We start from the raw sequence: 66,757 nt of genomic DNA, 5'->3' as shown, positions 1-66,757 counted from the left end.
CACCAATGTAACCCTGAAATTAGGAACAACCCTGTTGCCGGGCCCCTTGGCACAGCTTGTGTATTGCTAAATGCCACATTTATAGCATCCTGTCATATGAGGTAATCATACATTCATGTGCTAAACTGAATTTGTCATTAAGGGTCATGGTGTGTCAATCTTCTATTTAAAATGTCCTTTAAACCTGACTGAAAATAAATTTTTGGAAGGCGGTGTGAACTCTCATGATAGCAGAGCCGGTAGAGGCTCAGCGCAGAATTATAATCAGCTCTTTCTAACAGAAAAGTCACCCGGCACCATCGCATTCTCCTGATCCTTGGCAACTTTTAATTAGTGTTTGTCCTTCAAGCCTGTGCTCCTCACAGCTATTAAGGCCCTTAAGCCCTTTGCAAATTAATTATAAAAGACTAGGCAATCATAGTAAGTCAATTTGGCCCTGGGCTCTGGGCCTGGTCTTTGACCCAACTCCACTGGGTCCAGTATATAATAATGATAAATATAATAATAATACCAGAGCAGATGTTACTCATACATCTAATTATTTAGTGATTTCATGATAAATAATGGTGGGAATATGATGGGATTGTTCTGGTCAATAAATCCTATTAAATAAACTATAACCAGCTAATTCATCCGATTAAGTATAGCATGTGTAGCCTCATTTAACAGGTTCCTTTTATTACTATGAAACACAGTTGTTTGTTTTGCATCAAATGCACATATTTGTCTTTTGCTGGTATAAATATATGCACAACAAATGTGTATTTTTCCACAACCGTGTGGCTAATTGGGACTGCCACTGACTTATTTTTAGGATTAAGTACTTGTGGTCCATGAATGTGTTTAATAGCAACGTCGGTGTAAAACAGTGTGCTGGTGACACTTGAAGAGAAGTCATGTTGCAGCATAAATAAGTAGGAATATTCTGCTGGGGCCCATGTGCAAAATACAGACAGTTCATCCAACAGTTATGAATCCAAGTGCATTGATCAGCGCATGGTCTGCTGTAATAAATCATAAATCATCCTGCATAAAAACTAAAAAAGTCTTGTCAGAGTTATGCTGTAATGTTTTAATTATTTGTGAGTGACTTGACATTTTTTCAGCTTAATGAATGCATTTCTGAAGCAGCGAGGAATCTTGCTGGGAGAAAAAGCGTTTTAAGAGCAGTAACAATTTCACAAGCTGATGCGGCAGCTGCAGAATCATTTCAAGCTCTACTTTATGATGTCAAGAGACAAGTGTGATACATGACTAAAAATACTGGAAGCAGAAATCAAAACGGACCAGACCAATTACTGCGATCGAGCTGATCTTGAGCAGCAGCTGGCAGCATGACAGATGCACAGACACACAGCTACACTGCACATCGCCTCGGGGAAGTATCATCTCTTCTGCGTCTCCTCTAAAGCTAAAGTTCATTCATAAATACAGAGATCATCTCTTATGAGGTTTGTTTTTTCTTTTTTATTTTCCAAGATTGAAAAACTGTCAGAATTCCCAAGGCTTTGAGAGTAGAAAGGAAAAAAAGATTGACCAGTATTTTGATGAAACCATGGCGTGGTAAAGTAACAGGTAGCAAAGCAAAGGTTTGGAGAAATGTTGTTAGATAGTCTCTAGAATCCTCATTTTGGGATTTACCATCATTAAGTACTGCCCCAAAGTAGCAGGAACACACACACACACACACACACACACACACACACACACACACACACACACACACACACACACACACACACACACACACACACACCAGAGTGAATACCACAGAAAGGTAAGTGTTAAAGTAGGCCAATTAGACTGTGGGGATTGGCTGGTCTGAGCTCAGTTGTAGAAAGGAGGCCAGAACATGAAATGATGAGCAGCCATTCTCCATCTACTTGGCTGGCAAACCCTGCCTGGCATATCTGTAACATCAGAAAGAACCACAGACCTGGAAGTTTCACTGCCCCACAGAGTCCTGTTCTAGATATGTCATTTAATAATGTGCAGTGCCTGAAAGGTCCCCTGTAGCAGAATGGTTGGTATCCCTTTTCTCTGTAACACAAACTGGCTAATCAATCAATACTAATGTTTTTACCACAGTATTTCTTTGGGAGCTGTTAAATCTCACTTCTGTGGAAATGTACTCATTTTCAGTCCCTGCTTAGTGATGTAAGACAGAGAGGTAAGTGATACTCGGATTATTAGGAGATTCAGCACGAGAAGGAAAAGAATCCTTTCTTCTCAGCGGTATACTGATGTATTTTACAGCTTACATTTGATATTCACTTCATGTTTGCACTTGAACTTTCCTTAAAAGTTCTTATTCTGGCTGTTGACTACTGGCCAGAATAACTGTTCACTCACAGTGATTAACAAAGGTAAAACATCACATAAGCACACTGTGGAGGGAAGTATACAAAAGTATGATCTACCTAAAGTCTGATCGTAAATGAGTAACCACAGCTTTGCATGAGAAGCCTTTCAAAGCACTGATTTCTCTACATTTAAAGTTACAAAAGTGGTCTTTTATCAGTCTTGCCAGTACCAAAAATGCAGAGAATGATATATTTATTTCCTCTAATCCTAATGTTTCAACTGTTAGCGTACCCAGCTTAGCTTACCACCTATGGATTGGAATCAAAGTTAGCTGGAATGACCTGGAAAAGATGAGTAATCAAATTTGATAGTCAATTTAACAGAAGAGGAACACATTAGTGGAGTAACTTTTTTCAAGTTTGGCAGGTTTGAATTCAACCTTCCAACAGCTCCTGGAATATGACACACAAACGTCTCTGTGTGGTTTGACACACAGTATGTCTGCTAGTTAAACTAGCTGTATTTTTATCAGGGAAAACATGTTAAAGTGATCATTTTACTCTCAGAGATGGAGAAGATGTGAAAAAGTTAGCTGGTGACAATATAGGAATTTAAACCTTATATGTTATTTTCTTTGTATTTTATATTCCTTGACATTTAAAGTCTATACTGGACAGCTTCTAGGTTAGGTCCTGGGTAGCAGCAGTTAGATTATATTCCTGAGACACGTTGCTCAAGTCTGAATTCAAATTTATCAGCGCTTATGAGTTTTTATGAGTAAAGATGGTGCTGAAATAACTGTTTAAATATTACTTGTGTGCAAAATCAGCAAATTGTTACGTGATTTTTATCATACATGTCTGCATATTCTATACATGCAGTTTCTATATCCCATTAACCACTGAAATTGGTCCCTTTAGATAAGTGCTCACATGCATTTCAGCCGAGTAACAGGACTTGCTTCTAGAAGGAGTCATCAGCTTGAATTTAGGTTTGATTTATCATTTTATTTAGTAACAACACTTGCCAAATCCTTTTCTTATACTGGCTGGAGGTTGGAAAGCAGTCATATTGGCACAGAGTGTAGACTCCACAAAGAGCAGAAACCAAAGTCAGACACCAAAATGTAAGGTTCCCCCACCTGCCACTTTAACTTCTGCGTATAGAAGTAACAGTAACTACATGTGTAAATTGCATGTAAAGTGTGCTCTGCTGTGGTCACCTGTAAATACTGTTGAACTTGACAGTTTGGAAAAAAATGAAGCTTTGTGATGTTTGTTTGAAGTTATTAAAGCATTTATTTTAATTGTAGGTGATAATCTTGTTTCATCCTGCTTAAATTAAACCAAAGCACAAGTGAAACAATTTAGTAGGACAACTTGTTTTGAACTTGCACTTTTTTCAGATTTTAAACATTTATATCGCTGTGGAGGGAATTTTTATAAACCTTAGAAATGGCTTTTAAACGCTTTCCTGATGCTGACTGATAGATGTCAACAACTGAGTTTCTCTCCTTTTCTTCTTCAGATCGTAGCACAAGTTGCTTTTTGAGATCTTTCAGCCTACTTCACTTCGTCAGACAGTTTTTTTTTGTTTTTAAAGCGATTTCTTGATTCAGCAGGTCTGGCAGTAATCAGCCCTGGATGTGCCTAGTGAAATTGAACTTGGCTTTCCCAAAAATGTGCCAAATTTCAGTAAATCCATGATTTAACAAGGGTGGGCAAGTAGTTTTTGTCACGGCGGGGTACACCAGTGTGTTTAGTAACGGACCCAAAAGCAGACACTGGAGTGAGGAACTGCAGTTTTAAACCAAAAACAAGCCTCTATTAGGGCTGATGATGAAACGTGCAAAACAACACGAACAGTGACGAGAACTAAACTAACACCTAAACTGGAAAAAACTAAAACTGACTATGAAAATGGTGATAACTACGAAACAACAATGATGACTATGAATAAAATGACACGACGTGGAAGGAAAACAGACGACCTGACAATGAACAAAGGAAGACAGAAGACTTAAATACACACAGGAGGTGATCAGGGGAAATGGAAACACACGGGGAAACAGCTGAATAGAATGGACATAACAACGTCACGGGGAAGTGAAACTGAACACAATGACAAATACACACACACACTGAGAAATAACAATAATCAAAGAATAAAACTAAAACTTACAAAACACCAGTACCAGTTTTTCACACAGGGCCATGTACGCTTGGATAGCTTTTCCCCTTAATAAATCAGATCGTAATATAAAAACTGCATTTTGTGTTTACTTACTTTATTTGATTATCTGAAACTTTTAAGTGTGACAAATATGCAAAAGACTAATAAAAACAATTTTTTTATTGACACTTTGGGTCAAAAAGCAAGACTGTTGACACTTTTCTTGTGAAATGCTCCTTTCACTCTGTTTTTGAGATTCTTGTTTTAAAACCATGTAAGCATCATTTAGATTTACTGATTTTACCAACATGTTGTTTGCCACTGCTTATTTCAGACTAGTTGTTAAATTACCCACAAGTAAGCCAGTGAAGCCATGCTCATCCTGCTTTTTAAGACATACTCGTGAGAACATCAAGAGAAGGTTAGTCCTCTCGTTGTCTCCGCTATTCCAATTGTTTCTACCTGCTAATTAAATTGACAAGAGCTTATTCATCTTCTAAAGCCTCTTAAACATGGTTCATTACTGAGTCCTGCTTGTACTCATCAGGAGGATTTTTTTTCCCAAAACAATTTCAATTGTAAACAAAATTAAATTGTATCAGTTGTGCCAGAGCATGAAATTACAACCTGCCAAATATGGGGAAAAATTTGGCTGACACAAGGGAGCTGTCAGCGATAGCTATGAACGTTAATGAGAAATAGCAACTAGCTTGTGTTTTACAAAAACAAGCAGCATTTTGTGTCAGGATGGATTTATGCAGTCTAAAGCACACTGTCTGGGACCAGCAGGAAAATAGGGCTGTTTGGAAAAGTACATTGTTATATTCAGTTCTTGGTGTCATTCAGTTATATTATCAGAAGCAGATCGGTCAAGTCAAGCAATTCTTAACCATTTTTAGCTTCGGAGACTAAAAGAAGAAAGAAGATTTTGTACTGCAAGAGTCCTGAAGAGGGTTTTTTATATTTCTGTTCCTTCTTTGTTTTTAAAACAAGTGTAAGCCTGGTGAAGCCTATGGGATGTTCATCTGTGCCTCTCTTGTAACATTTTTCCTTTAGTAATGGAAAATGAAGACAACATGAGAAAGCATGCGTGCATGCAAATGTAAGGGTGTCATAGAAAGGACAAAGCTATATTAGCCTCTGTCAATCATATACCATTTAAATTACATTTAAAGTCATACATTGTGTAATCTGAATGTTCATGCAATGGGAAAGAAAAACTAAAGTGAAAGACGACTAGATCCTGTATTTAATCACAAAGAAAACAGCCCAATGTATATGTGTCTGTTTCAGCCCCATGTGAAGGGACGCTTGTTTGATTGCAAAGCCCAGATATGTGTATAGAACAGGGCCTGGAGGTCAGTGCGGTAAACAATACTCCCTGTGATAAATCCTCCTGTCTGTTCTCTGTGTGTGCCTCGCTCTTTTGATTTATTCCTTCAGAGAGCATGAGGAGAAGGCAAAGAGAACACACAGATAAATAATTCAGAGGGACATTAACATCAAACAGTGCCGCAGGGAAACAAAAACACGGCCATTTGGGTCGATGTGCCGTTTTGTATTAAACCAGACGTAGCACGATTGTGTCTGTGCGCCGCTTGGTACGGCCTGGCTGAGAGTGCAAGGCAGGTGGACATTAAGGCATGTGTGCTAACACAGCCAGCTCTCGCAGACAGATTGGATCACCTGCCCTATTTCACTGCTGGAGATTAAGATGAGCCTCCAGATCAGAGAGGAGACTGGGTTTAATTGATGCTGATGTTTTTGCGTTACTTCTGTTGCAACCGCTAATTCCCAGAGGACAAACAGACACTTTCAGATCAGCAACTGTTGTGCTAATGATAAATAAGGAAAATTAGCCCCCAGATGACTGTCTTGATGTTGTACATGTCCACAGGGATGCATTTCACTGCTGAACAGCTCTGTGTGGCGACGGCGTCTCATCAGCTTCTGTTATAACATTTCCATCCGCGGCAGCATAACTGTCCTGTCTCATTGCCGGAGGCCACGAAGCCTCTCCGCTTGATGCCATCTTTCCCAGAGAGTCTGTGTCAGCCCCTGGACCATATGGAAATGATGAGTTATTGTGAAAAACAATGAAGTAAAGTTTAATTGAGCCAAAATTAAGATTTTGGGGGGAGAAAATTGGTCTGCAGTGAAATGCCGAAGCAAAAGATGACAGGTGGCTCATTCACCGTCGACTATTCCTGTTCAGTTATTCAGAAACACTTCAGTTCCCAACAAAGACATTTACCAGATTTCACCGGAGGTTGAAAGAAACAATCACTGAAGGCAGCTGTGAGGTGGGAAGTGTGTCTTTCACGCACACACATCCAGTGCCTCGCTAAGTCTGCATTCACAAGAATTTAAACAAAACTTGCAGACGCCAAGCCAGTGTTTATTAATAATTTGTAAGTATGCACTAAGGGTTTTTACAGTGCGTACTATAAATATACTGCATGTTACAAACGCCCCACTGAGATAATAGCCGCTGACACATAGACACTAACACGATTGGAAGCAACCAGGCTGGGAATCCACAGATTAGTAGATTTAGCTGTGGAACAAGAAAAATAGTTACAGACACACACACATATGTGCACACACACAGACACACACACTGAACTTGCAATGTAGGAAATGTTTGGTCCTGATATGGCTCGAGCAGAAGCAGCTGGTCTGGGTTTATAGCTGTGAACACACAGACTGAGTTTTCTGGGTGACCTTGGAAAGTGTCTGGGGATGTTCACTTGTTTATCCATTCCTTAGTGAGGCCGCTCTTTTCTGGCTTGCATGAGTACCTGCTAATCACACTGTCTGCATGCCTCATATTATATGTATTTATGTGTGAACACTGTCAACAGCAGTCGTCCATCCATTGTCATTCCTCCCAGTGTCTGTAGCACACTTTAAAAAACATAAGACTAACTAAAGAAATAAAAAATACCTGCATGCAGTTTTACTCTGTTCCCGATGACCCCAGTATTAAGAATGGTTTCACCTGGTTTAAGAGCTTAATGGTTTAACCCTTTACCCCTTGAAAGCCTACTAGGAGTACCCCTTGAACTTTTTACAGAACTAAGTGATTTCTTATTTCCGGCCTGCTTATAGAACAAAATCACTGGGTGTATATCAGAAGTTATTGAGGGGGGTCTCTGCCTGTGCAGCCACCTTTGGAAAACTATCCAGAAACTATCAGAAGTATTTGAAGGACTGTCAGAGGTATTTAGTCTTGGGGTCTCCAAATTAAATAGGAATGGCTGTTTTTCTCATGCCCTGCCGTTTGTCTCAATGGTCACAGACTCAAGGTTAATCTCTTGGTTAATTTGTCAGCCCAATAATTACATCTATCCAAATACTGTTAAAATTACATCATATTTATAGTGAATATTAATGGAATTTTTTTAAAGGATTCCTAATTCATATCCTCAGTGTTTAGATCAATTATCTCAGGATTCCTCCTGTATTATTGTCAATAATTGTCACTATGTGGCTAAACTACAAAACATCCCTCAAACAGTTACAGAGCTAAATTTGAGTAAGATAGATTTGTACTTTTGTGTTCCTGCAGTGAAAACTGACCTCACTGATGCATACATAAAAAGCATAGGGGGGATGTTTCCAGAGCTAATATGGAATGGAAACTTTGGAAGATGGATTTGTTAAGTTTTGGGTACACAAACATGCACAATCATCCAGCAACCATAATACTGTGCCATGTACATGCTGTGTGAACTGTGTGTCACATACACAGTTCGTCTACCAAAACAGTATGATGAATAAGGGTGCGAGACACGTGTATATATACTCAGGGCCAGAAGAAAACCACACCAGCATATAGTGACTGGATAAGATTAGAAGCAACACGACATTAAAACATGCACCGCACTTATTTAAATGGAACTATTACAGTCTATATAGTCGAGTGTAAACGTGATACTTTTAATTACCTTCATGGAAAAGTAATAAGTAGAAAAGTCACAGAAGAAGAACAATAGCATACGCACAATGCTGCAATTAGTGTTCCTATAATTTCTCCATGTGAAAGGTAACAAGCTTCAGGCTGTACCCTCTAATTCACTGCACAAACACGAGTGTCATTGCCCTCCTCTTATTTTTGGAAGAAAGCAATTCAGTTTCTTTTTTCTAACAGATTTCCACAATGTTAAAACCATGAGTTTGGCAGTTTGCGACTTGTTAAAAGTCTGTTTATTTATTTAGTTTGAATATTTTACACTGTGAAGGAAAAAATTTCATTTCAGTTTATAACCCTTCCTCATGTTTGCAAATAGTGGCCACAGACCACCGGACTGTCCTTATCCCTGCCGACTGATTTTTCCATAGTTTTGCTTCTTTGCTAATACCCTTTTTACTAGTGGTAGCATGAAATGCCTGCAGCCTATTCAGGTTGCACGGGTAGTTCAGCTCTTCGGGATGAGACGTTCATGTGTGCAGTCGCAAGGTTTGCTCTTTCTCCTCGCGCAGCTAAAAGAGCGTGGAGGAGATACCACGAAATGGACATGAGGAGAGCAGGACAGGACCAAAGAAGCACATCAACCCTGTAACAGGAACTGTATCTACTCCTTTATGTGAGGAGTAATAGCAGGAGCAGTGCCAGAGCCCAACAAAAGGACCTCCGGCAGCGTGTGTTTCTGACCAAATCATCAGAAACAGAATCCATTTCCTTAGCGGGGACCTGTGTTTACAGCCCAGCCCTGGCATTCACCCAAGGACTTCAGAACTGGCCAAGTCTTACACTGGCACCCTATTCTCTTTACAGATCAGAGCGGGACCTCTAAAGGTTGATCATTTTGATTTTCACTGACTAGTTTTATATCATTTTATACCCAACATATTACACAGTGTGTTTCAGTGAATATTTTCACCTTGAATATTTCATTCATTAAGATCTGGTCTAAGTTAAGCGTTCATTTTTCTGAGCAGTATATTTAGAAAGATAAGAGTCCTTCACAAATTGTGTCCCAGATCATATGGTATGCATCTGGCAAAGCACAGTTAATAAAAGTTTGATTGAGTTTAACTGACATCAGCAGTCTTCTGTAAAGAGAGTCTCTTTTGGATGTCAAGCCAAGCCATGAGTCTGCCTGGATAGACTTAATCGTTAAATTTCATCCTTTATTAGGTGTTTGAGGTAATTAGGTTAAAATGTACACGGCAGTCTAATTTCAAAAGAAGAAGTAGAAATTAATTTTCAAACGCACAGACCCCCTTGGGTGTATACACACACTGGCTGATGCTATTACAATGTGTGTCAGCCTCTTTTTTCCTGCCCTGCAGAGGTTTCCCCCCACTCTCCACAGTCATGCCGCTGACCTCTGTGAAATTGCAAACATCCTCCTATTTCCTCTTTCTCCACCATTTATAGTGGTCTTTCTGTAGGCTGCAATAAGCGATTTGCCTGTGCCTCACCATGTCATGCTTTTTACTATTTTTTTTTCTTTTTTCATTATCTCTTGTATAAAACCAGTGGGTGGAATTTTAAAGCCAAATTCACCCATTTACTACTAAAATTTGTAGTAAAGTCTTTACCTGCAATTCTCTCCATTAACTGGGCAGTTTGAACTGACGGTGGCATAAAGCGTTTCAATTGTTCCGAGTAAGTGACTGACTCTGGGAGCTTGTAAAATTTTTGTTGATGTATAACGGTCATATGAGTTTCATTTAAATGTCAGTCGTTCAGCTGACAATTGGGAAGTGTCCCCACATCCCAGTAAAATCAGCACGTCCACTGAATGGTTTTCCATTGTAGCGTCCTCTTCAGTAGCTCCCAGCTCTATGTGACACAATCGCGTGCTGTGTCAGCAGAGTCTTGAAATTGTCAAGTTAATGCAATTTTGTAAAAAGAAGGAAAACAAACTCAATTTTAGAGTTTTACTGTCACCGTGTTGCTCTGCCTGCATGTGTATGTTTTCTGCATACAGTGCAGTTTCTTGAGGCCTAATTTAATACTCTTCTATTTACTCTATTTCACTTTGAAGTATCCCATTAGCAAATGCCTTTAGACGTTACATCATAGTAATGTGAAGGAGAACTGAAACCACTTCTGGTCTTTATAATTTCTCAGTATATATTGTGACAACAAGGATTAACAAACTCTTCCTCTCTGATTTAGGATTACTTGTGTTTTCTATTGTGATGGGCTGTGAGAAAAAGGCTAGAATGCTGATGGTATTATGGGTGACAGATTTACAAGGATAATCTCCTCCAAGGGTTTAACAGCAATTTGTAGAATGTCTTATCACTTCATCCCTCTGCATTAAAGTCTATAGAAAGAATTACAGTGTACCAACATGGTTAATGATGATGATCACTTATGATAAACCTTAAAGTGCTTACCAAAAAGCCTGATAGTCTTTTTTTTCTTACAGGAGGTCTTTCTCTGTTGGCGGTCTGGTGAATTTCCACTAAAGGCAATGCAAAGCAAGACCAAACAAAGTATTTAGGTGTGGTTTAAGTTAGTTTGAACAGCGGAGAACTTTGATGGAATAGATAATCACTGTGTGAGGCCCAGCTATAATCATGACTAATCAAATCTAATCTATCTAAAAAGAAAGAGGATATTCTGTTAGTCACCGCTTTTGTCTGGCTGAGTAGGACAGTTTGTGAATGCAGGAAAATGTTCAGTAGTATTTGACTTGGAGCCAAATAGAATTTGGCAGCAAATTAATGAAATAATGAGAAGCAGCCAATTCAACAGGATATGACAAACTCCGCAGCTTCAATACTGGGCTGGATATCACTGCAATGTTATAATATTATAAAGAAAACTTTTTTGGAGGAGTCACAAATTAATAATGTAGTGGCCAGCTGTGTTAATTTCAACAAAGCATTAGTTGAAATTAAATTGAATGCATAAACAGTAATTTTGCTCATAGTACGACACTTCCTTTGCATTTTCCACAACTGTAAATGTATCATAAAATCATTTTGTTAATTGAGCATTTGTTTTCGTGTTTATTATTATTTACTGTACTGCATTTTCCTCTCCCTGTGACCTTCTTGAACAAACATTACAGCACAGTTTATGACTGCCCACTCATAAAACTCAAAGCGAGTGTTGTAAATGGTAACGATGGCAGAAAATGCCCAATCATATATAGTTTAGCCTCGCTCTGCTCTGTGGGCCTCTACTTTCCTCCGGTCATGTCTGAGCGTATCTCTATATCCGTTCGGGCCTCTTGTATTACATTGAGCCCTGGAGATGCTTTTCTGGTGAGACACAGCGTCCTAAAAAGCCCTGCTGTTACCATGGCAACCTGGAAGAGGAGAAAAAAACCTGGTTCAAAATACGGCCCTTGTTTTTTTAACCTGCCCGGCGAACCTCATCATCGGCGCAATGAAAAAACCTTCAACAAGCCAGCGCTGCTATTTTTGCTGTTAACTGCTGAATGTGAATGTACTGGCGAATCCCCTCCGGACAATATGAGCTGCAGCTTTTGGGATGATTCTTCCTCCTTAAGAGTGCTCTGCTGTTCAAAAACTAGTGAAGATTTCAGCTTAACGGGATAATACCACCAGCAGCACTCACCACAATAATGCCTGGATATAAACATGTACTGTATCTGTTATATGTCTTCAAACTTCTTCTTCTGTCATGGTCCGACTGAGTCATCTGTATTTTTCCATGGTGTCCCTGTTTCCTCCTCTCCATAGAGCATTCATCAGTACACCTGGTATACTCAGCTGGTGGAGATCCTGGCTAATCTATGGGCAGTATTAAGAGCAGTGTCCACTTTGCTTCTTTTCCAGTTTGTCAGCTAACTCATGCTACTAACTGTGATGTTTAACTTATCTTACTCAGCTTGTGTCCTTATAGTCTTTGCATCCACCACCGCTCTCCCTACAGCTCCCCTTGGACGCCGGTCACCACCTTTCGGACATCCCTCGCCTCCCTTTGCTCTTGGACTCATTCTTCACCACCTGCCTGCCCTCCTGCCTGCGCTGGCTTAGGATCTCCAGATCAATCAGGTCGAACTCAATCTCCTTACACTCTTTGCTGGACGCTCACCTGGCCGTGCTTACTCCCCCCGGTGCGGTTACCACTCCACCTGTCAAGAAAGACATTAACTCAATCTGTCTCCACATCTCCACTCTCGGCTTCTCTGAGCCATTGCTAACCAACCTCCCCCTCTGTTCACATAGCCCGCACGTCTGGGAGCCACTCTAACATTATTTCCCTGTGCTTACGTTTCACTTTGTGTCACCAAATAAAGCTTGTGAGAAACCTTACCATTGTTTCCTGTGACTGTATCCGCATCTGGGTCTACGTCCACGTACTGGCCTTAGGGCCCCGTGACATCGTCCTCTCCTTCTTCTTCTTTTGACCACTCTGATTGTCCCAGAAAATCATTGGTCTACATCTTACACCATCCTTAGCATCCTCCTCTGTCACACCAACCCTCTACATGCCCTTTAATACCGCCATAAACCTTCCCTCCTCCATATTCAGTGCTCTTTGCCCAATGTATCCACTCCAAGGATCTTTGCTGTCTTTCTGTTAGCGCCAATGTCTCCAAACCATACCTCATAGCAGATCCCAGTAGTATATTGTAAACCTTCTGTTTCGCTCTTGCTGCTATCCTTCTGTCACAAATTACCCCTGACGCCTCCTCCCCTCTGCCTGTACTCTCTTTTTCACCTTTCTTGTCAATAAACAGTATGTCATATTTGTCTTCAAGCTACAATACAGATATCCTGTAAAAAGAAAGCCACATATAGCTGCATAGTTATTGCAGCACTGTTGTGTAATTTTGTAAGGTCCTTTCACAGCCTTTTAAAACTTATACCAGCATTGTCTTAATAAATATACAAAGTTCTAATCTACAGGCATCTTAGAGAAAGATGAAATTAATAGAAATACAAAAAAACTAGGCAAGCACGCACATGACTGTGAACATGAAATTAACACACCAAAGTGAATTCAAAAAGCACTCAAAATAAAAACCGTCAGGTAAACGCTTGTAGAAGGAGACATTGTGATGAACATAATGTCACAGAGACCTGCTCATCAGTGCAAGTAACATACAAATAAAATACTAAAACTCCACTAACCGAGACTAGGCAAATACCTGTCGAACAGGTTGTTACATCAGTACCAAACTGCCAAATAACTGCATTCACATGAACTGTTAAATGGTCCAGTTCACCTGGTATCTATGGTCACTGTTGGGTGAACATAGTCGTCAACTTCATTTCTTTTTTAAGCTGATGATGCTTTGTGAAAAACCCACGGTAATATGAAAGCCCATCAACATCTGTGATTCTGTGGAGGAACAACCTCAGGGACAAAGTAGCAGCACGGGTCACTTGATCTCAAGCTCTCACTCTTCATACCATTAAGTTATTTTATGTGAAGTCATTTTCCCTCAAGAACACTGTTAAACCAGGTCTTAGGGTTCTTTAACCCACTAAAACCCACTTGAAGCTTGGCAATGCTACATTACTAAAATTATCAGAGTTGCAATGATTCTTTAGGTATTTCTTGAAAAAATACCTTGTATTTTTTAAACAACATAACAACTAAATTATCAGTGTTTTAAGTATTACTGCTGTTATTGTTGATATAAAATGAATTATAATCTGCAGTGTTACTGTTTCCTATGCTGCCGGGCAATTTATCCACTAAATATATGTAAAAAACTGCAGTGGCTGAAGCTACTGCATCACATAAATACTGTGATAATATTTCCCCGTGAAATAAAATGGAAATATAAATGCTAATATTAAAGTACAATATACATTACAACAAGACAAAATCACTGGCACATTTAGCTGGAGTCTTTCTTCAGCCTTTTCTTCTAACAGGATCCTGAAAAGTTGCTATAAATGATCCCCTACAGGCTCTAACACATATTTGACAGTGTCCAAATCAGAGTTCTACAACACAATAGATGGCAGCTTCTCATTAGTATAATTTCATTTTGACATCTGTAATGTCAAAATGTGTATATATATATATATATATATATATATATATATATATATATATATATATATATATATATATATATATGTATGTATATATATGTGGATGGACAGAAAATGTCATAGAGCATCAAGCACTAAAACCAGACATTAAGCAGCAATATTGTTTCTCTTGGGAGTAAAAGTCTTTGTTCCCATGACAGGTGATGTACATGATGATGACCTAACACAGTGGCTTTCAAACTTTTGTTTGCAAAGAATTGGACAAGGCAGACCTGCAATCAGATCTGTAGAAAATAGCCTTTATGTCATCTGGAATATTGTCAACTATTATTTTGATTTTACTGTCAGATGAAGGCAGTTTTTGTGCATGACACTTTTGCTTTCCAGTAAGCTTCCCTGATTTAACTTCCATCCTTTCCCTTATCAAACATTTTCACACAATCAAAAAAACGCTCTTGCTGCTGCTAGTTCAGATTGTTTGCCCTTTTACTTTACGCCAAGTTTCTCTAAGACGAGAGATTTGATTTTCCAGCAGCTCTGCACGATTCCAACTGAAAGCTGTCGACATCCACAGTCTAGTGGAAGCAACAAAACAAGCTTTACCTCTGCATGGGTGTTGCCCTCATCATCACAAGTCAGGGCCTTTTAATTTGTTAATCAAACATTTTGCACTAATACAATACACTACAGTATCATTCATTCCTTTTTTGTGCAGGAACAGTATTGAACAGTTGACACAATTTCCCACGGCGCCGCTGGACTTGCCTTGAGCCACGCCAGTGTGCCTCTGGACATCACTTGGGTGTAATCAGTCAAAAAATAGCGAGGAGGGAGGAAGGAAGGGAGACATATTCAAATGCGTTGAAATCTGGTTAATATGAAGTCTATGATTCATTTTCTTGCATACTGATTTGCACTGGCTTTTTCCTCTACCCGGACTGACCCGTCCCCAGAGGCACAGATCCCTTCACTGTAGGGGTCAAGCCCTCCCCCATTTTTCACACCTCGACTTACCAGAATATAAGGACGGAGGACTCATTGACCAAATCACATTTACCACATCTGTGTAGACAAGTGCTTAGGTGCACCACTGAACTCTCAAATGTATTAATCATTTTCTTTAAAATGAGGGGTTCTGCTATAATATTCCTTCTCTGTGTAACTGTCAAAGCACTGTTCATGGGCACAGTTTGCTCACTTCCTGAATGATATTCTCAGTCACCTGAGGAAGAGTTGATATCAGTGCCATAAAATGTGAGCTGTCTACTGCAGTTTCCGAGTCTACTTACTGAAGTCGCTCTAGTGTCACTTAAGTCACGATTTCTGTTCAAGCACCAGTACTGAGCAGCCTTTGGGACTGAGGCTGCCTTCAATGATCACTCAGTGTTTCTTGGATCTTTTCTTCTTGCCATCTTGAGGTAACATCCACATTAATTGGACCTTATGCATTGCGATGACTGGATCTGTGTAGAAGCATCAGCGTTTGTTCTATTTACCTGTCTTCTTTCATTTATTCCCTGACTATAGAATTCGCAAAAACTAAAATTTTTTTTTTAAAACATTAAAATTCCCACTTTTTACTACCTTTTTTAGTCCATCACTTTGACCAAAAGACACAAAATCCTTTAGTCTGCTCTGAATATCTCATGACCTTTCCTTCAGGTCCTTGTAGAATGCCACAGAAAAGGCTGTGTGCTGTAAGGGTTTGGTTGTGATCAATACTAATCAGTTTGTCAGTCTTTTAGCTAATAACAAGCTAAGAACCCGCTGCTCGGAAAAATATGGCTTCCAGACCTCTTTAATTTGTCATAATAGGAGGGCAGAGGAAGCAAACGTGATTATCTGGCTCTTGGTCTCTGATTCCTTGTGTGTGGCAGATGTAATCTGAAGGCAAGGAGGGTTATTTAAGGAGGCCCACTGCCTTTTTCTGTTTAATGCTGTCAGCTGGATTCGATTTGGAAATTGTACCGTTGCTAATCACATTTTTCCGCTAGGCAAGCTCTGATGCCTGTGTGTGTGTGTGTGTGTGTCACTGAACACCTTGAGGAAAAATAAATAGAACAAACACAATATGTGATGTAAAAATGGTCTGCAGGAAAACTGTTGTTGACACGGTGGTTGAGATCTGCAATTTGACTTGTCACTTGAAAATGAAAATGAAAAAGTAAATGGTAAAGTTGAAACATACATTACAAGCTGAGACAGGTGTATAAAAACACTACCGAAGCCTGGTTGCCAGGTTTGACGTATTTTAAAGGTAAAGGCAATCCTTCAGTTTGGGTCAGTAAGCCTTGACTAGGTCCAGCCCTTTCAGTTTGAGATGAATAACCAGATGGAGGATGTATGGGTCCTTGCCTTGGTTTTTTAGCCTGTCACCTCACCCCTTCAACACTCAGCAGCTCTTTAGACCCCTGTTAGAGCTGCAGAACAGAGGGCCCATTAATCAAACCCCAAAGGTCAGGAGCTAAACCCAATTTACCCGTATGCTCTCCCTGTCGCTCACAAGAGTAATGAATATGTTGGTGGCGAACCAGGAGGAGCCCAGCAGAGAAACGGTTCAGGGAGGGATTTTGTCTTAAAAAAAAATAAATACAATTTTTCTCATGAGAGAGAGAGACAGTGTTTTTCTGCAGTTAGCTTCCCACACTCTATTCTTTTCTTTTCTTTTTTTAAGACAAGATATACGTAAATATAAAGTAAATATAATTCCCTTTTGATTTGGTTCAAAGTTATTGCAAAAATGCAAAATGCAAAACAAAACAATCGCTGTTTCTGTCTGGAGGCTTACATATTCACAAAAACAGACCGAATGCTGCTCGCGTTGCTGTGAGAAAACACTTGCAAAACAAAATATCGTGTTTAATACAATTTTTTTAAAAATCTGTTAATGTAACTGATTTTATGTATATACACTCACTACCACCTTTTTTGGGTACTCCTATTCAGTTGGTGATTAATGCAGATATATATAACCAGCCAATCACACAGCAGCAAGTCATTAGGCATGTAGACATGGTCAAGGCAACTTGCTCAAGTTTAAAATTGAGCATCTGAACAGGAAAGAAAGGTGATTTACGTGACTTTGAAGGAGGCATGGTTGTTAGTTCCACATGGATTAGTCTGAGTATTTTAGAAACCGCTGATCTGCTGGGATTTACCTCCACAGTCAACTCTATGAATTATAGAGAACAGTACTAAGGGTGGATCTTGGTACCATTTTTTTGTCCTCCCCTAAAGGTGATTGCTTAAGTCAGTTCTGTACAATAATTTAAGTTCATTTTCTGTTTTTGTTTTCTGTATTTATTTATTTCTGTATTTATTTTGGGAAACTTTTTTTTTACTGCAGAGGTACATGCCACCCTGCCTACACTTCTTGCCAATGTACCTTTCTTTTGGTGGATGCTTCCAACAGTACAACAAATCATGTTACAAAGCTCAGATCATCTAAAACTGTTTTTTGTTTTTTTTTGTTTTTTAAACATGACAGTGGTTTCACTTTACTCAAATGAGCTCCGCAGCCATCAGATCCATGAAATCCAGTAAACCACCCTTGGGAGAACGGGAGATTTGCATCATGGGTGCACAGTTGACAAATCTGTAGCAAACTGCATGATCATGCATTTGATCAATATGAACCAAAATCCCTTAGGAATGTTTCCAGCACTTGCTAAAGCTTTGCCATGAAGAATTAAGTCAGCTCTGAACCCAATACTACGAGGCGTGCTTAACAAAGTGGCTGGTGAGTTTAACGTATGCTGTGCTAATGCTGCTTCCTTATATAGTTACAGCCTGACTGTTTTCATGCCTGAAAATCTCTGTAGACTGTGTAGAAAGGGCAGACTGTCATGGACTTCAAATGGCAGCGTGTGCCTTTAGATAGTCATTCACAATTCATTACAAATTTCCTTTTGTAAATCTTTTGTTAATCACTTAATTAGTTAAAGATACAATTAGCTACTGTATCTGTACTTTTGAGTTAAACTGAAAAGGTAAATATTAGCTTTCTTGCAAACATAACCACAATCTGTCAAAGGTATTACAGGGCAGGCTTTCTTAAACTTTTTGCTGAGTACCTCTTATTGATTTAAAGTACATGCACTTTCTCAGAAATGTAACTTTATATTATAGCGATATAGAGATGCAGATCTCAATTACCGTGATAGGTCTGTTTGGTAGTACTATGTGGTGTAAAAACAAACAGTATTGATTAGGGAATGGAATAACCAGTATTGTGCCAATGCAGGCATAGTTTCATAGTTCTGTCAATAGGTTTTATTGGCTTAGAGTTGTGTCCCTTGGCCTTCCTGCATTTCAGTAAAAGTAACTGTTCAAAAATCATTAACTTCAAGTTACTTGAAGTCCAACACAAACACCTCAGCTTCACTCATGATGGCAGCACAATGCAGACAAACCAGATCACAAGTGTAAATGCAAGCAATTCTGTAAAGTACTATAAATAATGCTTAAGAGGGATGAAAATGTTCCTTTATGATCTAATTGAAACATATGCTTACAAACCTTTGTAGTCTAATATACCTCTTAGATACCTCTGGAACCAAGATACATATATATGTGCCACAGATTTGGTGGCATAACTGGTCCCTATCATAAATTCTGTTTTAATATTAGAGCATAAGTATTTTGGGACAAAAAGATAAAAGGAGAGAAAGGAGACATTACTTTGTACAGTTCTGTGAAATTACACAGGCCACTCTGTAATTTCCTTTCCTTCTTGGCAGGTGTTTTAGGCATTATAGGTATTAGGTGTTTAGAATCTGTAATATTATCTAAACTAAAGGGAAGACTGGCATTAATTTAAGTTTGATGTCTTCAGTTTTAATGAACTCGTGTAAGTCAGGTGGTGTAACTTACCATCGTTACCACTGATAATCATCAGTCTTCAAAGCTGTCTTCAATTAACACATGTTCTATTACAGCCCTCTTAAGAAGTAGCAGTGAACAGTCTATAATTTCCACATCTCTCTTACACCATCTGTACACATACTAATTTAAAACATCTTTTTCCCCCATAACAATAACTAGGCTTTCATCTTCGCTTATCCTATTCCTCTTCCGCGTCCTTCAGCTGTCTGCCTGTTTGTCATGTGTCTGCAGAGTGTCCTGTCACTATCATCAGCTTCCTCTCAGCACCGAGAATCCAATGACTTTCCCCTCATCCATAATTGAGAGACCATGCTAGGTGCCTGGAGAGCTGAAATGAATTAGCTGGAGGTATTAATAGCCGTCTAAAAATACAGCTGCAGGTCTATTTCCAGGGGCCTTCAGAGGCAAGGTGTTCCTGCTATTAGGAGCATTTGAAATTGCTGGAAAATGCAACCCTTGTTGGAGAAATTAGATGAAGTGTCAAACAGGAGCAATTATGTGAGAGTTTGAATGCCATGTCGCATCCATAACACAGCTTATGTGTGAAAAAGCATTAATTAGAGTTAAATACTTATTTTCAATCTGTACAGCAAAAGAAAAATGATAGTAATGTCGAATCTTTTGACAAATACTGCCAGTAAAATTTCATCACGGCTCCTAAATTTGTTCTTTTCAGATTTATTCTGTGTGAGCTCTGCTAAATTAAATCAGCTCACCTTTCTCCACCCATAATTCCACAATCTACTACACCATCAAATACCACCCACCCTGTCTAATAGAAACAAAGGGAGATCATCAGGATAATGTGGGTGACTTGCAGTCTAACGAGGCAGACACATTTCAGCTCTAATGATCTAAATGAACTCGTCACTGTCGTTCTCCTCTGTGTCTGAATGCCTTCGATGACCTGCAGTAATTACACCTTTCATTAGCCATTAGCAGGCATAGCCTCCTAGCCCTCGTGGATTGATCGGGTGTTCACAGGGTTGCCGTTAAACCTCACTGCAGAGGAGGACAGAACCGTATCCAGTCGCTTGATAAGGGCAGGTACTTCAGGGAAGGGAAATAATGGGAAAGATAATGGCTCTGATCTGCACTTAAATACAATTTCAGCCAATACTTCATGCTAAGATTATATCTATGATATGAATCTATGGACTTATCGGCATTAGCATGGACACCTAAGCAATAAAGCAACAGTAGCAAATGCATCCCCACAGGTCAGTTTATGGGAGCTAAGTTATGGTTTTGCTGCGCCACTCTTTGGCCTCTAAGATCAGAGTCTCTGCAACCAGAGTTAAGCAGCTACATTTAAACAGTTTATATCAAGGATCACTTGACTGTTTTGCAATCACACATTTTTGCACCAACCTTCAGAATCTTTGATACAGCAAGTTTTAGCAGTCTATAACAATTGTCTGTTTGTTGAAGAAGAGTGACATAGTACTTAGTTTAACTGCGCTCACAGGCTGAAAACAGAACATCAGAAAAGATAAGCTAGGGTATGTTGAAGGATACTGCTTGGCCCACTGCCCGGTAAGCTGACTTCAGCTACAAGCAGGAATGCAATGTTGTTCAAAATGCTGACCCAGCTAGTGTTCTAGGATCAGTTAAATCTGCCATTTACAGTGAATAAACATTAGAAATACATAGATGAAGATACATAGAAAACTTAACCAGCTGAAGTTTTGGCAGGTGATGCTGATTTAGTGTTTTTTCTTTTGATGAAAATGTGTTTGATTTAGTTTTAGTCAAATTCTAGTCCATTTATATTGTTTTTAAACTTGAGAAGATAAGCTTGATCATTGAATCACTCACTGGATAGGAACGAGTGCAGCACTCTACCACGCTTTGTGCTTAATTCTTAATCACTTTTCATAACATGTATTGCTGGTGCCAAGTCACTAAGTAAGACTTTGTGTGTGTGTGTGTGTGTGTGTGTGTGTGTGTGTGTGTGTGTGTGTGTGTGTGTGTGTCGCAAACAGCACTGGTGGCCAACTTCGAGCCAATAGCACAAGTTGCCATTAAGTGTGAGTTTTACCAAGGAGTTGCTCTGTCCCCACTGCTCTTCTCAGCCAGATAATTAACAAGACTGGCAATTGCGGAACGGAGCAATCGTCAGCCACCTCCTCTACATGGATGACATCAAGCTGTATGCCAGAGACACTGACTCACTGATCCACACCACTAGGATCTGCAGCAATGACATTGGAATGTCATTAGTACTGGAGAAGTGTAGTCTAAGTGACAAAGACAGGGAAGGCAGTCAGAACCAGACCAATGGGATCCATGAAGAGGCCACATCGGGAAGATCAGGGAGAAGGAATACAAGAAGCTGGAAAAATACCAAACTTGAAGAACGTGTGTGTGTCATTTTTACCATAACAAATAGATTACCAGAAACATTTTTTCTCATTTTTAGCTTTTCACAGATTCAATTTCACATGGCCTTCATAGATTTAAATTGAAGCTTTCCACAAAAAAATATCTAAGAAACTTGGGGAAAATAAAAAATGTGGAATAGTGGACACAGATGTAAAATCACCATTGTGTGCTTTATTTTTAATATTTTAAAAATCTTAACAAAAATGTATTTTAAATGACATTAAACCCTCTAAAGCCATATCAAATCAAATCAAATCAAAATGTATTTCTATGGCACATAATAATACAACAAAGTTGACCAAAGTGCTTCACAGTGGGTCAGAGCAATAGCATAAGAAAGTTAGAATAAAAACAGTTAAAAGGAGGGCAAGAATTTTTTTATTTTATTTATTTAACCTTTATTTAACCAGGAATGTCCCATTGAGATTAAAAACCTCTTTTTCAAGGGAGTCCTGGCCAAGAGGCAGCACATTTCCAAACAAATACATACAAACAAACAAGATTAAAAATTACACAAAACAATTACACATTATTGAGGCAGTCTGTAGAAACAATATGGGTAAACAGCATAACTAGCCACGAAATAACCAGCTAGTTTGAATCAAAAGCCAGACTAAAATAATAAGTTTGAAGACACAATTTAAAAGACTGGATGGAATGAATATAAGGAGGGAGGTTATTCCAGAGTCTGGGTGCTATGATAGCAAAGGCCCGATCACCTCCGGACTTCAGACGAGACCTCGGTTGCATCAGGAGCATCTGGTTGGAAGATCTTAGTGCTCTATTAGGATTATACAAATGAAGGAGTTCAGATAGATAGCTGGGAGCCAAATTGTTTAGAATTTTAGAGGTAAGCAAGAGAATTTTGAAATTGACACGATATTCAACAGCGAGCCAGTGTAAGTTGGCTAAAACTGGTGTGATGTGATCATAATTTCTAGTGCCAGTTAAGATATACTAAAGAATATGAATGTAATTGTACATAACTGTGATGCTGTAAAAATGAGTAACTGTTTTCAGTTCCACCTTTGAACTACACAAACTGCAGCTAGAACATCAGGTTGCCTGTTGCTACAAATTATAGTCTTTAAAACAGCTAAAAGAGGGCCGTGATTTCTGCTTTGCTGAGAAGTGAAGTATTGTACTATTACTCTGTAAACTGTGGAATACAGTTTTCACTGGGAATTCTGACCTCAGTTTTGGAGAGCTGGGCGAAAAAGTATAAAACATTTTGGGATCCAGTGAAGTGATATTGATTGGCCGGATGTCTCATAACTATCAGAGACTTTCCATTCCAGTCCAGTTTGAGAGATTTTACAAGGTTTTTATGTGTGTGAGTTCTAATTCATTCCCTGACTGCTGCAAAACTTTCTACAGCAGTGCTAGTGTGAAACTTAAAGGCACTGTGAGACGTGAGCCAAGAAAAACAAAAAATATCTGTAACACTAAGAGCTGCCAGATCTTATCACCCTGGAAGTTGTAACATCCACCGAGTGTGATGAGTCATGAGTGTCTTCTGAGTGTTGTAATGCAACGTGAGGCAGATGTGGGTCTCATCAGTACGAAGGGGAGGCCATCAAAATACTGACTGTTACTATAAAGGGAAAATCAAATGCTAGTGGTCTAATGTGGCATTAATGTTTAGCAGTTCTGCAGTTTTAGGTCATCAGAGGGAAATTAGCTTAATGTGCAGATTAAAAAAACTGGATAATGTGAAAGCCCTCAAGCATTAATTATTCCTTCCTATGAAATATAAGATGCTACTAATTAATTAACTTCTGAACAAGCAGTTTTATAAATCAATTTTTTTATCACAGTTTTAAAACCTTTATGTGAAACAATGTGTGATATTTGTCACACAGTATTTGATTTCTTTTGTCTTTATTTACTGTCATTATGTAACTGCAATTCCTGACATAGCGATCTACAGTACAAACCACTTGAAGGTGCAGCCAGTTTATTTAACAGAAAAAAAGAACACTGATACTCATAAAAATACACTGATTACTGTGTGTCCAGCAGATTGATGCACTCTTATAAACTGGGAATTAATCCGTTAAAATTACAAAGAAGCTGGCTGCCACCTTATGGAAGCCACCATGTTGCCATCTTGGATACAGTGGCTGTTCCACTTAATTGCGTTTTATGTATGTGGTGAGAGACCGGCCACTTACATTGTACACTAAAGGCAGGGGAGAAGATAACCCATAGGTGTTCCTGTGATGAGAAGAGGTCCCCTTCACCAAAGAAGCAAAGACATGATGGAACGAGTCACTGCTGCTGGCATCTGGATGAAGAGTCATCCTCTTCCTCCTCTCCTCATGCCTCATCTCCTGAATTGAAGTCAGGGCTCTAACACACAAAAATGTGCATTAACAGGCTTATTTATTCTGGAGTTTATCACACACTTTACTCTAGAGTGTTCAAGTCCAACAGTGTTAGATCCACTTCAAAGAAACCTTCAATAACCCCAGCTAACAGCAGCTAAAAGCACTTACTGACAGAAAGGTTCAAGATTTCCTCAACAACTCACCTCAGTATCACTGTCATCAGACAGAAGTGAGCATCACTGACTCATATTGAACTATTTCACAAAGCTTTACAGCCTCCTCCAGAGTAAATAGAAGAGGACACCTGGCACATTAATAGCAGCCTACACTCACTACAGATGAATGGTGCCCAGAGTTGTTTGTCCTACAGCGGCCACCGTAGATAGGATTATGCATCTGAAGTCAGGAGGTGTAAGAAAACAGAACTTGAACGCGTTTCATATTGGTGTCTCTAGTGGTGAGATCTTACAAACTGTAACTTTAAATCTTATAGTGTTGACCATGAATCGTGATGGGTCCTGCTCCCTTCTAGGCAGAGCTGGTAGATGTGTGAGGAGTTGTATTTTATTCCAAGTATAAAAGGTTTTCTTGAACGAGCCACGGGATCCAGATTGATTTATACACTGCACACTAAAGAGCTGTGCTGCAGATAAACCCCCATTATGTTTAACTTTCCTGTAATAAATTACTGATTTGTTATGGGTTTTTTTTCACTCCTTTCTTATTTGAGCCACAGCGCAGAGGCAATAAACTCTATCCACACACACACCACTCCATACTATTGAGCTAGGTAACTTAAACTGGCATGTTCATCTAGAAAGGTTATTCCCATGATGGTATTATGCTACTGTTAGTGTTTTTCCTCTTAGAAGTATTTCTGCTGGCTGATATTATTGACTTTTGCCATGTATCCCTTTTTCAAATTTAATGCACACCTAGGCTGACCGTTTTTAAGGTTTTATTTGAATGTAGACTGTTGTTTTGGTTGTTTCTATTGTTTCGAAGCTGCGCTATTACACTGTCTTTAAACTTTTACATAAACTTGGTGGACTTTAAGCCACAGAATGTTTTTGAATTGTCCTGTAAGGACGCATGTTTCTTCTTGGAGGGTACTGTTCACCATAATCATTTGGTAAATTGCCCTTTAGGGTTTTCATTGCAGGTTGCAGTGTTTTGTTAAAATCACAGTGCACATAGAATCATTCTTGTTGAGGCGACTAGCTTATTTATATGCTATCAGATAATACAGTGCACTTTTTTTGTGTGTTTTGTCTCTCATTTCTCGTTTCCCTGTCGTCTTGTTTTTTAAGTATTGTCACTGTCATGATTATTTTTGGTAATTAATCAGACAAGCCTAAATAAACCCTAACTTGCCTTGTTACGTGCTGTGATTATATGACTACAATATGCATAGTAGTCTTTCAGTTACCCATCGACAGCACCACCAAAATGTAAACACTCAAAGAAAATCAAAAATAGCTGTAGGGGGATCAGCGTCTCTCTGTGTGCTGAGCAATTCTTTATGCTGCCAAAATTCATCTGCCATGCTTTCCTTCTCCCTTAACTAAATCCGTCAGCTCCCTTACAATGTACTGACAGGCTCCCTCATTCAGCATCATTCGATTATCAATTCTCATTTTGCGAGGCGCGGCTAAGCTCGTTTCAGATTTAGATCCCAGACTTCAAGCAGCCATAGATCACCTGTCACTTGTCAGAGCTTTCTGGCAGAAAAGGACAGAAAAGTGTCAGTGGCTTTGGGCAGTCAGCCAACGATGGCAGAGAAATGACTTCATTTGTATGTGTTGGAAGTGGGACTCGGAGAAGACAGAAACCAAATAACTTGTGTGTGTTCACACTGTGTTTGCTTCTTAATGTTAGCAGGTGGGTGTCAGCAAAAAACAAATCTTACATTTCTTGTATGAATGGTCCGCCCACCAGAACGCTTTAAAATCCCATCAGATGATAAATGTGTGCTTTTACTATTTCCATATTTGCTTTTGACAGCGACAGATTTCCAGTCATATAACAGGTGAAAACTGGATCCTTGGTCTCTTGGTTGGGAATCAGAATTGAGAACATGTGAACGCAACAGCTGCCAGAATTTCATTGTCACAAGAGATATCTTAGTTATAGCCATACAACTGAGTATTGTGACCGGTATGAAAAACTTAAAGATAAGAGAAACATGGAATGGCCCACTCCTGCTTCCCCTTGACTGCATAAAAAGCACAGAAAGCTTTTGCTGTCCTGCCAGTAATGGTGCAATGGAGGAAATGTGAATTCATTTCTGCGGCAGCCTGAGAGTGGATTGAAGAGCTTCTCTCATGCTGTCACTCATATAACCTGATGGGCACATCACTCCCCCCTGGCCTCTCTTTCTCCCCCCCCCTCTCCCACCTGACAGACAGCTCTTCTGTTCTATTATCCCCAGCTGTAATTTCATGTCAGTTGACAGGGGAAAAAAAAGGCCGATTAACAAATTTAACACCAGATCTTGACACCTTTGCTGTAGCTGTCAACTGTGGCAAACCTGCAGACAGAAGGAGTGGTGGGGAAATGTTACGGCATTGATTTTCACTGGGCCTAATTGAGACATTTATACAAATCCAAGCCAGCTTGCTCTTCACTGAATAAACACTGCTCATGTTCTGCCCAAGTACAAATGCGTTAGCTGCAAACATAAATTTACAGCAAGAGTCCTGCAGAGAGACGGAGACTATTTTAGTACCTCTAAATGCTGCGTCTGCTTGGTTTTGTGTACGATGCCGTCTCTAATGCAAAAAAAAGAATACCCCTTTTTTATTTATTCATGTCTTTATGCTACTGTGTTTTTTATTTATTGACACTGAGGGCAGACAGCAGGATATTGATTGTTTGCTTTCTTTCTGGGGTTTGTTTGAGGAGGGGATCCATCAGCCCTACACAGCCCACCCACACGAAGGCCTCCCTTGGGCAAGCAGCTGTTCTCCAGGGTGGGCCCTTCTAGGTGCACAAAAGCCCTCTCCACGACTTTCACCGGACCTTTTTACCGACTGAGAGCTCGGCACAAAAAAAGCAATCCTTAATCCCGAAGCATAATCTCAACCCCTATACAGCTAAAAGCAACATCTACTGTGAAACGAGCTTCAAAAGGGAATTAGAAAAATTGCCATTTCCTTGAAAGGCATTGTGTTATGATTTGCCTGGTGTGTTTGTCAGGTTAGAAGGAATGGGCAAGAGGAGGTGGCAGGGGGCAAAGCCAAAGGAAAAACATGTCAGCGGTTAATCCATTTCTCCCATTGATATACGTATGTACGCCAGGCTTAACAGAGATTTAAATAATTCAAAGTGCTTGGACTGCCAAAGCTCCATAATCAGCTTGCAAGCTCAAGGAAGCAGCAGGATAGAGTGTACAGTACCATACAGGGAGACTGATTGCTCAGCCCACATGCATAATTAAGCAGGAATGGGGGTTCGGCTTTAGAGGGAGAGCCCCATTTAACGACAGATCTGAGGTCAGATAGCAACATTTCTACATGGACGAGTCTGTTTACATGACCGTATGGATAATGATCTGAGAAGTGTGGATGTGGGTTCGCTGTGTGGACTGTATTGTCAATGGCGTGGTATGTTGTCAGCAAATAAGCAGTCCCAAAAAATGCAGAGTATCTGAGCCAGGATTTATGGCTCCATATGGTTCGCATTAGGGGAAACTCAGTAGATTATCGCAGATGGAGTTGTTTAAAGCCTTATTAGTCAATAGGAAATGGCTTACTGTATTGGCCCCTACTGCTCTAATTCTACAGTTTAAATCTTTCACTTCCTAGAGCACACAGTAGAGTGTACACAGCTCAGACCAAACCTTCACTTTTATCAGATCTGTTGTGCATAGTTAGGTTTAATCACGAGGGTGTCAAATGTTTTCATTATTGCAAATGTACCACTCAGTTGCATTTCTCAAGAAACAAACAAAAATAAAACAAGTGGGCTTGTTGGAAAACAAAGGCATGACTCTGCTGTCCTTTAATTTTTGGAATATTAATTGGTTAGATTATCAATCACCAGAAGTACCACATGTGTATTTTCTGACACTTTGCCTAGGCAGGTAAGGAGCATATTAATTTCTCTTAACAGTTTTCTCTTTTTCTTTTTCTAACATGTCCTGACCCTCACCACTGCCACTTCTTCACTTCCCATCCCACAGGCTATTATGGCACCAACAACAGTTTTCAATTTCATTTCTATACTGCTCCTGTAACGATTTGTGTTTCATTCTAGACATTAGGCATCTTTTATTTTCCCAGCATAAAATTAAAGGTAATAGCTAAAAATTACAAAAAATACAGTATTCCTGACCTATTTATATCTCTAGTGCTGCAGAGAGTGTTAATTTGGCTCACACACTGATCAGCACAGGGCTCTGTGGTATACTAGTTTGTTAGGTATATATATCAATATGTTTCCATATTAGCTATAGCATGAATTTATATTGACCCGTACATGACCTGTCTAGTCTACTCTAAGCCATTTCAATGTTTGCAGTTTACCTTTCTCACTTTCCGCCGAACCCACCCCTATTCTGCCTCTATAGCTGGGAGCAAACTGTGTCCCACTCACTTACAGGTTCTTTGAAGTCTGAAAAACTTTTAAGACCTTTTTATTGACTTTTTAAAGCCTGTAACTACAAATTGAAAAAAAGAAAAGAAAAGAAAGACCATCACCGGCAGTGTGGGATCATGATTTTCCAACACAGGCACACATCCTTCTGCTTTGGAGTCAGCATCATGTAAAACCATTGCTTAAATCAGTCATTTTCTTAAGTATAAAGCTGGATCAAAGATTACAGGGTGGTGCTATTGTAATTGTTACTGTTATGTCCTTTACTGATTACATGATGTGAACTTATATTTTCCAACTTTCAGAATAGAAAACATCAAGGAAAGTTTCTGCATGTGAAATGTTGCGTTTTAAAGCTTCAAAACAACATTAAGTGAGCTTAACTACTGTGCTACTAGCGCTGCGTCTAGCAGTAGTGACACGCTGTTTTCCTTGAAGCTGTTTCATCCCAATTCTTACTTTAAAAAAAATCCAGATAGAACTGAAGGGTCATACTGACTCCAGGTCCTCTGCTGAACAGATTTTCTTATTTGGGGATCAATTACTACATTTTAGCACTTTAACACGCTAAACTAAACACTGTACCTGCTACAGGCTAGCATGTTAGCATAGAAGGACAGGTGGGCAAGATCACATGAGCATTTAGCTGAAAGTACCATTTTAAAAAAACAAAAAACAAAAAAAAACAAACAAATCCAAAACCGAGTTACTAAATGGTGGAAAAACAAATTAGAAAATATCAGATCAAATAAAGTGGCTTATTGTAACATTATAAAGAGCAGAGCAGTGGTGTTGACTGCTAATTTTTGTCATAGCTTTTGTCAACTACCTTTTTTTTCTGATGAAAGCAAGACAATAACTAAATAATAACCAATGCACTAGGACAAAATACCCCAATCACGACTAATTTACTTGTGTAGCGAGGCCAGACGAGTTTGTAAGTGATCCAATCAGAAGTAACCCCCTCGTGCTTTAAGGTTAGATGGACACATTTGATCTGACCCCCCTCCATTTTTTCTTTCTTTTTTTAAAAAAACAGTACAACTACCTCCCCGTCTCTCATGGAAAAGCAACAAAACATCAGTGCCTGGGAGCAACAGAAGAGCAGACATGTTTCACATTTGACGTCAACGAAAATAAGAATTAATGTTAGATTTAGTTAACTATAAACTAAATGACGTTTTCGTCAAGACTATGACTAACACTAAATCAAACTTTGCTGTCAAAATAAACATTGGTGTACAGCTCAGTGAAGTTAAGAGATGTGACAATGCAGGGTTAAAATAAACTGTTTACATGAAAGAAGGGTCCTCTTCCAGAAAGTAAGATTAATAAACCCTAACTATAAACTCCGAGCTGATTAACTGTGAGATGTGTAACTCTAAGCTTCCAGTGAAATAAAGGCAAACAGCTGTGCAGTCGGCTCTGAGTATGTTCAGCGTGGCGTCTGTGTATCTATGTCCTTCTCCATACTTACATTCATTTGTTCAAAAACAAATGAAGAAATAACCTCAATGATTACAACAGGCAAATATTTATTGCAGATGTTTTCTGCAAGTTACTGATAGTAGTATACTGATACATGTGAGTGTGAGTGATGGTGCCTGACAAAAATGTTTACTCTGTGTTTATATGTAGATGCTTACTTTGCATGACTTATAATAGATCACAATGTCTGTTGTGAATGAGTGATAGCAGATCACAGTCGAAGCTGCACATGACTGATTATAGATCACGGCAGGTATTTACTCTCCATTTATAGGGTAGACGCTCTTGGATGATAGATCATGAAAGGTATTTATTTCACATATACATGGGAAACGCTTCTTGGAGATGAGTAGAGCACAATGATTAGATCAAAACAAATATCCATCACAACACATGCTTTTAGATAACATTCATGGGAAATAACACAAAATAACAATCACACTATATATTTTGTTGTTTTGAGAATTGTGCAGTTATGTTTTCAGTACATTTATAGATTATTTCATGGTATTACTTGAAATTGTCTTATTGGTTAGATACACAATAAAGACAGAAACACATTTTTTTCATGTTTAGTTTTTGTTACAAAACATTTAAATAATCATTCAATCAATTTTTGATATTAAAAGTGGCCTTTTTGGCTGTAATTTCCAAACAGCTCATATTTCAAACACATATTTTCTTTGACTTTACATGTATGAATAAATAGAACATTTTATATGCTAACTGCAAACAAACATGAGTTGGTTAATGTGTGACAAGGTAATTTCCATAATAGTTACTTCCATCATTGTCTTTATTGACATTCTTTGTTAACTAACTAATTTTTCTTTATTAACTGTGATTTTTAAGACGCACCCTTAGTATATGTTTGGTGAAAGTTCATTGATTATGCCTAAATATAGTGATATTAAACTGAAGGTGTACTACTGCCCAAATAAATGCAAACCACTGTTTGTAACAGTCAAACATTAAGCTTAAAATTTGATTGTTAAAAGTTTGATTTAGCATGACTTAATTATTCTGTATTTATAAAAAACAAGTTTCAATTTTCATTGGCAGTCATTTTAAAACTTTAGACAACTTTGTTTTATTTGGAACGTAAATGCCTCAAACTTGATAAAAAGTAGCTTAACACACTACAATTGACATTTATAAAGCTCGGAATTAGAGACGTTAACTTTAAAATTAAACTGAGATATAATTTCAAGCTGTCTAAATCTATATGTTGATTGCCACTCTTAAGGTAAACTGCTTAGTTTATGTTTTAAATAAGAATTCCAACTTAAGAAAAAGCTTCTAGGTTTCAGCACGTATCGCAGGCACGATGCAGCTTTCTGTCATTTGCTTTCTGCTTAAAAAGAAGAAATTAATAAAAAATTGATATTTTTCAACAAAGTTGTGAAAAATAACACATAATAAAAATCCCAAAATATGTTTTGTAGTTTTGAAAGTTGTGCTGTTATGTTTTCAGTTATCATCTTACTGTTTAATCTTATATGATTAGGGTTTTTTTTTATCTAAACAACTGAAAAATATAATTTTTCCAATCCTGAAAGTAAATATATTCAAGCATTTGGGCACATCTCTGTTTTGTTACAAATAAAAAGTGTGTCATGTAAACGAGAATTTATCTGTATCAAAAGGTATATATTTTTTAACATTATTTAATCAGTTGCTATCTGGAGATGGAGAAGATAGAGAACTAAAATAGATCAACACATTTCCCTACATCTTTGTTAAATTTTCTAAAGCATTTGTGGCCAAAATGGACCACAGCTGATGAATTACCCATGTATCCACAAATGCTAGCACAGCAGCAGTGCTACGTTTTGTTGATCTTACAAGTAACCCTTCACACAGCACATTTGTGATTTTATAGTCACTGACCCAGTCTAGTTTTAAAAACACCCAGGCATGTTTATATGTTCTGTCCAGCATTGAAACAGAAAACCAAGAAACCAAGCCAATCAGTCAAACAGTAAGCTAGTTAGTAGGCTTGTGTGTGCACGACTTTACCCCCTGTCCTCCCATTGGCATATCCCTGTCCTCCTCCAGTGTTGAGACCCAGATGGCATGAGGCAGCAGTGACCAGGGCGATGGCCTGTCTGTCTGCCAGACTGACAGCATCTCAGTGCCAGAGGCTCATTTTCGAGCAGCAGCCACAGCAACAGCAATGACAACAGCATTCATCCAGCCTCCAGACGGCCGCATGCAGCTGACCACACACAACACAAATCCATCTGTAACCACTCCATGTCTTTAGTCGGTGAAAAAAAATAGCCCTTATTTTTCCTGTAGCCTGCTGCAAGGCACACAACAAAAGAGAAAAAAAATCAGCTGTATTCATTAAAATTTGTAATTTGAAACTGATTATTGTTTGTAAAGTAAGTTGGTTTGCCAAAAGAATAAATAGAAAGATCAAATATTTGCTCAAAGACAGTGAAAGTCTTCACACACATATATGTAGTGACATACCAGGGACTTAATACAAAGTCCCTGGCATTTTCACTGTTGTCATTTAAAAAGTCGTCGCACCTTTTGGTTTCCAAATACAAGATGTGAGCAAATCATTACAGACACTCAATCATCTCACTTGGCACTGAAGCACAGTAGCCGATTAGGCCTACTTATGTAGCAAATTAGAGCTGGAAGAAGAAGCTGTGAGGCTTGACATTCAGTTGAAACACTTTCAACCCATTTGTACAAATTATTTTCTAGTGAGAATATGTGGGACTTTTTAAAAATGTCATTCAGATTTCTGTTTACATCTTAATTTGTCAAAATATCAGCAAAACCGAGTACTGAACTACTGTATGCTAATTTATGTATTTCGGTCGAGAGAGCGATCCCCACATTGACAATGATCTGTCATTTTCTCACTTAGAGTAAGAGTACTCCCTTTAATGACATGATAATTTGTAGAGTAAAAAGAAGTTTAAAAAAAGAAAGAAAATCACATCATACAGTTATCGTGCGCAGCTTGGTTTCTCGAGAATGCCATTTGTATCACTACACAAAACAGATGTAGTCAGTGTAGGTGTGCAGACATACAACCAATTTCCCATATTTCCAAGAGATGACAGGATGCCTGATATAAAGCAAACAGATGGCGGAGTGAATACAGTAGGGAGTACAAACACAAACACGTTCTCAGATAAATTGAACAGCCTGAAACTCTAAAATTAATTCTGTATCACAAAATGTTTTTCCAGAGCGGAGTTGTATTTCTGCGAAGATTTCTCAGAGACACTTGAAGCTATTGCTCAGACAGAGATAATAATTGGCCAAGAGAAAAATAATCTCAGTGGAAGAATTTCAAATAGCCAAGAAACCTTTACAACTGAGACATTACATTTTAAATCATTAGGATGAAATTATGTTACTTAATAATTAATGCATGCATAAAATAGGCGTGTTTATCGTGTCGTCCCCTGCACGGTAAAACTCCTTTCCTTTTGGTAAGATCAGTTTTAATGGATGCCTTTTTCTTCTAGAAATCTATTTATTTTGCAAGTGTTTGATTAACTGTTAAACTGGATGTCTCTTTGCTTCTATTTTTGTCTGCCTGGAGAATAAAACACTGAGGACTGATCCTCTGATCCTGATTAGTCAAGGACTGGTACAGAATTGCAGTTTAAATAAGAATTTAACTTTTATTGAAAATTTAGTTCACTGTGACTTCACAAATACTCAACTGCTAGTATTCAGTATCAACTGTGATCATGCTGAAGATATTACTCTCTTCTGTCTGCCCAGATGGTTACAGACTTGTTTAATGTTTGAAAGTAGGAGGTAAAAACAAGGATTACAATTATGCTTCTGCAAATGAGACTTTGAAGCATATAAACATAATTTCTTTATGGTATTACTTTATATTTGTTGTTGGAGCTGTATTATTATATTAATGCTTTTTTCCCAAAGCTTGTTAATTGATAGTGCATCACACTACTAACCGTGATGTCCTTCTATTATGGTCTGTTTAGATTGTCCAAATATTGGACTGGGTCTAATTACCCTGATGTGCCCTTCAGATCAGAGTTGCATGTCAGATGTGAGTATATTTTCCAATACATCTATTTTGACTCGAGTTCAAAACTTTATACACCATACATGCGAGCGAATCATGCATTTTCTGGTGGTTTTCTAGTACACAATTATAAAAGTACACGATATACTTCATCTTAAAGTCCCAAACAAATGTTTTCACTTATCCTACTTGCATTCTTCCATCAAAATTGTCTCTGGATTTGTTGTTATAGCTAAAAGTTCAATGTGCAGATATGTAAAAGACGCCCTTTGTAGTTTCCTCCATGTGTGCCTTCATTGTTCCATATAGTGTAAGTCCAGTGTTGTTGATGCTGTGCTGTAAACTGGCACACTACACATCGTAGAATGAGCGTGAGTCATAGACATTTTGGCAAGCTTATCACGTTTCAGAGCTTGCAATGACGTCAGCTCAGCAACAGCGTACAATATAAGCTAAACCTACTCTCTGAATTAACTCTATACAGTCATACTGCCAACAGACAAGACACAGCTGTGGGGCCCAGAGCAGGTTTTCAGCCAGCACAACATCAAGAATGCCACTAAATGACAGGACCCAAGGGCTTTCCTGTCCAACAATAACATATTTCTATTATTGTCCTTCTTGCAGCTAATATTAACCTGTCGGAGGAATTGGAACTAAATAATGAGGGTAGCAAATAAACCTCAACACATCTGCTTGGAAGCTCCAGACAAACTTCTCAGCCTCACTTGCTCTCACATATATTAAACTTATAACATCAATCATTCAAAACAGTTCTAAAAATGATTAAAAACAGGCTTATTCTAGCAAAAAAGTCGCAGTTCTTATTTTTGGGCAAGAGAACAGCAACTCACTCTTCACTCAACTGACTTGACCTCCATCTCTATATGTGTAAAGATCTTCATGCACCTGTGTGCAACAAGTAAAACAACACAGAAATGTGTCTTTTTTCATAAAGGTGGAGGCCCAGATTATATTGAACCTCTTTTGCCTACAAAGGTTTCACCCTAGCTTGGTTAAGGGGTGTTTTAATAAGACGATAACACATATATTTTCTTTTTCAGATTTTCCAGTTAAAATGTAAAAATGTAAAGCTGCATTGTAAACAAAACCTAGCCACTGCAGTTTTAATGTGCATGCAAGGCTGCAACAGGGCTGCAAGACTTTGTGTTGCACAAAGTGCAGCTTTGATTCAAACAAAGAAAAACTCCTTGTTTTGAATGGAATTAAGGTTAGGTCACAATTATCTATTCCAAGCAAGGTTTTCTCCCCACTTAACATTCTATTTTAAAAGTTTCTTTCTTTAAGTACCTTGTAAAGTCAGGACAAACAGTACGTAAAGCCACGTTTAAGATGTACAACACAGCAGAGTTAGTGTTAATATAGGGCTAATACTGACCCTATTCACACAGCCTGCTACAAAGAACAGACAAGATCAATCAATGCTTTGAAAAATACCAGGAAAATACAGCTAAAGTTAATCCTTTCAGTGTTATGCTTGCAGATAAAACCTTTCTTGGATTGATGATTCATCTCCTCCCAGCATTTATTATGAATGAGGTCCTCTTGATGCTTTCATGACAGCCTCTTTTATCCCCAGAGAGACTGGAGAACTTTGAACTCCCCTCTCCCCACAGCTTACACGGTGCTAACAGTAGCAACAGAATACAGTTTCTTTGGAGTATACACGAACGCTGGTAGCACTCTTCTGGCAGTTTACAGAACATGCAGCCTTGTGTGTGTAAATGTGTGTTCAGCGTGTCATAATTAATCATAGCCCTGAGGATCTGTACTATGTTATGCATGAGAGTAAAATAGAACTATGAATATATTATCCTGTGTGTTAAAGGCATGCTTTGCATAGCAGCTGCAAATGCTAAAAGACACACAGACGCACGCACAGCAGCTCCTTTATGAGGAAAAATTTATAGATGACAGATTTCTGTCTGCTCTTGAAAAATGGGCGAGTGGGGTAAAGTGTGGCTTTCCAGGGAGCGATTCCTTGAGTCTGTGGTCCTTATGTCGATGGTTGTTAATGGCTCCCTCTATTGCAAAGTCAACATCCAGCTTCAGTCTGTGAGTGAAATACCTCCTCTGTTGATGTCGTAAGCCTGTCGGAGGAGACGTGAAATATAGCTCTCTTTGGACCACCTTGGAGCTGAATACAGACTAACTGCTGATGTTTGTGTTACAGCTGGAAAGTGCTGCAGCTTTTGTTTCAGTCATAGCACCACCCATTTCTCCTCCTTCTGCTTGCCGCTTCTTTTTTTCGTCTTCCGACCGCGATCACAGCGTGAAGACCAAGCCAACAGTGGAGCCGTTTTGCCATAGCGATAGCTGATGAAACCAGAAAGAGAACGCTACTCACCCAAAAACCCTCAACATATAAAAGCTCTGATATTGATCGCACCCTAGTTGAATTCCTCCTTGTTTTCCACCCACTGAAGCATGCCTGGAATATGGAGTCCATGAAAAGCCCTTTGTGCTCATGTTGGAATGATCAGTGATTCTTCTTTTTTTTAACCTCTACAAGAATTTAATTCAGCATAAGGTTTTCCACTTGGTCATCGTTGCTTGTCATCTATGCTTCCATGCTGATGTCTTTGATATCTGATATCTGTATGAACTGCTGTGCAGACAGGTGGAACATAAGAGTGGAAAAAGAGCAGGAGTCATTGTTTCGAGAGGTCTTTGTTGTAACCTTTGGGTTTAATGTTGACATGATGGCTCAACACATAAAATCAAGAAAGCTCAGCCTCTTGCCTTGAATGCTGAAGAATTTCCCTTTGACCTAAAATCAGAAAGGTTTTGACTTTTATCACTTTGATGGGATCTGCATGTCACCCCTGTGTCTGTTTTGCCTAAGTACTTTATAGCTTCCTTCCACAGTCCACACACGAAGCTATCTTGGTGACTCTAAGGGCGTTTTCACCGCTATAGTTGTTTACTCTAATCTGAATCAGTTATTGAATCTGTAAACTTTTAGCTTTCTTCCCATAGTTTGGCTTCTTTTCATATAGCAAAAACTTCAAGTGAACTCCAAGTCAACCATGTGAGAACATTTAGCCTCCTTATTGGTCAGATGTGTCTGGGGCAGGAGCAATGAAATTAAATACAGGAAGAAGGTGCTGCGTTCTGGCCTAGCTGCTAGCCCTTTGTGTACTCTGTACATTTATAATATCCTGTCGCATCCCAGAATGCAAAGGATACCTGGTTGCAGGAAGGCATGTAGCTCAGACTTGCAGCAGACACCTGATAGATGAATCAGCTCATGTTCACACTCTGGAGATCATTTGACCACCACCTGTGTGAGTTACTTTGTTCACATCTGCACACGTGAACCTCACCAAGCAGGAAGTCTAATTTTAACTGACTAAACACCGCAGGTGTGAAAACACCTTAAATGTGAATATGTTCTTGTCTCCACACCGTGTGACTGATCAGTGACCTGTTGCTTAAAATTAGCCAGGACTCTCTAAAGGCTAAGCAGATATCATGACTGGATGGATATTTCACATTTACATAATCTGATTTCTGGAGCTCTTCTCTCAAGTGTTTATTTTTGCTAGGTCATTAAAATATGTCTTCTTCAATGTCCGATCATAAATAACAGCCATGATCAGTTTCTTCTCTGCTGTAGTTGACAGTGTTAATAATGTAAGTCTCTTCTTGACTTTGACATTTACAAGTGCTGGTGGTCTTCCAAAAGTTTTCTTTTTTTCTCCACTGTGAGCACAGGGGGAAAAAACGTTGTGCTCAGCTCAGTGTTTTTGTTTTTTGCGCTGAACATTTTGTCACAGCATTTTTGTCTGCTTTAATTTTATGTGTTTGTGCTTTAATTTCAAAACTTGGCAAAAGAAATGGATCGAAAATTGGGTAAAATTTCCATTTTCAGGGAACTGTTGAACTATTTTGAGTTTGCAAAAGAGCATTTTTTTTCTCACGTTTATGATTCATGAGTGATGTCACAAATTAATGATAAAACATGAAAATGCATGTTTTTCTTTCTGCGATGAAAAATCTGGAACTTTGTGTGTTTTCTGTTTGTCCCTCAGCAGAAACCCAACTGCGCTGAAGCACCGTGCTGCAGTGAGCATTCAGTGCTTGGAAGTGCTTGACACATGCCATCACTGTTTACTTCTGTTACTGTTGTGTCAGCGAAGCCCCCTCAGCTGACATCACATTACTGGTCTTCTGTGTAAGGCCCTCACAAACACTGTGACCTTTTGAACCCTGGCAGACATCCACCCGCCAGCTCCAGCATTCTTCACCTGCTTCACTGCTATTTCATCCATGTGGAAGAGTGCTGCCTGTCGTAGTTCGCCTGTGAGTGCGGTAACCCTCAAGCACCCCTCCCCAAAACACTCCCTTGATATTGAATTATGTCCTCTGAACACAAACGATTGTATGTCTGAAATAGGCCTCTTTTTTCCCCTCTGCATTTTAGACTACCGCTTTGAACTCTTTCATTTTGAATCACACTATCAAATTAGAATTCAAATTAGAGCAGCAATGATCCCATTAATTAATTTCATCCCGACAAAGTAACAGGCAGAGAGAATATCTCATTTGCAGCTCAGCATGATCTTGAAATGAATACTCCTAATGATCGAGCGCTTTTAGTCAATAGAAATTTGTCCCTGCAAACATTTCTATCTTGATAGAGAAGAGTGGTCATAGTCACAAAGTATGTAGGTCATTTATTTTCTATCAGTGACTTGCTGGGTTAATTGCCGTTTTAGGGACTTAAATTCAGCCAATGGGAATCAGCTGATGGAGTATGTTTGTCTTTTTTTTTTCTTTTTTTGCTACTCTTTATCAGTTACACTAATGATTGTTCAGCAGCTCATGATTATCAGACAAAAGCTCCCCCACTGTGAAACAATAATTCGATCCTAATTTGCTTTACCTAACATCACTGTGATTGGTCAAAGTAGATCATTTAAAATACGCTGCAGACACTGGTCTCCTTTATAGTCTCAGTGTGGACTTATGAATATCTGGTTACTTTGTAACCCATATTATCTTCATGCATGTTGACTGTAATTCACGAAGGGTTTGCTTACTTTAATTACCTGTTTTTTTGGATGTGTTTTCATTGTAAAACTTCTATTCTGGGACTAGCCACAGTTTAATGGCCAGGTGATTGTGTTTTTCTCTAGTTAACTTTCAAGTTAGCAGATTTGAAAGTTAAGTGTTAACATGTGAGTCTGAACTTATTCCTCCCCCACGTCCTGGATCAACTGCTGCTCCACTGACAAGGGTGCCAGAAGCGTCGGAGGAGAAATGAGAGCTGGCACCTACCTCTTATGTGTCACTTTCCATGTCTTACTTTGTCCCAGCATGCCTACTTATGAATGATTTTTCATCACATTTTGTCTTATTTTAGGCCCTCACAAACAAAACAAAACAAAAAACATTTGAATCAAACACTTGACATATCCCCAAATTGACATGTTCCCATTTTGCCCCTAGTGGCACCTTTACACTTATTTCTATTTCCTCCCTAGCTGCCGTCCCTCTTTTCTCCCCTCTCCAGTCTCTGTGGTCTTTTTAATGAGCTCACTCTGAGCTGTGTTTAAGCTCATTAACCTTTGTGGGTGGTAAGTCTCACTGAGAGGGAAAGCCATTGATACACAGACACAGATGTAGAGAGGGAGATTTTTTACACTTTAAACACACAGTTATTTAAATTAGGCTATTAAGTTCTGCTAATTAAAATGATTTGATTTTAGAAGTGTGAGGAATTCTTCATCCCACTATATGGAAAGGAGCTTTGTATGTGGGTCTCTGTGTGTGGCAGGCGTATTATTGGAAACCAAAGTTCAGTGTTGATGTTTAAGTGATTTAGATGAATAATATTATTTTTTTCTATATGTTGTTTTCTGTTACCGTTGTTTACACAAGGCTGACTGCTCCCCTCACCTCTATGGGGGCTTATACAAATTCACTCACTCACTCACTCACACATACACAATCAGACAGCAGAGGAAAAGAATTAGCCAAAATTAGCCGCTCTCACACTGAGCTGAAATGAAATATGTACACATAAATTTTTTTCATACAACAGTTTAATAATTTTTTACATGCTTTCTTTGTTCATGATGCTTGAATGCATGACTCTCAGGAAAGGTCCTCGCTGACTCAACTAAAACTGACAGTTATTATTGATTATTAAATTAGCACAGGGCTTAAAAAAGAAGCACAAGCAACTAAACTGTAATTAAAAAAGTATTTCACAAATGCAATTTGCCAGTTTACTATTGTGTTAATTTTCTCTCCTCTTTGTTTCACCCTGTATACACTCACCACCTGCTTGTTATGGACACTTGTTCAACTTGACATTAAGACAAATATCAGACAATCAAATAGCAGCGACCCAAAGCATTTAGGAACGTAGACATGGGCAAGATGACCTGCCGAAGTTCAAACTCTGCATCAGAATGAGGAAGAAACTTTATTTAGGTGACTTTGAAGGTGCCAGCTGGGCTGGTCCGAGTATTTCACAAACTTCTGACCTAGTTGGATTTTCCCCAGAAAACCATCTCTAGTTTACAGAGAATTCTCAGAATTGTCACAGGTCACTGGAGAAGGCAACTCAAATAATCACCTATTATGCACAGCACGTCGAACCTTGAAGCAGATGGGCTATAGCAGCACATGACAACAGGGTATGACACTCCTGTCAGCTAAGAACAGGAAACTGAGGCATCAACTTTCACAGACTCACCAAAAATTGGATGAAAGTAGAAGATTCTGAGAAATGTTGCCTGGTCTGATGACTCTGTAATGACAGCATGAAAGCTTGGATCCATTCTGCTTTTGAGGTTGAGACTGTGTTGGTGTAACGGTGTGGAGGATATTTTCATGGAGCATTTTGGACCCTTTAGCATCAGTTGAGGATTATTTGAACACCACAGCGTGAGTATTGTTGCTGACCATGCCCATCCCTTTATGCTCACAGTGTAACCCATCTTCTGTTGGCTGCTTCCTGCAGGTTAACATGACATGTTACAAATCTCAGATCATCTCAAACTGGTTTCTTAAACATGACAATGCGTTCACTGTACTCAAGTGGCCTCCACAGTCACCTCCGCAGTCACCAATCCAAAAATATTCCAATTATTCCAATCTGTGGGATGTAGTTAAATTGGGAGATTTGGAGCTAAAAAATATGCAGCAACCGTGTGATGCTGTCATGTCAACAAGCACCAAAGTTTTAATGAGTGTTTCCAGCACCTTGGTGTAGTCATGCCATGAAGAATTAAAGCAGTTCTGAAGGAAACACAGGCTCCAAACTTGTGTTAGGATGGTTTACTGCATATTCAACTCCCCACACAGGTATATAGAGCCTGATGAAAGGAAGTAAACATGAACAATAAACTCATTAATTAAGTGGAAGGGCAATAAAAGCTTGCCAACATATATTTACCATAGCACAATAAAACTGAAACAAAGAGATGGAAGAAGGCAGAGCAACAAGTCCTCTGTTGGTTCAATGGCCCATTGTTGGTAAGGATATACAGTAACAGAGGCAAGCAGTCATCTGCTATTGGAAGTGTGCACGCACACTTAGCTACACACACACAGTGAGTCAGCTACATCGCATAAATATATCTGGAGCTCAACTTACTACTTTCTTATAACAATAAATCTTTCTTTTCAGCCATGTTTTCAAACACACATCCACAACAACACTTCCACTAGCAGATTATCTCTGCACACAACAGCTAAAGCCAGTTTTGGCTGCTGCACTTATTTGCAAGGGGTCGCTATAATAGGTAGCTCCCTATATTTGATTTGGCGGGGTTTTTTATATTCGCATTGTCCTTCCTGACATAACCCCGAGGGATTTGGGTCTCCTCCCAGAAACAAACTGGGGACCTTCCACTTGTTAGGCAAACATGTAAACCACAATACTACAGAGCCACATTCTCTGTGCACACATAAACCCACACACATAATAGTGATAAAAAGCACGTGAAGTGCATTAGCTGCAGCTCTGACATCACATGTTCCATTACCAGCTGGCATTGTGCCCTGTTTTAGAGCCTCATAGCATCCTCCCATCTCACCAGACCAAACAGAAATAGGAAACTTGACCTTTGACCTATGATGAAGCAGCTGAGCACAACTTGATTATCTTTCCTCTGTAAAACATCAACAGCGGTTTTCCACATCAAATATACATCAAAAAACAAGGGACATATTCCCACGCATTGGACAGGGAATACAATAACACCAAATTTCCTGAACACTGATTTTATGAAATAACCATCTTTCCTGTTCACGTTCCTATCTTCCTCATCCTGTATCTTTCATATCAAATTACCATGGGCCACTCTTCATATAATGACGGTAAATCTGAGGCTAATAATTGGCATAAATGGCAATAATTGAAAGGAAAATTCAACAAGAAAACATCCTTTCCCTCGCTTCTGTAGTTACGATACTTGAATACTTATGTACTTATGGTACTTGCAGGATGTTTCTATGCCTCTGTTTATTTCCAGATTTCTTTTACAGCCACTGTTCCATGAAGCCGTCATATTGTTTTTCACTCCTGCTGTAACCTATCTGCTGCTGAGCCAATATTATTACGCACTTTTTTTTTAAACAGCGGTTGGGGGGCTGGGGAGCACAGTCACATCTTTGCAGCTCAGTTCACTTATTCAGTGGCAGAAAAGGTTAAGAGCTAGTGAGACAGGAGGAGAGGATTAGTGCTGTGAGAATTGCTTTTTATTACTGTTAAGGTCACAGCCATATTTAAAATCCATGAGAGAGCAGCGTCTGTGGATATGTGGCCAGCTGGGAGAACTCGTCTCAGTGCCGTGCTGCAAATTCAGCTTCGAATTTGATTTCATTAAAGAGACACTGTGAGGTTTCTTATGAACGGGAGATAACCGAGGGATTTTACTCCATACGGGACTTTTTAGTGCCCGCCCCAAAACAAGCTTTCAGTCAGTGCCAAAGGAAAATCACCAGCACCAAAATTGGAACAATTGAAAATAAATTTAGCTTTAATTCAGATTTCTTTGACTTCTGGCAGTCCACTCTGCTCTCACTAAGCAGCATTGCCAGCATTGACTGGGCCTAAGGAATCTCAATTTTATCCTCCAGAGCACTGGTGGAAATATTCTGTGCGGTAAGGGAACTGCCTGGGTAAGAGCGTGCACGAGAATGCACCGTAGGCAGCACATATGACGCCCACTTATTAAATGCTCTGGAATAATAGCTGCTCTATTTCTCATTTGCTCACACAGATCTTGTACTTTGCAGCTGGTAGGTTAAAGACCGGCTAATGTCCAAGCTCACTATGTCAGACATTTACATTCTTAAATGCTCCACTGCTGGGTAATCCGCAAAAAGTGCAGTGCATCTGTGAAAATAGCCTTACTAATTTTTTATTTAATGGTCAGTTGTATTCAAATATCTGATTGCTTTGCTGATATTTATACCAATACATGACTATTATGCACCAACAAAAGATGCTTTAGACTATAAAGCAGGATCTTGTTAAGAAAAACAGGCATCTTAGTTCATTGTTCCTGATATTTTAATTCAAAATGATTCATTTTAACTACATTTAACTACTGCTAATGATTGTACTTCTTCTATAATTATCGGAAATAGTTTAAATATAGCAGATCATCTCATTCACATATCTGGTATATCATCCTTTTATAATTATAATCTTCAGGCTTTTAATGATCACTGCCGCATTGCAAAGCAAAAGCTTCCAAAAATAAGCAAACTGCATTGCTTGCAGTCAAATAAGGTCGCATTGACTCATGCCTTTTTGCAGTCATGTAGAGTTCTTTTGCGAAGGCTGATCACGAACCAGAAAAGAAACCTGCAAACATCCAGCAAGGCAACAGTGGTATTAGCAAACACTGGAAATCAGAGTATATCCACATGGAGAGGAGCAAAGAGCCTGTTTGAGCCATGTGATATAAGGGTATGAAAAAGATTACATCATTGTTTGGGATGTAGGTGGGGGCATGGAGAGGGAAGACTTTGAGTGCCACCTGGTGTCTACATCACCAACTACACCGTCTTCTGATCTGAAAACAGCCATGCTGAAAGAAAGCTCCCTGTGGGTGCTGCTGAATGAGAACATTTGTTCTTCCAGACGTGCTGCAAGAATAACCAGCAGCACTTCTCCTTTCTCCTAGATGAAAAAGCAAAGCGTCTACACACCGAGGTGGGGGGGGGGTGGTGGGGGCGGTGATGGCCCAGAATCTGTGTATCCTCGCTCTTTACCAAGTGTTGCCATTTAAAAGATGCCTTTAAAAAGCAGCGTTGTATTTGCAGAGCTGCAGCATAATGATGCAAGGGACTTTGTTTAGTGTTTGTCATTACTTAGGGATTAGAACTCCTTTTTCAAGTAAGCGCATCGCTGAAGAGCCTGCAGTGTGCAGCCACGAGGGAGCCATTGGGCCTTGTCTGGCAATGAAACAGCAACATGTTCTCACATATTTCCAGCACAGCAAGTGTGTTTGTGTTTGTTTGCAGCCAAATTGGGAGCAAATCTCAGAAGAGCTTCTTAATGGCACTTACAAACTAATAGCAAAATGGCTTAAAAGCCTCGGCTGCTACCTCAGTGTGAGTCTGTGAGAGGCACTCTGCCATAACAGCGCGAGGGCTGTTTCTCTCCTACCCACTAATCATTTGAGCTCCTGTGGTAATTCAGAGTTTTACTTATCTGAAAGAAAGAAAAAAAAACACGAGAGGTATATCGGATCAATTACATGTCATTATTTAGAAGTTTATTTTGCATTAGTGTGTGAAAAAGAGCGGCTGATTATGTGAAAACTGTCTCGCAGAACACCATGAAACACCTGTTGAGTCTCGGGAGAAGATTATGTTTCTCTCTTTAGACAAAGATATTGTAGCGCTTGGGTGTTACGGGGCATTTACACCCTTTTGCAAATTTAATTTACCTGGATGCTGAGGAAACAAATGGGTGCCGTGGACATTTCTTGAGTGAATCTCTGGTTTTAGCAAGGTTCACCGGTAGATCTTCAGGTTGCCATCGGACCTACACCCCCAACCGGTTGTGGCATTTGGCTGCCTCTCCCTCAGCCTAGTTCTGTCAGATGTTGCTTCCTGTTAAAAGGGAGTTTTTCCTTCTCACTGTCACCAAGTGCTTGCTCATAGGGAGTTGTCTAAAGGTTGTAGTTTTCTCTGTATTATTGTAGGGTCTTTACCTTACTCTATAAAGTGCACTGAGGCAACTATGGTTGCGATTTGATGCTAAATAAATAAAACTGAACGGATCCCATCACCCCGAGTTTATCCATTCTTGAAGCTTTGATTGCATTATTGCAGTATTTTCCTTTTAATTTACCCTTTAATGTTAAGGGGATATGATTCGGCTGTGCAGTCATATTCAGGACACTAAACCTGCAGCAATACTGAAACCAGTAACGTTTTATATTCAGTGCTTGCACAGCCTTGCGCTGATCCTCGACTGAAATGTAAAAGCAAGAGTGTCTTTTTAATACACGAGAGTGGTTTTGAAGTGATTTTCATCATTTCTGTATTTTTTCAAGCACTTGCTGGATGAGAGATCCCAGCAGCAGCATAAACTATGTCATCCTGGACCTGCCACACCGCTCATTCTCAAAGAAAATGTAGCAGAACTAATAACTCCAAATATTAGTTCAATCATTCACAGCGGCTAACTGCCAGCTCAGAATACTCCACAGGCTGAGATATTTCATCCTTGCTTTGTGATTTCACAGCCGCCTTGCAAATGCTGCTTATGATCTCATTTTAGTTGCTAATGTATTCCTGACTCGCTTTGTTCTCCGGGTGGAAAGTGTTTAGTGTGCCAAAGTAATGATTTTTGAAAAGTGGTGTTTACAGGCTTGAATGGGAGTACCACAAGCGGAGTGAGGGAGGCCTTGAAGCTGTATGTAAATTTAATTAGGTTTTCAATCTCAGCTGGTGATTTCTGCCCCTTGCCTCAGTCTGGACATCCTAATAAAGATGACTGCTGTGCAATTTATGTATTACAGAAGACAAAGCCACAAATTAAGAAAATCATTTGTATGATGTGCACCCTGCTGCCAAACTTTGCTACTGACTGTGACACGATCACAGACTCTGCCTTTACAGCCTTTGAATATGAGATCTTTATCAGCTAACACTCAAGATTTTATGTATTTGCAGTTGATCTGTATAATATAATGAAGATCTGCAAAGCATTATAACATTTTTTTTTCAGTATTATGACAAAAGTATCGCAATAAGCTATAAAATTCTTGCTTTAATTCTACTCTAATAGGCACACTGCTTACTCAGATGTCAAATATTGACCCACCATTTCCCACCAAAGAGAGAAATAAAATCAGCTATTTCACATGTGATTTTATTGAACAAGGTCAAACGCTCACATACCGAGTGTGAATACATGGTGCGCGTGGATAAATAATGGTGCAGTGGTTAGATCTATCATCTCATAGCATGGGTGCTGAGTTCAAATCCACCTGGACGGCTTTCTGTTTTCTTCTGTGTGATTCTGTTTTTCTCCTGGTGCTCCAGTTTTCTCCCACAGTCCAAAGGGGTGCATCTACTTGAAGTCTAGAAGCCACGGGCACACTAAATGCTACATTTCCTCCCTTGAGAGATGCTCTGTTAGGCCTTTAAAGCTGTCACCTCCAGTTTCTGCTTGTTTATGGGTCTCTCTGCTCTAGTTTTGTCTTCAGGAACTGAAAAGCATGCTCTGTTGGGTTGAGATCAGGTGATGGACTTAGCCATGGTAGGATATCCCATTTCTTTGGCTTGACAAACGCTTGGCTTGCTTTTAAAGTAGGCTTTGGGTCATTATCCATTTGGACTGTGAAGTGCTGTCAGATCAGTTTTGCAGTATTTCTTTCAATCTGAGCAGAGAGTACAGCTCTGTACACTTCAGAGTTTATCCAGCAACTTCTATCAGCAGCCACATCATCAATAAACACTATGACCCAGTTCCACGGCGGCCCACCTTGCCGCTGCCATAACACTGACTCCACCATGTCTGAAACACAAGGTGCCATGCTTTGGATCGTGAGCTGTTTCTCTGCTTTATCATAATTCTGGTTCATCTTGTTTCATCTGTCCAAAGATGTTTTTCCAAAACATTACAGGCTCTTTTAGATGCTTTCTGACAAGTCTAATCTGGCCTTCGTGTCTCCGAGTGTAATGAATGGTTCGCACCATGTGTTAAATGCTCTTTTTTTCCATTCATGAGATGATGATTACACAATTCCACACCTATTTCCTCAAGAGTGTCCTTGACTTGGTTAGATGCAATGAAGGCATTGTTCTTACTCAAGTATCAAATTCTGCATGACTAACTTTAGTTGTTTTCTTTGGTCTTTCAGGCCTGTTGCCTCTTTCCTGTTGCTGAGCCGGCTCATGCATTCATTCTTTTTAAACAAAGTTCCATATTGTTGATTGGGCCACTCCTAAAGCTCTTACTATCTCTCTGATAGGATTCTTTTTGATCTTCAGCTTAACATGGCCTCCTGAACTTGCATCAGCATCGCTTTGAACCTAATAATGCAAATTCCTGCTCCAAAATACAAATAAAACACTTGGAATCAACTTCATATATTATTTATCTGCTTAATGTGCTACGTATTAGGAAGACAACAGCTCTCACTTGCCATGAAACTGATAATTGGTCAATTGTCCAGTTACTTTTCAGCATCTGAAAATGTAGGACTGTGTACAAAAATAGCCTTCCATTTTCAGAGGTAGATGGTGCTAATTGCTTTAATCCCCTCTGTTAAAGCTAAAAATCACATCTTGATGTAAAACTATGGACTTAAGTGTATATTAGGCTAGTATTTGATTTTAAATTGAACATAAGTGTGATGATACTGTAAGGATTTGGCAGCCTGTCCAAAGTAAGCTGGGATAGGCTCCAGCACCCCGTGTCTGGATAAACAGTTGAGGAAATGTATGAATGGATGGAAATGGCTCCATATTTCAGGGTTTTGCATAGTGTTTGTTGCCCATGTTTGTGTATCAGTTTACAGTGTAAAGACATATGGAATAATAGTTTTTGCATGAATGTGAAAACCTTATTTTACAAACAGGTTAAAAACATGTGGCGCTACTGTTAGCATAGCTAAAATGGAAAGAACCTTGCAAGCTAGTTCAGGGAGTCCATTAGAGTCTCGCTTTCTCTTCATGTCATATACCAAACACACCCTTCCAATTTCTTGATCTATTTACGCCACAGTACATTCCAGTATTGTTGCTGGCCTGTGTTGTTGCCTGTGTTGTTGCCTGCTATGTGTTCCACTCACATATGTATACATATACACTGCTTTTTATTTTATTCTATTTATTTATTTATTTATTCATTTATTTTTTTCAGCCTTATTGTATATTGGTTTCTCTTCTTCTTACTTTAGCACCTTTGTGGTCCAGCTACCCAATTTTCGCTGTGCAAGAAACTGCACAATGACAATAAAAAGCTCTAAGTCTAAGACTCTCTAAGTCTATGTCGACACCTAAACCGCCCCGGAGTCCACATGTAGGGTCCGGGGACTAGATGTCCCAGTTTCTCCATGAAACATGTTTGCAGGCACGTTCAGTCTAGGCGAGCCCAGACACCAAACTTTAACTGTATTCTGATGCTGTGGTAAATTGCGGGTTGTTTGACTGCGCTGCATTCACATAGTAGCATCACTCTGTGAGACGGTTTTGTTTCCTGTGGTTAGAAAGCAAACAAACTACACAGCACAAAGAGTCAAGTTGAGTAGAGTACACTCAGCCGTGGCACAGCGGCAGAGGCAAGACTAAAATTGTTATTCAGGTCAAGCACCGTAATATGCTACTGAATGAGCATATTTTAATAGCGCAGGATCCTGGAGGCAACGAAACTCCATTCACATTCCAAACACATCACTTTCATTTACTGACCTTGAAGAGTCTTGTTTATACAAATTGAAATTAAACGCCAAAGAGGAAGAAAATCATTCCCTGGTTTAATTTACCTTCATGAAGTAAACAGATCACACAGGGAGAATATTACTTTGCCCACCGCTGAGATAATGAGCATTATTTCACTGACAGGACTGCTTACATATTCACTGCATGGTCACACCACAGGGCCCTGACCTGTGAACAGAAAACAAAACAACATCTTCCATCTTTGTAAAAAATGTGTACTGGAGTGTTATGATGTGTAGTCTTTGGGTTTTAGTGTCTATAAAAGTTGCTGTAATGGAACCGGGTGGGTGTCAGGCACATGGTGGAATGGGGTGGGGGGGGTGTAAGAATCTCCAGAGCAGGCTGTAAAAGCGTGGGTCCCCGGGGTCTTCTATATGTCACCCAGCTCTGCATCTCTGAGCGTTATGCCGCACACACAGGCCAACCTTTTGAAATGTCAGCGCGATAAAACCCGATGGATTCAATATGCTGGACCCGGCGGTGTCAAACGCCATTAGTTTTAATCCTATTTGCGGTGAAATTGCTCTTGAAAGGTAAAGGGATCTATAACTGTCTGGGGCCATGGGTTTGGCCACTATAAATCTCTCTGTGTGCTGACGACTCCTCTCTGCAGGTTTATATGCTTGGAAGGAGAGTGTCTACATGCTGTGTGGAGACGTCGTGTCCCGCTGAACTCTTGGCTAAGTAATGGAGCTGTAGAGGATTGTGGGAGGCCATGTATCTCGTGGCACAGTAGTGTATTCCAGACGCTATGAAAAGAGCTGTCCTTTCCACTCTACCGCTCCCCATCTGTGAGGGCCAGCGGAGCACAGAGATTCATTGGTAACGTGATGACTCTATATGCTGTGCTTTGCCGCTGCTGCTTTAAACTCAAATTGCTGTTGTTCATTTCTGTTTGCTCTGTGGCAGAGACGTGGGGAGGAGAAAGGAGCAACATTGTGCAAAGGCAAATGTGCTGTATGAGAGAACACAATTAAATGAATGTAATACAGGGGAAAAGATGTAGCAAAGTGAAAGGACAAAAACAACACTATACAGTGGCATGCACTGGCTGTGTGTGGGTTTACAAGATGCAGTTAACAAATATTTCTGTGCTGCTTTACTGGCTAACATTTATTCATGTTAGAAAATTAAAGCAAAGTTGTTGCTGTGACAACAGGCAGTGTTTTAATTACAGTATGGATGTTATCACATCTTCAAACCATCAGCACAAGGAAATCTAGAAAATCATCACAGTTCACAATGGACATCAAAGAGTCACGCTTTCTGTATCTAACCAAATGTGAGGTATGGCCACCACCTCCACTTCTGTTCTGCGTTTGTGCAACATCTCTAAAATTAGAAACATATTTCATTTCAAAGTGATGCCGAAAAACTAGCTCATGCGTTTATTACTTCTAGGCTCGACTATTGTAATTCATAAAAAGCGAGAGCATATCCCATATACTGGTGTGTCCCTTCCTTGACTCCCTGTTAAATCCAGAATCAAATTTAAAATCCTTCTCCTTACATACAAGATCTTGAATAATCAGGCCCCATCTTATCTTAAAGGCCTCATAGTCCGGTTTCACCCCAAAAGAGCACTTCACTCTCAGACTGCTGGATTACTAAAATGGGAGGCAGAGCATTATGCTTTCAGGCCCATCTTATGTGGAACAAGCTCCCAATTTTGGACTTGGGAGACAGACGCCAGGCTGTCCCTCTCTGAGCCTGTATCTGGTGGAGGTTTCTTCCTGTTAAAAGGGAGTTTTCTCTCTATTATTGTAGGGTCTTTACCTTAGAGTATAAAGGACTGTTGTTGTGATCTGGTGCTGTCTAAATAAAACTGAATTGCTCCTATCCATGGTGTTAAATAAATGCCACAATAAAACTAAAAACTATGATATAGACTTAAGTTAATCTTTAGCCTTTTAGGTATGAAATGTTGTCACTTTATTATTTTATTGCAATCAAACTATGTGTAACCTCTGTCATAACCTTTGTCTAACTCAGCTTTAACTTTAACTTGAGCTCCAGTAGATTTTCTTTGTGTACAGGCTGTGATCAGCAGTCCTGCTTCTCTTTGTGGATTCAGCTGAATTCAACAAGATGTAAGGAGATGTTTCAAGAACTTAGGCTTGGCTGTTGTCTATCCCCCTTTATACTGTCTTTATACTAGACAGTATACAGTTGGCATAAAGGTTGAATTCATGCATCTACGCGTCTAAACATCTAAAATAAATCTAAGCATCATTAGCTTAAATGCAAATGCATCTCTGCTAAGGTTGATGTAACCACACACTGACCATGAGCACCACAGCCACTGTGCGCCAGTCCAACATACTGTTAATTCACCACATTACGACAAACTAACCTGTTTATCCTGCACCACAAAACTACAGAGTATTTTCATACAACATTTGAATAACATAGTATAGCTTTGTTTGTTTTGCAGGATTTTTTTACAATATGAAAATACATAATTTATCAAAACACATCATATACAAATCCAATATGTGATTAAAAATGACGACATTACATGTAACCTTTAATTAGCGGTTTATCAAGCGTCACTGAGCAGTCCTTACTTTTAAATATAACCTCTCTTCTTCCTCTGCTGTCCTATTTGTCTTCCCACATTTTTCTCCATCTCTGAGTGAAGTTAGCTCGCACTCTTTTCTCTCTATGTGAAATACAGCAGCTGCATCTTTAGCTAGCAGACGCATGGTGTGACAAACTGCACACACGTTGTGTGTTTGCTGATGTTAGCTAATAGAAATGGGTTGTTTGAAATTACCTGACAGTTAAAAAACTTTACTCCCTTTATGCTTCTTCCTCTTCAGCAGCGCTAGCTAGATTATGAAGTACCGCAACCACAACTTATGGTCACCCACTTTAACCCTCAAGTATAAACACTATAAATGATAAAACCATTACACCCAAAAGTAAAGCGCTTGTATTGAAAATATAAAGAGCTGAAAGTACCGATATTTGTGTAAAAGTGTAGGGCCTAAAAGTAAAAAGTTGTCCGAAAAAAAAAAAATACTCAAGTAAAATACAGATACCTGAAAATTTGATGTGCAGTAACAAAGTATGTGCAGTTTTTCACTGACTGGTGGGCTTCAGTTTCGTGTTGTTATGACGATGATGCTCTGACACAATCTAATCTCTTGGAGGTGATCTCTGTCTGTTTTGATAAGAACAAATTAAAAACCGCCATGTAATAAAGTGCTCACTCCAGCTTCTCTCCCACATGGAAGAATAAAACAACAGGGCTGAGAAACTGCACTGAGAATGGGTGCGGAGCTGGCAGCAGGGATGGGTGATGAGTTTATTACCAACTGGTCAACAGTGTTTACGACTGGCTTATCAAATGACAGGAGATAATACTGTGTGACAGCAGGAGTTTCTAGAAGACGCGAGCAAAAATAAACACCTTTACAAAAAAGTAATACCACCAATCAAGAACATAAAGGGCAGTTAAAAAGACACTTTTTGTGCTTCACTACAGAGAAAAGTCCAAAACTGTCACAAAAAATGTCCCTATTATGTGCAGTAACCTAGTTTTACACAAAATACAGAGAGTCAAAGTGTAGGACACATCAGAGAAAAAAAATGAAAAAATGCTACACCCATACAAAAATGCAAAACAGACCTGCTAAATGTGCGGTGTTTACTGGAAACGTGAAGTCTTGCATGTTGTGTTAGTTAACTCGCACGCCAATAAAATCCAAAGCGATAACAGTAGCACGATATTATTCATCTTGTTTATAGGAAATGTTTTAGCCACAAGATGCTCTGGTTATATTGTACTGTATGTCTGAACCACTTCCTCTCCGAGACAAAGAAGGATGCTAGGAGGTGCTTTCCACTTCCTGATTCTATGATGAATGTGGTTTCCGGTGTGAGAGTGACACTGTGGCTGTAGGACTTTTGGCTGATGCAGAGCAAGATCAGCTGTCTGTATTAATGAAATAATGTTCAGTAAGTAAGTATTAGTATGTAGTAGGATATACTAGCAAGACATTAATAAAATATGTGACAACTACATGGTATACATGATAGATATCAAGATGTATATCATACTTCTTTGAGTTTGGCTTTCCTGTGTGCTTGGTTGATGGATTTTAAGAAAATAACTTTGGGGCCTTCAAGGCACGTTTCTGCTCAGGGTTCAATGGCTTGCCTTTCCATTTAGTTGTTCCCTGTTTTGAACCCATATTGCTGAACTAACATGGCAGCTGCTGACTCCATTGTGCACCAGCCAATCACAAGTGCTCACTTGTTTATGTTTCTGTGCCATCTCCCCATGGTGGTAACTGGAGTTGAGCCTCGGCAAGTAGTGTCAGGAAGAACAAGCCGAGCAATTCTGTCTCCCCGATGTCCAATAAAATCCCGTTCAACTGCGCAGATGCTGTACAGGCACTTTGGCTTCCAGGAAATCATCAGTGACTGGGAAGGACAACATCCTGTGGGCCTGGGTGAGCCTCTCATTCTGTTTGTGTGGTTGCCAACGTTATGTATTATATGTCTCTCTGTGTTAGCGAGCGTCTATGTGAGCCAAACATGAAGCCTGGATGGGAGGACACATCACAGTCACAGGCCACAAGAGTCCACTGCGGTATCACAGTAATGTAACTAAAACCCCTCTAATTTAAAATATCAAGGGGAAGCCTCGGAACACCAGATGGTCCCTGTGCAGCCTTGTATCACTGCAGAGTCCCCAGTTTTTGGACGCTGATGTAATTCTGTGCAGTGGGCTCTCCTGGCAGCTGTGCATGTACAGCAGAAAATGCACACCGTCCTAAAATGTTAATCTAGGCCTGTTTTGGCACATGCACAACACAGCAAAAGCTTGACAAAAGCACATGAACTCAGCAGTTACAGCCCAGGATGAGCCCAGCTGTATTTGCATTGCCAGCGAGCCATAACTAGGCCCTCTCAAAAGGCTAAATTAAAACATCCTCACACCTCGCTGGCATGTAAATCAATTGTGAAACAAAGCCTCATCTTTTTTTTCCCACTGAGGTAAACAAACACCTATCAAATGCAACACACAGAGGAAAGGCGCAGCATCGCAAGCAAGCCTAATCTCATTTAAAGTTAAGTCATTCAGATTGCGGTGTCAAATGTATTCAAATTCAACATCAGGCATGCAGGTTGGTCTTGCCACTGTAGTACATGACACTGAATAAAACACTGAATAATACATGTTGTAAAGGCAGGGGAGGGGAGGGGGGTGTCAAATGTACTCAAAGGTGGAGGTGCATAGTGATGCAGCAGGTACTTGCAGAAAAATGAATGAAATGAACTTCACCTTATTATATAAAGCACCCTGCGGTGACTGTTGCTGTGATTTGGTGCTATATAAATAATACTGAATTGAATTCACAATCTTGCTGTCTTCTACAACACCTGCATGCAAACAAACAGTAAAGGAGAAGTCATTTACCTACAGCCTATTTATTTCTTAACAATCCATGTAAGTGCAAGTCTTCTGTCCAAATGAATGTAAATGCAAAGTACATCTTTGATATTGACTTAATTTGTTTAAAGAAGAGGGTGTGGAAGGTCATTTGTGTTGATGGGTACATATCAGAAACTCCAAAGTTGCAGATTTGGGTCCTTTTTTGAGACACCTTTTTATGTTTAACATACTAAATAAAGTGCTGGAACAAATGCACTTTTGCTTTTTATCTGAAGAACCCTCATTGCCTCAAATGTACAAAGTTACAACTCCTGCAAGTTGCATTTGTTGTTGACGCCTTGAGAAGTCCTACAATCTTTGAGGAAACAGTGACCTCAAGTGGTAGTTTGGTTACATGACACCACGGCACTCCTGAACTGCTGCGGTAGCTTTGTTTAACAAATTAGATTGATTATGTGTCATCATTAATAATGGAAGCGTTATATCCTTGAGTTAAACTACAATAAATACAGTCCAATTTATCAAACAATTACCTCTAATTATACACTGAGCAAATGAAAAAACAAAGATTGAACGTAGCTAATTAGAGCTGATATATCGTTAGACGCAGGCCATAAATGATGAAAATGTAGGCAACGTCTCCATTGACAGATAGTGCCGACAGTTTGCAAACAACTTGAAAATGACTTTTTTAGGTTTCTTGCAGAATTCAAAGTGTCACAAGAAAACTTTTTAGGTGGCTGTAATTCTACAAAGTCCCTCTAATTGGCTTTTATTTATCAGTGTTACGCTTGCAATCCCAGAGTGCCAGATAAAAAAAAGAATCCTTCTAAATACATACACTAATCCAGCTACATTTAATCAGCACACATAGGTTATATGGGAATTAACAGAAAGGATGTAGAACAGTTGTTATGTGATATCACTGTCACAAGTTATTAAAATAACCAAATATGATCGTATATTGATGCTGATTCATGTAGCTTTCCCCTCTAGAATCATCATTATGTGTAGGTCTTCAAGACAAGCTTATTAAGGGACTAAAATCACAAGGCACCAGAAAAATCACTCAGGGGGCAGCAGGGGGCAGCATCTATTCATCCTGTGATACATATCCTACCTTTAGCTACCACATTGTTATCTGCTGCTATATGAGTTCTTCCATTATCATGCAACCGTGAGCAGACTCCTGAGCATGGCTGCCTTAAGGCACTGTCAGAAATATTGCATTATAGCTCAGGCCTCACATGAATGACTGAACAAGGGCTAACTGAGAAAAATCTGGATTTCCCGTGGTGGCTGAGTTGCTGAGGCATTACATTTAGGAGGTAGTCAGCACGTAAGGTTGGCTAGAAAGAGAAAAGACAAGTAAATAGCAAAAACTGCCGTTAGACAAAGAACAAAGCAATAGCTGCATCCATGACTGCGAAACCCGCCAGTCATGGTGCAAAATAAGCACTTGAACGCATCACATGATAGCTAATAGTCATCCTGCGTCCACTCTGTTTGAATGTTTGTTCCCTCCACCCCCCCACATCCCCGATCTAATTTTGTGCACAATTGATCAGTGGAACCATTTCCGCTTTGTCTTCATTAACGGCTAATTAAAAGACAACTATAAAACCTGTGACACCGCTCTGCTGCCCTTAAAGAGCTGTCCACCGCCCGCTCAGGGAGGCTTGTGGCGGAGACAGTTACAAAGGTGAAGAAGAGATAAAGCACAAATATTCCTGGCAAGAACAACTGCTGTATATACAACTCTGATAAACCAGATTAAACTTTTCTGAATTCACAGCACCTCACTGGGTAATTGAAGTTGTTTTTCTGAAACAAATCACAGATTCGATGTTACCTGGAGCAGGGTAGTAGTCTGTTATTTATCTGTTGATAGGAATCAAAAAGCCACAAACAACAGTCATTGCTCATCTGCCAGAGGCTTAGAACAATGAAAAATACAAACATGATTCTCACTTTTGCTTGGCTTGAAATACTGATTTTTATTTTTTTTAAATCTCACAGCGATTGGCTGAAGGTTAAATGAAGGCTACTCCATTTAAACAGCTTTATGCCTGCATGCTTCAGGTGGTGCATGTGTACTGGCCACTGGGCTGTGTGTTCCTGTGTGAAGTGCTGTAGTGCTCTGGGCTGCGGAGATGCAGTAGTTCATGCTGAGCCTGGGGTCGGATCAGACTCAGAGGAGGATAGGTGAATTCATCAGCCCCCACAGAGCCTGTTAGGCACTCTGGCCTTATCCATCACCATGGAGTCCTGCTGCTTTACTGAGTGGTGAGCAAGGATGAGGAAAAAGGGCAAACCTCACCTCCACAGAGCCTAAGGTTTATATTTTTAAACTGTTGTTGCTTCTCATTTCCAAGATTTAGCAACAATAGTCGACGTTTTTATGTTGCAAATCATATATTTATTCCCATTTCAATACAAGAAAGCTGACAGATTAAACATCATGCATGGAGATACGTTGACCTGATGTATCAGAAGCTTCTAAGACAAGCTGAAGCAGGACATATTACAGGTTTTATGACGTGAATGTGACCCTGAAGCTGACTGACGTGCGCACATACTGAAGCTGAACCTTGAGTTTATGTGTTTTTTTATTTTTATTTTACGCTGTTAGTTGTAGGCATAGCTGGACTGGCCATCGGGCATACCGGGCATTTGCCCGGTGGGCCGCTGGCGATTCTTTGTTTTTATGGGCTGATGTATTTTTTTTTTTTTTTTTTTTTTTTTTTTTAGGAAGGGTATATATAATGAAAGGTGTTGGATTGGCCAATTGGTCATGATCGACTCTGGGCTGGACCAATTACAGCCGAGGAGGCCGGATGCACCGTCCCCCTTGTTTAGCATTCTTATAGACGAACTAAAGAAAATGGAGAACAAAAAAAGGAAAGGAGGTGTTTATGAAAATATCACTAAATCTGTCATTTATTAATTTTAATATTAATTAATGATCATGTCTCACCTCTAGTGTTCTTGGTCTTAATTTAAGGTTTCTACCATGTGTTGTAGATAGTTCAGGAGGTTAACTCGACCAAGCAGTCTTTTTGTTTCCGCTATGTACTGTTTAAAATCCAGAATAGGGAGGATGATGTAGGTTTAAATTTATTAGATTGATACATATATACCAACAAGGCAGTGTACATCAAAGCAGTTGTTTTCATGCAAAGGCTTTATGGTTTTTCCTATAGCGATTGACAGATCACGTGACTTTCGCGCATTGCATGCCGGGAACTTGTGGCAAAACAATCCAAGTACCGCATCAAATGCAAGCATTTACAGCACCGCAAAAAGTTCATTCTCCGGTTCCACTACCTTCTTGGTTTTTCTTTGTTCTTGGAGTGAGTGCATACACTCATGAAGTTTTTAGTAACTTCAGGTCACTGCAACAAGCCCAGGTACAGTTTACCGACGGATGGGTACATGACCTTGAAATGCACAGTGTAGAACGAAAGAAGACCATCGTACAAACAAAGGTAAGTTTACCAGTCTCACAAATCGTCTTCATAAATACACATTCGTTAACCGTTTATTAATAGGACCTTTGAGCTCAACGGTAATTAATTAGTAGTGGAAATAATTTCTGGTACGCATTACAGAAATGTAGCAGTGGCAATAATATTGTATGTTGTAATCGCACTGGACAATTAGTGATACAAAACAACTGTTTTATTCTGTGAATAAAAGTATATGTTTTTGTCAATGTACCATGGTAATAACAGAAGCGAAACGCAATATTGTGTCAGGACAATTCACTATTTATGCACAATAAATAAAGGAGCATAGCGCGGCAATTTCTGTTCAGCACCAGACTTGCTTGTAACCTATATCACCAATTAAGTTATGAAAAATGACGTATTAACTACTACAAAACACTGACCTTTGTGGGAATGCTTGGAGCAGACTAACATGTGAGCTGGAGTGTTCTGAGACGTTATATTTGGTATATCCAGACCATCCGTCGGCTCTTACTTCGGAAACATGGCTTAAAAAATTTCTCTTCAACGACGTAATCCGATAAAAAAAAAAAACGATCTCTTTACCCGTTGGCTTCCCGTGGCTGTCATGCGACCGGCTATTGAAGTTAATAATACAACAGCTTCTTGCCATTTTTTGGGTTTCTTTTTATCGCTGTGTAACTGAGTTCAATTAAAAGCCTGCGTGCGCTAGTAACTCTTGCCACAAGTTCCCAAAATCCTTTGCGGTTTTACCCCTGAATGACGTTGTGATTCGACCGTTTTATTAGTCTTTTATTGACTTGCTTTAAGTTTGAAATGTGTTGTGGTGTTGACATGTGACCTTATTGCTGCTAAACACTTGCTTGACTTTATCCCCCTGACCAATTGCGACACTGAGGTGCGGAGAAGGAAACTAGTGGCGTGGCAAAGAGGAGGGACCAGACCTTAGCGAGGCCAAATGGAGCGTGGTGAGGGGGATATTGGGTTTAATTGTGCTCAACTGGTATCATATGTAATGAACACAAGGGCTGATAATGGACAAGCGAAAGTAGAGGTGAAAGAGCAGGATCACTGGATGGACAGAAGAATGATAAAGAGTGTGGATATTGTACTGCATCACATTGTGGCAGACTTCAAAATGCTCATTTGTGCAAGCACTGGAACCATCAGTAACCTCGCACAAATGAGCACTGTTGTAAGTCCTTTCTCATCCTTAACAGAATGCATGTAGTGACAAAAGCCACACAGCAAGTGCCAGTGAAGGTTTGTCCTCATGACTGTAAAGTGCCAGTCATGAAGATTTTCCCAAGTTTTAAAGTCTTTTTTAATGATGTTGGTAACCTTCACTCTCACCTTGTGTCTCACTCTGTCACACTGGCCAAATAAGTTTCAAACCAATTAAGAGCCGCTTTGCTTTCTTTGTTCTTTTTAAATGTACTTTAAGAAGTTTGTAGTGCAATAAAAGCAAGTGCAAAGTGTATGCTTTTGTTATTTGCCCTGTTGAAACCCATGTAAATATTAAAGAATATTGTATATGTCATGTTTTGCTTTGTGGCAGGCAGGATGAGGACGCAAACGTAGGACTCAAACAAAAGGTAGAACTCAAAACGGCAGCTTTATCTGCTGGAGAAAACGTCAGACATAAGATGCAAAAACTAAACCGGGAACTAGAAACACACACAGCAATGAGGGTGTACGACATGACAACGGACAGAGGAAAACACAGCGCTGAAATACACACGGGAGTAACGAGGGAATGGGAAACAGGAGGGAAACACAGCTGGACCTAATCAGACATAACAAGACAAAGGGGAAGCAAACCTCAAAACACTGAACACAGGACACGAGACTATCAAAGTAAAACAGGAAAAGCAAGACAGGCATGGAGACGAAGACTTGACAAGGAGGCATGGCTGACAGGGAAGACATAGGAAACATTTCCAGACATGAAACGTGGGACACGGGAAAGGCACAGAGTAGACATTGGAAATACACAAACATAGAAACCAGGATAACCAGATGTAACACGGAAAACAGGGGAGGCACATTAACAAAACCTAAAGACTAGAAATCAGGAAATACTAAAGAACTTAGGGAGGTAGAAATACAGGTATGTATTTAAACAGTTACAACCTGTTACTGTAATGTACATAACAAAGTAAATGAAATAAAATGAGTCAAATGAATCAACTAAATTCAAAAGTATTCCATGCCAGCATGCTCTTGCCAGTTTAAAAACCTATTATCATTTAAATAGATCGATAAAGCACTATTATCACTTTGACTATCAGGTCAACTCCTCCTCAAGGAATTATTGACCTTGAAGGAGAGGTCAGAGGTCAAATATGATATGATATTTTTGTCTTCATACATTTTTTCATGCTTTTTGTCCATTTTTGACCAATCAATCATCAAGTTGACCTTAAAGACCTTGGTGGACGTAAGCCAAATTATAATGGATTGTTAACATTCAGTTCAGTTCAGTTCTATTTATTTATCACCGAATCACCACAGTTGCCTGAAAGTGATTGTTGAAGAACGTTAAAGGTTCTTCAACAATAGATAACCCCCCCCCCAAATCAGATAAACCCCTATGATCAAGCTCTTGGTGGCAGTGGGAAGGAAAAACTCCCTTTTAACAGGAGGAAACCTTCAGGAGAACCAGGGTTAGGGAGGGGCAGACTGGTTGGGGGGGTAAGGGGAGTGAGACAGGATGAATGACACACTTAGAAAGAGAGCCAGAGATGAATAATAACTAATGATTAAATGCAGAGTGGTGTTTAAACACACGGCATGTCAGAAAAGGTGAGTGAAGAAGAAACACTGCAAATATGACCCCAGTCTACACACCTACAAAGTTTTATTGTGTTTACACACTCAAACACTACTGAAAACATAACCTCCTTGGCAGAGGCAACAAAATAAAACCAAAAAAAGAAACAGAAAAATAACACTTAAGTTAAACAGGCTCTTATGTAAACAGAGTGATGCCTGAACAAAGTCTGAACACAAGGCTTTTTTTTTTACCTCATTTTAGTACAAAAACTGGCCCATAAACAGTAGAAAGTGTAATTAAGTTACACACAGAGAGCTGTCTATAAAATAATATTATTGCTTTTTAATGAATAAATAAGCCTAAAAACAAAAGGGAAAAAGGGCTATGGGGTTTAGTTCATTCTTTCAGTCTTGCACACATTTATCCATGTTGCACAACAGCAGTGACTTACTTAATTACTCATTAATTGTCCAGGACCTGACTGTAAATCACAATCTATACACACACACAGTTGCACTTTTACAGTCAATCGTTAAACTTTGCCAGCGCTTATGTTCAGTCTTCAGCTCCATCATCACTATGAGGACATTAGATTGGATTATTTGTGAATCATTACTAATTTGGTATTGTGTTGCTGGATTTCAGCAACTTCATTTCTGCCATTTATACTAATAATTATGAATAGGGCCTATTTACCCAAAGTACTAAGACTAAACAATCATCTCTAGTGGTAAACTATTCCTACTCCTTGTTGAGCTTCATCTGATTAAAACAAGAAGAATCACCAGTACCACCCTAACACACGATGCTGTATACTCTCTCAAAGCTTTGTCCTCTGTGTTCTTGAGTATTTTAAAATATACAGCAACATCACAGTTATTTGTCTCATGGGGTGAAAAGAAATGCATATTTCCCCTGCACTTATCTGCAGAGATATACCAGCAAGTTCCTAATAGGACCCAGTCTTTTCCATGTGACTTTCCTCACCACAGGTATGACTGATAGCCAACATCTGACCAGTCCCTCCTTCCTTAGTCATACAGGAAATGGACTGCATGTCTCTGCGGGGCCCACCATCATATTAGTTGTCATTCACAGCAGGGCAGGCACTGGGAACAGGCCAGAGTGCTGTGGGGTTATTAAGGGACTCAGCTTGGCATCAGTGAACTCTTTGACTCTGTGCTGGAGAAGGGCTTACGCGGAGCTCATGGGTTTGAGGAGAAGGGAGGAAATGGGAGGTTGGGAAGGGAAACCAGGCAGCTGAAGAAAAACTGTCTGGTTAAGTATACCCGTGAGAGCTGATTCTTGGCTGGTGACTGTTTCATTACCACAGTACTGATTGGAGGGAGATTTTGATAATGTTTTTAAGGAAAGTAGTTATTACTTAATTAGATGTTGCTACTTAAGATTAAACAGCAAGAACAAGAACAAATTAAATGGTTAAACATTACTGTTATATAACAGGGTATAACCAAAGTGATTCTTCCTCAGAACAAATGAACGTCTCTGGCAAATTTTTGGGCAAATCATTTAATTGGGAAATTGATACGATAACACAAAAACCCCAAATGTAAACCTGAAGGTGGCGCTATAGGGATTCATATGTTTACTAGGACACTTTCTTTATAGAGCATGATTTCTTTTCCTGCTAATCCTATACAAGCATGAAAACATACATCATCTGCTGCAGCTCAGCTTTTTGAGTGAGCTACCAAACACCAGGGGAGAGTGCACTGCTAATTTCGGTTTGCAAGCTCTGGCTTCTTAGCTGCTCAGCTGTAGCAAAATACAAAATATATAAATTTACATGGCCATGTGGACGCGTCACTTAGGACCAACTAAATGGTGCATGCTTTGTACACTACTGCATTGTGTCTCTAATTCTTTAAGGTACAAAGCCAATTAATCGCATTAGTTCTAATGTTTTCCAAAAGACATACAGGGACAGAGGATTCAGGAAGAATTTAGTCCAGTCCAACCTGTCCAGGGTGTACTCTACCTCTCGCCCTATGGTAGCTGGCATAGGCTCTGGTGACCCTGGTGACCCTGATAAATGGAAGAGAATGGATGGATTAATTGATTAACACTGAAGAACTATTCTTAATAACCATAATAATGTGAAAAATAGGCACATTAAAGTAAAAAAACCTCTGACATGGTACAACAGACTGTGAACAAGTTTAACACACCTGTCTTACTATTCCACGCGCACTTGCAGGCTACATACTACATACACAAGCTGTGCACTGCATACCACTTCACAGATAATAAATATTGCTGTGCAGCATGCTGTATGTTAAAATTACTGTACGGGTACAGAATAGCTGATAAAGTCCTTCCATCTCCTGATGCACAAACACAAAGAGGAGAAGGAGTACGCCTCTCTTGGTTTAGCATTGTTACTGTAAAAGCAGTTGCTCCATACTGATAATGTATCCCATGCCTGTAGCTGCCTTATTAATAAATTATAGGTCTGTGTAAAGCATATTGCACTTTACATTTTTGCATATTTATATTTTATAAATATCAGTACATGTTATACCAATAGATGGATAGAAACATAACAAATTAATAAATTACCGGTTAGCAGACTAATGTCTATGGTTGGGGCAGCACTGGAGGTGAGTGTTATCTTACACTGGCTTGCCACTGTTTCCTCTTACCCCACAGATGCTTTGCTTTCGTATATATGTATGTATATATATATAGTACGTTTGGATTTTTCCCTCTAAATGATATATAAATGATATATAAAATATGACTCACCATCTGGTCCTCATAATGTGGAAGAGCCTTTCGTCCACTTACTCAGGCCCTTTAAAATCACAGTTATATACAACTAAATATTAATAGTAAATAACTGTATTAACCAGAGAGTGCCTAAAAAGAAAATCAATTTTAAAGCATTTTTTCTTTAATATTTAGTCATATATAAATTTGTGCCCCCTTAACCAGTCGCAGTAGATGGCTGCCCATCTCGAGTCTGGTTCTTCCAGAGGTTTCTTCCTTTTTAAAGGGAGTTTTTCCTCTCCACTGTCGCCACGTGCTTGCTCGTAGCGGATTGTTGGGGTTTTTTTTTCTTTCTGTTCAGTTCATTTATATGTAAATACTGTTGAATTGAATTGAACTGAATCAAAGATTATTTTTAGGAGACAGAGTTAGTCAATGAGGGAATAAGGGTATTATAATATCTTAGCCATAAAAAATGACCATCAAACAATCAAATAAAAAATTGGCATTACCAAAACATCTACAGTGTGAACATTTAATTTTTTCTCATTTAAAAAGTATTTAAAATGCCAAATTACAACAACTTAAAAGCAGAAATAAATATGTTTACAGCCTGGTTAAAAACTTCGTTCTGTGAATAATTTCCACTGTTAATAGTTAATTGAACTATTAACAGTTAAGGTTGCTTTGGTGATTGAAATACTAAAGTTTTATGTGTACTAGCAAACCCTTGTGTTACACAGGGGAGAATCAGAACATACATACTTTAGCAGCAGGTATCCATGGCTACTCTCCCCCTAAACTTCTGTCTCGTCAAAGGTCATCCTGCTCCACATCTGGCTTGCAAAGTGACCATCACTTATGCACAGGGTGTAAGGATACACTGAAAGACACAACAGCCAGTAGTTCTGCACTCAGATGAGAAGAAGTTATATTATTATGTTAAAAATATGACTCACCATCTGGTCCTCATAATGTGGAAGAGCCTTTCGTCCACTTACTCAGGCCCTTTAAGTTTTATTTGGTTTATATTTGTCATCGACTTGGTTCTGCACAGGCTCTTTAAAATAGGTCATGAGAAACATTAAGCCAGGGAAGCATAATCTCCATCACCAAGCACAAACCATCAATGCTCAATATGAGACATCTCAACTTATATATATATGTATATATATATATATATATATATGTATATATATATATATATATGTATATATATATATATATATATATAGTACGTTTGGATTTTTCCCTCTAAATGATAAGTACCTTTATTTAGAAAATGCATTCTGTGTTTACTTGTGTTATCTTTGTCTAATATTCAAATTTATTTAATAATGTGAATCAGTTAAGTGTGACAAACTTTAAAATCAGGAAGGGAGCAAACACTTTTTCACACCACTGTATGTACTGTACATGTGCTCTCAGCGCTTCAAAAGCTGCACTACAGGAGCAGGATCATTAAGCCTCCATGGCCCTCTTCCTATCACACCCCAACCCCCATGCCTGTGGAAAGGTGCACTTTTCTGCTTTTACATCATAAAGCCAAAGTGATTTAAGCATTCTGGAGCTTTCTACTATACTTTGTTGGCTACCTCACAACTCTATAGACTGTTTCACTTCACCCTTCTGTCTATTACAGTCCATCCTGTAAATGATATATCTTGTCCTCATCATAATATAGCATAGTTCACTGTATTAATATCAGTACTTATAAATGTTGCTAAAATAAATTTTCTGGGAGTATTGAGAAAACAAAATGTAAAAGTTTCACATTATTTTTAATCCATTAGTTTTATTCTTGAATCAGTCTTTGTTCCTCGTATTCTTGCCTCTCCCTCCCCTTCCTCTCTTTCAGTTCCTGTCTTTTACTTCTCTGTTCTCTCTCCTCCACATGGCTTTCATGTGTTTCTATGTTGTAAAGATTTATTTTTTTCATTGTATTATCTTTTTGTTTTTTTTGATTTTCTGCAAAATGTAACCCTTTGGGATCAAGGGTTTCAGCAGAGATACTGTGATGGGTGAAGGAAGCTCTGATATATGTGCAAAACTCATTTATTAACAGCATTTAGATTCAAGAATACTTTATAGTTTTGTTTTGTCCACAGTAACGTGGTCAGACATGTGAGGCAGCGCACTCTAAAATACATACTAAAAGACTGTAAGGCATTACAGTGCCCTGTTTTGATGGAGTCTGTCTTCCTCACCAAACCCCCTTTATGAAGTTCCCATAAAGAAAGAACATAAAAGAACAGTAAATCCACTGGCAGGTATATTGTGCTGTTACACTGTGCCTCTTGTTCTATGCGGAGGATTATTGTTATATTTCGTGCACTTACTCAAATCAGATTTGTACATCATTTTTCCTGGATCAACCCAAGAAGATGCAGGAAATTTAAGGGGTGTGCCTGGAATTTCTGTCAATGTGATATGCCATCTGGGATACCTTTGACATGCTGGAACTTGCTTTTATTTACAATCACTATGACAGTAGTAGATATGCCATTTTAACAGTTGTGTATATCTACACTTAGAAACTTGGAAGACTATAGTAAAATAAAAATAGAGTAAATATCCTTAGTTTTAGCATTTTTTACTTTGGTTAAAATAATATTACAACTTGCCTAATGAGGCACTGATAAACATGTTTATTGTAACTGAAGGTCTACAACACTTTGAGTCAACTGCCTTCAACAAGTTCTGTGATTTCACTGTAATATCAGTAGTAGTTTTCCTAAATCTTGTATCTGATATGCCCTCGATACAATAATAACTAAGAAACACTAAAACTAAAACTGAAACTAATAAAAACTAAACTAAACATTTTCACATAAAAACTAAATAAGAAACTAAAGATATGTCATGGTAGCTTCTTTTGCCTTAATAAATTAAGTCATCATTTAAAAATAACATTTTGTATTTACACAGATTATCTGTGTATAGAAATTTGTTTGATGATCTGAAACATCAGTCATGATATCTGGCAAATATGCAGCATATTTAGGCTTCTTGTATGTGATATCTGTATCTCTGTGTTTGTGCATTTCTATAATTGCATTTTACTGTGAGACACAAGCTTTTTGATGTGTTTAATTGTCAATCATACGTGTTTGTGTATGTATGTGGGAGGATCATCATAGACTTTTTGATCTGAGTCAGGCAATAGACAGATCACAGGTTCCTTTCTTGTCTCACGCTCTCTCTTTTTATACTGCTGCCTCCAGAGAGAAGATGTGTTTTGACTATGGTGACATCCGACCAGAGACTGCGGCTTCCACTGTGACG

At 39.2% G+C, this 66,757-nt stretch overlaps 1 long non-coding RNA gene across 3 annotated transcripts; it reads right to left on the bottom strand.

The window, feature by feature from the left end:
* Nucleotides 1-22,086: 22,086 nt before the first annotated feature.
* Nucleotides 22,087-36,311, bottom strand: LOC135933684 (uncharacterized). Of its 3 annotated transcripts, none has more exons than XR_010573889.1 (3): nucleotides 36,227-36,311; nucleotides 23,868-24,045; nucleotides 22,087-22,474 (listed from the first exon to the last, which is right to left on the bottom strand). It is a non-coding gene; the product is annotated as an uncharacterized LOC135933684 (long non-coding RNA). The 3 variants fall into 3 exon arrangements; XR_010573891.1 differs by lacking the exon at nucleotides 36,227-36,311 and adding an exon at nucleotides 35,649-35,730; XR_010573890.1 differs by lacking the exon at nucleotides 36,227-36,311 and adding an exon at nucleotides 32,127-32,195.
* Nucleotides 36,312-66,757: the final 30,446 nt, after the last annotated feature.

Source organism: Pelmatolapia mariae, linkage group LG12 (genome assembly GCF_036321145.2).
Source record: "Pelmatolapia mariae isolate MD_Pm_ZW linkage group LG12, Pm_UMD_F_2, whole genome shotgun sequence".
Classification (NCBI taxonomy): Eukaryota; Metazoa; Chordata; class Actinopteri; order Cichliformes; family Cichlidae; genus Pelmatolapia; species Pelmatolapia mariae.
The sequence above is the reverse complement of the archived record's forward strand: the minus strand, read 5'-3'. Positions and strand labels throughout refer to the sequence as shown.